At 38.6% G+C, this 72,089-nt stretch overlaps 1 protein-coding gene and 1 pseudogene across 1 annotated transcript; both read right to left on the bottom strand.

Moving 5' to 3' along the window:
• Positions 1-15,128: 15,128 nt before the first annotated feature.
• Positions 15,129-55,783, bottom strand: LOC115849780 (F-box only protein 28 pseudogene; annotated as a pseudogene).
• A 7,053-nt stretch (positions 55,784-62,836) lies between these two features.
• LOC115849781 (zinc finger protein 397-like) lies at positions 62,837-64,450 on the bottom strand. The gene is given in 3 exon segments (XM_070044764.1): positions 62,837-63,120; positions 63,123-64,087; positions 64,089-64,450. Coding segments are annotated over 3 exon segments (1,593 nt in total). The 3' UTR covers positions 62,837-62,854.
• Positions 64,451-72,089: the final 7,639 nt, after the last annotated feature.

The raw sequence follows: 72,089 nt of genomic DNA, 5'->3' as shown, positions 1-72,089 counted from the left end.
CTTAGGCCTAAAATGCCTTCTCTTACATCAAGAAAGGCATGCCTGATTCTCTTTGTATGGTGACACCCTAACCTATATGCCTACCATGCCTCAGAGTTTTATTGAGTCCTTATTTCTCACAAATTCTGAAGGCTGATCTGGATAATACAGGCTTCCCTAGAGGTTCCCTTTTGTTGCAGTTGTGGACAAAGAATGTCACCTGACATTTCAGTAGATGAAGGATGTTTCAGCCATAAAGTTATCAGCCACTGGGCTTCCCTGGTGGCGCAGTGGTTGAGAGTCCGCCTGCCGATGCAGGGGACACGGGTTCGTGCCCCAGTCCGGGAAGATCCCACATGCCGCGGAGCGGCTGGGCCCGTGAGCCGATGGCCGCTGAGCCTGCGCGTCCGGAGCCTGTGCTCCACAATGGGAGAGGCCACGACAGTGAGAGGCCCCCATACCGCAAAAAAAAAAAGTTATCAGCCACTGCAACCGCCCCAGTGATGCAACCTGAGGGGACTCAAGATAGAGAAAGACAGAATACTGGCCCTACATTGTTAAGGAATAACTTGAAAGGATTAATTCAGTGGAATTGAAATTCAAAGTAATAATTTCAGTGAGCCTGAGGCAGGAGGTAGATGGGCTCCAGGCCAGTCATTTACAACTAGCTTCCTGTTTACATATCTTGGTGTGAGAAAAAGATGAGCTGCAGACAGAACACTTAAAACTAGCCTCCTGTTTGCATTTTCTGAGGAAGGATGCAGATGGGTTCTAGGCTGGATATTTACAACCAGCCTCCTGTTTGCACTGTGAGATGGAAATAACAACAGAAACAGGGTAAATAGCTGGACTTCCTTTCCTGTGGACACTTTAAGATAACAGTTACAGCAGGGACAGAGGGGCTAAATGCTGTTTGAGAAATAGATCAAGAGGCCACATATTTCTCATCCTTGGGGCAAGGGAGACACTGCACATGCACATTCTCTACTTCGGGCAAGGCAGATACTGCACATGCCAAGAAAGGCTCCTTGGAGGTGAAAAGGAGGGGTGTATCTCTGCCTTGCTTCAGTCTAAAATAAATAAACTGCTTTTCTGTGTGCTCTCCCACTTGTTGTTCTGTGCCTCTAATAATAAACTTCGCACCTGTTTTTAGAGCTTTTGCCTCCTTATAACATTCTTGCTTTCAAGTGGAGGCAAGAGCCAGGGAAACCTTGCTTCTAGCCTCTAGTCCTTGGTGTTCTAATGACTACGATTCCTGGTTTTCATCAAGGATACCCAGGTTCAATTCCTGGGCAGGGAACTAAGATCTCACTTCAAGCCACTGGTCACTGCTGCATCTCTGAGATCAAGCCCAGACATGCATTTTCACAGATAGAAAGGCATGAAAATTATTACCTTGAGATGTCTGTTTTTTACATGTTTGACTACATGTTTTTGGGTGTTTTTTTGTTTTTGTTTTTCAGCAAAAACTCCTTTATATCCTGGCTCCTCACTTACCTCTTTGGAGCCATACCTAAGAGCTGTCTGAGATGCTTTATCCCAGGCTATAGTCCTCAGTAAGTCCACCAAAGAAAACATAATTCTCAACTATTAGGTTTGCTTTTTTTTTTTTTTAACTTGACAGTTTTGGTGACCAAAAAAGGGACCCAGAGCAGACTTCTCTCCTTTACCTGAACTCTAGGAGGATCCAGAGCCTTGGTCCCAACAACAGAGTCCTCTTCTGCCCATCAGCCTCATCAGAGAGTCCAGACAAATTTGGGTGATTCTCTACTGATCCTTGGGTCTCCTGATTACTGGTTGACAATCCTGAGTTTTTTCAGGTGGTGTTAAACCACTCTCTGGAAGAATAAGTTATCCTCGAAACTTAATTTCAAGAAGAGGTACCTGGGTTATCCTCAGCTCAAAGACTGGGAAGACTTTGCTCAGCTGAAAGACACCAAGTAGAGGCTGGAGTAGGTAGTTAGGTGGGAGAATGACCTGTCATTTTTCCCTTGAATTGGCTTTTTTAATAGAGTTTGTTGGAATAAAAGTGAAGATATCTCATGAAACTTGCAGCTCTGATGAAGGGACATCTCCTCCTGGCTTTCCCAGGCAACTGGGAAACTTGTGGGAGATCTGGAGACAAGACCCTATATCATGCAGCCATCCCTATAGGGTAACCCACTCATTTTAATTAAAAACTTGCTGCACTGGGGACCCACATAAGAGCTGGCCACTCAATGATCTGAACACCCACATAGTCTCAGGCTACTGAAGGGAAAAACTGAAATAGGTAAGAGAGCTGAAAAAACTCAGGGGTAAAACCTAGAGGTGTCAGCTTTCACTGCAGGTCTGCAGGCTTAAAGCCTGGAGGATTTTCTTGCTTACACACATGATTGGAAAATTGTTACTCTGTGTGTGTGTGTGTGTGTGTGTGTGTGTGTGTGAGACAGCGCTTACTTTCTGCCCATGCAGATCTCTTCTCAAGTTTCTCCAGTGACCGTATGATAAAATGGTTTTCTTCCTCCAGAGTAAGAAGTCTAAAAGACGAAGGCTGAAGTAGGATGTTTCTTATAGCCTCACCTCAGACACCACACATAATAATTTCTGCTGCTTTCTGTTGGTAACACGGAAAAATTCTGCTGCAGTGTGGAAAGGGACTATACAAAGCCATGAATATCAGGTAAGGATAACTGGCACCTTCCTTCAATACTACAAAGGACACTGAAGAAATGATTTCACTGAAGGATATGCATCTTAGTCTACTTTCTGCCCATAAAACATTTAAGTTTCAAGTCTCTTCTATTGAGAAAGGTAGGTCTTTGGTAATGCAACTATCAAAAACTTACAAGCCCTGAACTTATCCCTTATCCCTCTACCACCCAAATAAGAACTACTTCAACATGAGAAATACATAATAAGATAGAGAAAATATATTTTTTTAATAACTAAATGAACAGAAGTAAAAGGAAGCTGCCACAACATAACTAAAGCCATATGTGAATTCCCACAGCTTGCCTTAGAAGCATAACAAAAATGTCTTTTGCCACTTCTATTCAACATAGCTCTGGAGGTCTGAGATGGAGCAATAATGCAACGAAACTAAACAAAAAATATCTAAATTGGATAAATAAAATGAAAATATTTCTGTTAATAGATTACAAAATTTATTTGTAGAAAATCTAAAAATTCTGCAGAAAAACTGTTAAGCCAAATAGAAAACTCAGCAAAGTTGCAAATTAACATTGAAAATCAGTTGCGTTTCTATACACTAAAAATACAGAATTCTAAGAAAGATTAAGAAAATAATTCCAGTTACAACAGCATAAAAGGAATATTATTCTTAGTTGTAAGTTTAATCAAAGAGGTGAAAACATACATTTAAAACTATAGAACATTGTTAAATTAATTAAAGACATAAATAAATAAAAATATTCCTTGTATTCATGAATTGGAAGTCTTACTGTAATTATGATGCCACTACTACCTGAAGCAATTGACAAATTTATTCAATCCCTCTCAAAATCCCAAAGGTGTCTTGAAAAAAAAATCCTACATTTATATGAAATGTCAAGGGACTCTCAACTGCAAAATAATCATTTAAAAATAATAAATTTGGAAGTCTTACATTTCCTGTTTTTAAAAATTATTATAAACTTACAGTAATCAAGACAATGTGGTACTGGCATAAAGACAGACATACTGACCAAAGGAATATAATAGAGAACTCAGAAATGAATCCTCATTAATAAATCCTCATATATATGGTCAAGTGACGATTCAATAGGGAAAGGACAGTGTTTGCAACAAGTGGTGTTGGGAAAACTGTATATTCACATTTAAAAGAATGAAGTTGGATGAATTAAATCAAAATGTATAAAGACCTAAACATAGTACCTAAAACTATAAAACTCTCTGAGGAAAACATAGTGGAAAAGTTTTTATGACACCAGCAATAATTTTTGTGTGTGTGACACCAAAAGCACATGCAACAAAAGCAAAAATAAAGAAACTACATCAAAATGTAATACTTCTGTGCACCAAAAAACATAGTCAACAAGGCAGACTAAGGAACTGAAGAAAGTATTTGCCAATCATATATCTAATAATGATTCAATTTCTGGAATATATAAAGAACTCCTAACTCAACAAAAACAAGCAACCCAATTCAAAAATGGACACATGATTTAAATGGACGTTTCTTCAAAGAAGTATGTGAAAAGATGCTCAACACCAATAAATACTAGGAAAATTAACACAAAAAAACAAAATGAGGGGACTTCCCTGGTGGCACAGTGGTTAAGACTCCATGCTCCCAATGCAGGGGGCCTGGGTTTGGTCCCTAGTCAGACAAGGATATCCCACATGCATGCCACAACTAAGAGTTCACATGCTTCAACTAAGGAGCCCGCAAGATGCAACTAAAGGAGCCCACCTGCCACAACTAAGACCTGGCACAACCAAATAAATAAATATTTTAAAAAACCACATTGAGAAATGACCTCATACCCATTAAGATCGTTATTTTAAAACAATTATAAGAGAAAATAAAAGTGTTGGCAATAATGTGGAGAAATTGGAACACTTGTGCACTATTGATTGGAAATGTAAAATGGTATAGCCAAAATGGAAAACACTATCGTAGTTCTTAAAATTAAACTTACAAATTTCATATGATCTAGCAATACCACCTCTCAGTACACAACCCAAAGAATTAAAATCAGAGTCTCAAATAGATATTTGTACACCCCTAAACACAGCATCATTATTCACAATAACCAAAAGGTGGGAGCAATCCAAATATCAATTGATAAATAAATGAATGATATATAGTAAATACATACAATGGAATATTATACAGCCAAAAAAAGAAGGAAATCATGTGTAATGTTACAACATGAATTGGCCCTGTGGACAGTATGCAAAGTGAAATAAGCATCACAAAAGAAAAAACTGTATGATTCACCTATATGAAGTACCTAAGGTAGTAAAATTTACAAAATCAGAGCAGCAGATTAATGGTTACCAGGAGGTGAGAAGAAAAGGGAAATAGGCTGTTGTGTAATGAGCGTGAGATTTCAGATTTGCAAGAAGAAAGTTCTTGAGATCTGTTTCACAATAATGTAAACATGTTTAACACTACCAAACTGTACATCTAAAGATGGTTAAAATATAAATACTATGTGCTTTATCATAATCAAAAAGTGTTCACCAACAGGTGGATAAATAGAATCTGTTATATGCATACGAAGAAATATTCAGTTTTAAAAAGGAAAAAATCTGAGACCTTCCCTGGTGGCACAGTGGTTGAGAATCTGCCTGCTAATGCAGGGGACACGGGTTCGAGCCCTGGTCTGGGAAGATCCCACATACCGCAGAGCAACTAGGCCCGTGAGCCACAACTACTGAGCCTGCGCGTCTGGAGCCTGTGCTCTGCAACAAGAGAGGTCACGATAGTGAGAGGCCTGCGCACCGCGATGAAGAGTGGTCCCCACTTGCCACAACTAGAGAAAGCCCTCACACAGAAACGAAGACCCAACACAGCCATAAATAAATAAATTAATAAACTTCTATCCCCAACATCTTCTAAAAAAAACCAAATCTGAGATATGCCACAATATGTGTAAGTCTTGAGGACATTATGCAAAATAAAATGACCCAGTTACAAAATGACAAATTCTGTAAAATTTCACTTATATTAAGTATCGAGAGAGAGAGTCAGACTAAGACAGGGATGGTGGGGAGTGCTAGCTCTTTCTTTAAAAGGATACTATTTCTATCAAATTAGAGCCCCATTTTTATGGCATCATTCAGCCTTAATTATGTCCTTGAATTTTTTTTAATACAAAAGACTCTATTTGTCAAGACCTAAAAAATAAACAAACAAACAAGAACAACGAAAATAAAACACTAAGGTAAATTCATACCAGACCTCTGTGGTTTCCAAATGCAGACACACTGAGGATTAAGGTGTTAAGGCTTCAACATACAAACCTCAGAGAAGGGCAGACAAACATTCAATCCCTAACAACAAGTATTATCAAAATTAGGAAAGAACATTGTCATAATACTCCTTTGTGATATCAGAATTTATTCAAGTTTCTGCAATTATCCCAATGATGTCTTTCATATGAAAAAAAGTGAATTTTTCTTATCCAGAAAACAATCTAAAATTATGCATAGCATTTAATTATCATAATCCTTGTCACCTTCTCTATAATCATTTATCAGTTTTTCCTTATATTTTATGATCTTAACATTTGTCAAGAGCACAGGACATTTATTTTGCAGAAAGTCCCTCATTTTAGATTTCTGGTATTTTCTCTTGATTATAATCAGGAACTCATTCTTCACAAGAATATTACAGAAGAGATGTGTCCTCAGGACAACTGAAAACACATGATGTTAGCATCATCTTTTTGTTAACTTCTATCCCTCAATTAAAATGGTGTCTGCTAGAATTCTCCATGAAAATTACTGTTCTTCCTTGGTAACTAGTAATTAACTTATAGGTATTTACTCTGAAACAATATAAATGTCTTGTTTCTTATCAAACTATCACCCACAAACTACAGCTTTCTTTGATGATTCTTTCCTGAATCAAGGGCATACGATGATTGCAAAAATTAATAGCTGGTATTCTACTGAAGGAAAGTGCTTTTTTCTTCTACATAATTAATTAATAAATTAGTATTTCTTGAACATGGATTCATGGATTTTTTTTGCTGAATGGATTAGGATCTATTACAATTTATAATTATTTAATATACAAATCTCCCCATATTTGATAAGTGGAAATGCTTACATGCTGTTGTCCATATCCTTTCAAAATGTCAATTTCTTACTTTCCGGAAGTGTATTCTAGAATATCTGAAAATACTTCAGTTTCATTTTTTACTTCCCTGCCCTATCCTGGAATCAGTCATTTTCCCAATAAGTCCTACATTTAGTGGGGATAAAATTTATTTAAAAGTTTACATTGCAGGGCAAAATGGCATGTATCTGTTTCCTCTTGCTTTTTGCCATTAAGCATAATCATGTACCCTGAAGTTAATGCCAGAGTAGATCAAAGGAGAAAATTATAGCAGCAGAGCATCTTGAATGTTTCACCTAATAGAGGAAGGCCAACCATATCCAACTTTTCCTGACCCTATTCAACAGCAGAAGGCAAATCATTTCTTCCCTGAGTCAAACGTGAATCCCAGCACATATATGGAATCTAAAAAAATGGCACTGATGAACCTAGGGGCAGGACAGGAATAAAGATGCAGATGCAGAGAATGGACTTGAGGACGGGGGAGGGGGAAGGGTAAGTTGGGATGAAGTGAGAGACTGGCATAGACATATATACACTACCAAATGTAAAATACATAGCTAGAGGGAAGCAGCTGCATAGCCCAGGGAGATCATCTTGATGCTTTGTGACCACCCAGAGGGGTGGGTTAGGGAGGGTGGGAGGGAGATGCAAGAGGGAGGTGATATGGGGATATGTGTATACATATAGCTGATTCACTTTGTTATAACGCAGAAACTAACACACTATTTTAAAGCAATTATACTCCAAAAAGATACAAAATAATAATAATAATAAAAAAAGACAAAGAAAGACACACATACACACACAAGAAAAGAAAATTCCATGTAAACAAAACACTGCTGTCAAGAGATATCAATTGAAAGCCATGCCAGAAATAAATCAAGGGGGCACTATCTTTAACCAGAACTAAGTATCCCTTTTTCAACTAAGATATGCGGCTCTGTCAAAGACACTGCATCATTCAAGTAGAACCAACAGGGGCGTACTTCTCTCTCATCAACACACATCTGACTACATTCTTGAGCGGAACTTCTGAGAATCAGTGGAATCTCAGCTGTATCAGGTAAACGAAAAAGAACAAAGGTCTGAATGTCAAATGGCAATTGAAACTGCAACTGACAAAGTAGTCCAAGCCATATGTATTATACATAAACAGGGTCATTGCCTACTAAAATAAAAAGATTTAAAGACCCAAAGACTCCTAACATAATTGACAAAATATCCAGAATACAATAAAAATCAACTATCATATCAAAAATAAGAAAATTACAACTGAAATCAGAAAAGGTAATTAACTGATACAAGCACTGAGTTGAAATTATATGACAAGATTTTTAAAGAAACCATCATGAAAACATTTGTATAGCGATTACAAATTGAATAAAACAAGTAAAAAATAGAAAAATCTTGACAAAGAAAGACAAATTATAAAAAGAACAAGTGAAAATTATAGAACACAAAAACATCAATACAATAACCAAAATAATAAAATTTGTACAGTGAACTCAATAGTAAAAGATAACAGGATAGGGTTATCGAGCTTGGGAACAAAAGAATAAAATTCAGGTAGTCTAACCAGTAGAGGGAAAATATCCTAGAAAAAGAATGACCGGAATCTTAGAAACATGAAAGAAATAACCAAAAAGGTCAATTTTTGTATCATTACAATCTAAAAAAGAAAGGAGAAAGAGGGAAGTAGGGAAAGATTATTGGCAGAAGCCAGATCAAATATCTTCCCAAATTTGACAAGACACACAAATGTAAAGACTGAAGGAGATGAGTGAACCAGAGATAGGATAAATTCAGAGAAATCAACACCAAGACATATTGTAACTAGACTTTTGAAAATTAAAGATAAAAAATACATCTTGAAAGCAGCCAGAGAGAAATGATGTATTATCATAAGAGAACAACTCAACAACAGTGAATTTATAATCTGAACTAATGGATGTAAGAAGGAAGTGGCAAAATATTTTTCATGGGTTGAAAGAAAGGAAATGCTAACAGAAGGAATTTTGGAGTATCACAAACGAAGGAGAAACAACAAAAAGTGCAGCAATGTGGATACATACAATGTTTTCTTCCCCATAAGTTTTATGATAATATTCGATAGTTGAAACAAAAATTGTAACACTATCTGATACTCAGAATTTTAGTATTTAAAAGTAGGAAATATAAAGGATGTAAATGCAAATTAAGCATTTCTTTTGAAGTGAAAAATGTTGATACCAGTAGATTGTGATGTCACACATGTATGGTAATATCCAAACCACCATAAAAACTATAAAGGTACACTTAAAAGCACTATAAATATATAAAGATGAAAATTTTTAAATCCTAAAATAGATGGAATGCTAAAAAATTCTTAAAAAAAAAACTCCCACAGGAAAACTCATTTTTTGTTAATGGTATAAAATTATCTCCCAAACAAACTGTGAACTTGGATACTACATCATGGTTTTTCATTAAAAAATACTGTGTTGAAAATGGAATGTCAAGGGTTGATATACAATTGATCAAAATCTAAGGACAATATTAAAAATGAATAAGAAAAATTTTCATTTGGTAAAGTTAGTCAAAAAGATGCATAATCATGTCACATTGGGTGAAAGTAAAATGTGGAAACATTGTGTTTATATTTCCCTAAAATAACACCAAAACCTTAGGTTTTATGAAGATGTCAGACTCCCCCCAGAAATATATTTTATTTTTACATCTAAATTTACTTGGAATAACTGAAGCATAAGGCAAGGGTTATTTTAAATACTTAGTCAAATAATAACTACATAATTTATATATTAAAATACAACTAGGAGAGTGATAATTGAAAGTCATAAAAATATAAATAACCACTGTACACAATTTAAAATTTCTTAAGGTGAGCACTTATAAGATTGGACAGTATAAGACATGTTTTTCTAGGTACAACTGAAAATAGAAATGTAAACAAAACCAAAACTTTGGTTCAAAGATGTAGAATAAAGTTTAAAGTTAATGTTAAGAAGTGTATCTTCAGGAATAAAATGTTCAATATGCTTTTTCAAGGTGATGCAAGAAATTTTCCCCTATTGAAGTATGAAGAAGCATTCTAGCTTACACATGATTTTGCTTGAACTTTATGCTAAATAAGACAGCCTGTCTTATAGCCTGTCAAACAAATATTGTACATCTGCTTTAACCACCCAAGAAAAGAGTCACTCATCATCCAGTTACACAAAGAGTTAAGTCCAAATCCACTGCGTTGTCCACCAACAGTGGACCCTGTGGGGAATTCAGGATGGGAAAAATAAGATGAAGAATTCTGTGCTTTGGATCTATGGGCTTCTCAATAGTTAAGATGCATATTTAAGGAAGAATTTTATTGATCCCAGATTCCAGCATCTCCCGTACATAGAAAAACACTAAAATCACTTGCTTGAGGCATCTGGTTTCTCTGAACAACCGTATGTTTGACCACATGTATTTTCCAGTTAAAAAAATTTATATATGTACAATTATTATATCAGACAAAATAGACTTTAAAATAAAGACTATTACAAGAGACAAAAAAAAAGACACTACATAATGATCAAACAATCAAGCCAAGAAGAAGATATAACAATTGTAAATATTTATGCACCCAACATAGGAAAACCTCAATACATAAGGCAAATGCTAAGAGCCATAAAAGGGGAAAACAACGATAACACAACAAGAGTAGGGGATTTTAACACCCCACTTTCACCAAGAGACAGATCATGCAAAATGAAAATAAATAAGGAAACACAAGCTTTAAATGATACATTAAACAAGATGGACTGAATTTATATTTATAGGACATTCCATTCAAAAACAACAGAATACACTTTCTTCTCAAGTGCTCACAGAGTATTCTCCAGGATGAAGCATATTTGGGTCACAAATCAAGACTTGGTAAATTTAAAAAACTTGAAATCATATCAAGTATTTTTTCCAACCACAACTCTATGAGACTAGATATCAATTACAGGTAAAAAATTGTAAAAAATACAAGTACATGGAGGCTAAACAATACACTACTAAATAACCAAGAGATCACTGAAGAAATCAAAGAGGAAATCAAAAATTACCTAGACACAAATGACAATGAAAACATGACAACCCAAAACCTATGAGATGCAGCAAAAGCAGTTCTAAGAGGGAAGATTATAGCAAGTCAATCCTACCTCAAAAATAAGAAACATCTCAGATAAACAATATAACCTTATACCTAAAGCAATTAGAGAAAAAACCCAAAGTTAGCAGAAGGAAAGAAATCATAAAGATCATATCAGAAATAAATGAAAAAGAAATGAAGGAAACAATAGCAAAGATCAATAAAACTAAAAGCTGTTTCTTTGAAAAGATAAAGAAAATTGATTAACTGTTAGCCAGACTCAACAAGAAAAAAAGGAAGAAGACTAAATGAATAGAATTAGAAATGAAAAAGGAGAAGTAACAACTGACACTGCAGAAGTACAAAGAATCACGAGAGATTACTACTAGGAACTATATGCAAATAAAATGGACAACCTAGAAGAAATGGACAGGGCTTCCCTGGTGGCGCAGTGGTTGAAAGTCCGCCTGCCAATGCAGGGGACACGGGTTCGTGCCCCGGTCTAGGAAGATTCCACATGACGTGGAGCGGCTGGGCCCATGAGCCATGGCTGCTGAGCCTGCATGTCCGGAGCCTGTGCTCCGCAATGGGAGAGGCCACACAGTGAGAGGCCCATGTACCGAAAAAAAAAAAAAAAAAGGACAAATTCTTAGAAAAACACAACCTTCTGAGACTGAACCAGGAAGAAATAGAAAATATAAACAGACCAATCACAAGCACTGAAATTGAAACTGTGATTAAAAATCTTCCAACAAACAAAAGCCCAGGACCAGATGGCTTCACAGGCGAATTCTATCAAACATTTATAGAAGACCTAACACTTACCTTCTAAAACTCTTCCAAAATATAGCAGAGGGAAGAACACTCCTGAACTCATTCTATGAAGCCACCATCATGCTGAAACCAAAACCAGACAAAGATGTCACAAAGAAAGAAAACTACAGGCCAATATCACTGATGAACATACGTGCAAGAATCCTCAACAAAATACTAGCAAACAGAATCCAACAGCACATTAAAAGGATCATACACCATGATCAAGTGGGGTTTATCACAAGAATGCAAGGATTCTTCAATATACCCAAATCAATCAATGTGATAAACCATATTAACAAATTGAAGGAGAAAAACCATATGATCATCTCAATAGATGCAGAAAATGATTTTGACAAAATTCAACACCCATTTATGATAAAAACGCTCCAGAAAGTAGGTATAGAGGGAACTTTCCTCAACATAATAAAGGCCATATATGACAAACCCACAGCCAACATCCTTCTCAATGGTGAAAAACCAAAACCATTTCCTCTAAGGTCAGAAACAAGACAAGGTTGTCCACTCTCACCACTATTATTCACATAGTTTTGGAAGTTTTAGCCAGAGCCATCACAGAAGAAAAAGAAATAAAAGGAATCCAAATCAGAAAGAAGTAAAGCTGTCACTGTTGCAGATGACATGATACTCTACATAGAGAATCCTAAAGATGCTACCAGAAAACTACTAGAGTTAATCAATGAATTTGGTAAAGTAGCAGGATACAAAATTAATGCACAGAAATCTCTTATGTTCCAATACACTAATGATGAAAAATCTGAAACACAAATTAAGGAAACACTCTCATTTACCATTGCAACAACAACAAAAAATACCTAGGAATAAATCTACCTAAGGAGACAAAAGACCTGTAGGCAGAAATCTATAAGACACTGATGAAAGAAATTAAAGATGATACAAAGAGAGAGAGAAATATACCATGTTCTTGGATTCGAAGAATCAACATTGTTATAATGACTATACTACCCAAAGCAATCTACAGATTCAGTGCAATTTCTAGAAAACTACCAATGGCATTTTTCACCGAACTAGAACAAAAAATTGCACGATTTGTATGGAAACACAAAAGACCCTGAATAACCAAAGCAATCTTGAGAAAGAAAAATGGAGCTGGAGGAATCATCAGGCTCCCTGACTTCAGACTATACTACCAAGCTACAGTAATCAAGACAGTATGGTACTGGCACAAAAACAGAAATATAGATCAATAGAACAGAATAGAAAGCCCAGAGATAAACCCATGCATATATGGTCACCTTATTTGTGATAAAGGAGGCAAGAATATACAATGGAGAAAAGACAGCCTCTTCAATAATTGGTGCTGGGAAAACTGGACAGCTACATATAAGAGAATGAAATTAGAACACTCCCTAACACTATACACAAAAATAAACTCAAAATGGATTAAAGATCTAAATGTAAGGGCAGACACTATCAAACTCTTAGAGGAAAACATAGGCAGAACACTCTATGACATACATCACAGCAAGACTCTTTTTGACCCACCTCCTAGAGAAATGGCAATAAAACAAAATAAACAAATGGGACCTAATGAAACTTAAAAGCTTTTGCACAGCAAAGGAAAACATAAACAAGATGAAAAGGCAACCCTCAGAATGGGAGAAAATATTTGCAAATAAAGCATCTGACAAAGGGTTAATCTCCAAAATATACAGGCAGCTCATGCAGTTCAATATCAACAGAACAAATAACCCAATCCAAAAATGGGCAGAATACCTAAATACACATTTCTCCAAAGAATTATACAGATTGCCAACAAACACATGAAAGCATGCTCAACATCACTAATCATTAGAGAAATGCAAATCAAAACTGCAATTTGCTATCCCCTCACACTAGTCAGAATGGCCATCAATAAAATATCTACAAACAATAAATGCTGGGCAGGGTGTGCAGAAAAAGGAACTCTTGCACTGTTGGTGGGAATGTAAATTGTTACACCCAATATGGAGAAAAGTATGGAGGTTTTTAAAAAACTAAAAATAGAAGTACCATAAGACCCAGCAATCCCACCACCGGGCATATAGCCTGAAACACCATAATTGAAAGAGTCATGTACCGCAATGTTCATTGCAGCTCTATTTACAATAGCCAGGACATGGAAGTAACCTAAGTGTCCATCAACAGATGAATGGATAAAGAAGATGTGGGACATATATACAATGGAATATTACTCAGCCATAAAAAGAAATGAAATTGAGTTATTTGTAGTGAGGTGGATGGACTTACAGTCTGTCATACAGAGTGAAGTTTGTCAGAAAGAGAAAAACAAATACCATATGCTAACACATACATATGGAATCTAATGAAGAAAAACAAAGTGGTTATGAAGAACCTAGGGGCAGGACAGGAATAAAGACGCAGGCATAGAGAATTGACTTGAGGACATGGGGAGGGGGAAGGGTGAGATTTGATGAAGTGATAAAGTGGCATGGACTTATATATACTACCAAATGTAAAATAGATTGCTAGTGGGAAGCAGCCACATAGCACAGGGAGGTGAGCTCCGTGCTTTGTGACCACCTAGAGGGGTGGGCTAGGGAGGGTGGGAGGGAGACGCAAGAGGGAGGAGATATGGGGATATATGTATATGTATAGCTGATTCGCTTTGTTATAAAGCAGAAAGTAATACATCATTGTGAAGCAGTTATACTCCATAAAGATGTTAAAAAAAGTGAAGAAACATCTAATACAAGATCAATACCAAAGCAAGAACATAAATGGATTGATCATGGATGGATTCATGCATCCATCCATGCATTGTAAGACGTGGCCTCAGAAGAGAACTGACAACATGTATATAGTGACTGGCTACGTTCTCTGTCAATAGGTTATAAAAATGTAGAGTCAATACTGTAAAGGATTTTTTTTTACCATAAATACTACAGAAGTGGCCTTTTATTTACTCATAACTTCACAAAAGCATCAACCACTTTTCATACATTCCAGACAAAGCTCATTTAAACAAAAAGTTTACTTTTTTCCAAAAGCAGTGTAGTGTCTATTTGAAAAGCAGGTCTTCTCTTTCATGTGTATAGTATTAAACTTAAGCTCTAGTGTGTCAAGTCTGGATTTGTTTAAAATATATGTGTAGGTACATATATGCAGAAATAAACTAGTGTACTTTGTTGACAGCACAAAAATATTTATTCTTCAAAACATGATAGAACTAGTATGATTAATGAAAATTTATCACAAAATAAAAAGATTCTATGCAATAATCCAACCAGGAGAAGTGGTAAGCATATTCCACCTGTGAAAATTCCAGTTTGTGTTCTAAATGTCTAAAGTCTATGGGACACCATGTTGCTCACATAATTCTCATATGCATATAATTACTTACGCTACTAAGCTATCTCTTCTGCAGCTAGGATCACATTCAATTTATATTTCATTCTGAAGGCATTTAGATTTTCTAAAAGAATCTTTGGCTTTGTTACATTTTTAAAACAAAATTCTGAGGAGGCTATTCATTCTGCCCACACCCTGAGGAAATTTCTACTGTATAGTCCATCACTTACAGTTCGTGTTCCCTCTGCCCTACCCATGCATACTGTTCACCTATGTACTGCATTTGTTTTAGCAGGCTCTAGTGTTGGTCTTGAAGCTGCTTTTGCTGTTCTTTCATTTGGGTTTACATAAAGCTCCGAAATTTCACACCTGAGAACAGCCACATCAGCATTACTTATTTAAAGTGCTGTTAGAGTTTGGTAACCTCTTGTGTTTAAGGGCTTTGCTTGGAGAACACTGAGTTATTGTTAGGGCTGCAGAATGTTCTGCAACTGGAGGAAAAACCATGAGTATTCCAGACTAATTCGATTATGGTAATTTTTTCTGAAGAATTAAAACAATTTTCTCATCAAAATATTCCATTGCCGTGGAGAAAATACCCCTAACTCTTTAAGTCCTTCATGAGCTCGTTGGGAGAATCTGGTAGAACTGACATTTCTCAGCTCACCATAATTTCATCAGTAACATTTTCTGAGATGAAGCAACAGAGATTCGAATCCACATACTTTAGGAAAGTCATATTTAATACTGAAAATCTTGTTTCAGTAGCAGTAAAGATGTCTTCATGAGCAGGTAATTAATAGTTTTTTTGTTTGTTTCTGATTCTCTTCTTGCAAGTTGTGTTTTAAATTGTTACTGAAATATATTATACCTCTCTATTTACACAAATTCCTGATTCAACATTCTCTGGCAGACCAAGTTCATTCTTTCATAGATGAGGTAGACCTAGCTAATTTAATCATAGGACATAAAGCTGATGATGTTTTTAGTAGTTATGGTGGGCAACTGCCATCAATGTTTGTTTTGAGGCAGCTGGTCTAGAGTCAGTGCTGGGGTTGGACACTACTGGGACGCCTGTTGCTAAACTGGAATAGGAGGGTGAGGGCAGTTGCTGAGCAGATTGCATGGTGGAAGAGAAGCCATTGTGAATGTGACTGCCATCTCCTTCTTCAACTATTCACTGCTTTGTTTCTCTATTGTCTTCAGGAAGGCCCATTTAAAAACATGTTTATTAATGTGTTATGAAATTCACATATTATAAGAAAACAATTCTATATTATTTAGTAATCTTACAGAGTAATGAAACTTTTACAGTCTTTAAGTATTATATTTCTATCAGCACAGAAACACTCTTTGGGCCTATTTGTAGTCAGTCTTTTCTCTCACTCCAAAAAACAAAAAATATGTTTTTTGGATATTAACTTATCAGATATAGGGTTTCTAAATATTTCTCTCATTTCATAGATTAACTTTTCACTGATTGCCTGATCACAATCTTTACGTACAGAAACTTTTTAGTTTGATACAGTCCCACTTGGGTTTCTGTTGCCTATGCTTTTGATAGCATATTCAAAAAGACATTGACAAGGCCAATATCAAGGAGTTTTTACTATGTTTTCTTCTAGGAGTTTCACAGTTTCACGGCTCACATTTAAATCACTGATCAGTCTTGAGTTGATTTGTGTGATTGGTCTGAAAAACCAGTTTCATTTTTTTGTATGTTTAGATATCCAGTTTTCCCAACACCAGTTATTGAAGAGACTCTCATTGTCCCCACTATATATTCTAAGCACCTTTGACATGTAACAGTTGACCATATATATGTGGGTATTTTCTGGGCTCCCTATAATAAATATTCCAGTGGGCTCCCTATAATAGTCCAAAAAATACACACACACACACACACACACACACACACACAAACACACATATATATTTGATTTACGTTAGCTTTCAATATAGTCTGAAGTCAGGAAGAGTGATTCCCCCTTCTTTTTTCCTTACTTTTTTTTTTCCAAAAATACTGTGGCTTTTTTTTTTTTATTCCATTGCTTTGAGCCACAACTGTTCTACTTCACTGGGGAAAAAAATGCCATTGGAATTTTGATAAAGATTGCTTTAAATCTATACATGACTTTAAGTACTATGAACAATATCACATTAATTCTTCCAAGCCAAGAATAAGGATATCTTTCCATTTATTTGTACTTCTCCAATATCTTTCATCAATGTCTTATAGTTTTCGGTTTACAGAACTTTTACCTCATTGGTTAAATTTATTATTAATTATTTCATTGTTTTTGATAATATCATAAATGGGATTGTTTATTTAACTTCTATTTTGAATACTTCATCATAAATGTATTGAAATGTAACTGATTTTTGTACACTGCAACTTTGCTGAATTAATTAATTAATTCTAATAGCTTTTTGGTGGAGTGTTTAAAATTTTCTCTATATAAGATTACATCATCTTCAGACAGACTATGTTTTTTAAAATTTGTTTCCTTTTCTTTCTTCACTTTTGTTTTTCTGTTTGTATTTATTTTTCTTTGTTTCCCTGTCTTTTTCCTTCTCTTTCTCCTTCTTTTTCTTTCTTCCTTTCCTTCCTTTCTTTTCCTTCTTTCCTTCCATCCTTTCCCTCTTTCTTTCTCTCTTCCTTCCTTTCTCCCTTACTCACCCCTCCCTCCTCCCCTTCCTTCCTTCCTCCCTTTCTCTCTCCCTTCCTTATTTCCTTCCTCTCTCCCTCCCTTCTTTCCTTTCCTTTTTTTTTCTACCTTTCTTTCTTTCTCCCTTCCTTCCGTCCTTCCATCCTTCCTTCCTTGTTTCTCTCTCTCTCTTTCTTTCTGTCTAATCAATTGATCTAGCTGGGACTTCCAATATCATGTTGAAGACAATTGGTAAGCAGGGGTACCCTTGTTTTTTCCTGATTTTAGAGGAAAAAAACCCAAAAAAACTCTCAGCTTTTCACAATTATTATGATAGCTGTGTATTGTCATATAGGAAGTTTATTACATTGAAGTACATTTCTTTTATACCTAATTTGTTGAGGTTTTTTATTATGACAGATTACTAAAATTTGTCAAGTGCTTTTCTGAGTCTATTGAGATAATCATGTGATTTTACTCTTTTGTTAATGTGGTATATCATGTTTATTGATTTCCATATGATAAACCATCCTTACATCTATTATGTCTCACTTGATATGTTTGATCCATTTTATGTGCTGTTAAATTCCATAACCTAGTATTTTGTTGACAATATTTGCATCTATGTTCATCAGCAACATTTTCTTGCAATTTTCTTTTCTTGTAGTGCAGTATCAGACTATGCTTTCAGGGTAATGCTACCTCAAAAATCAGTTTGGAAGTGTTTCCTCCTCTTTAATGTTTTCAAAGAATTTAAAAAGTATTGGCAGTAATTATGCTTTCAGAGTTTGGCAGAATTCATCTATGAAGCCATCTGGTCCTAGATCTTTCCTTAATTGGGAAAATTTTTTTTTAATGATTTTACCTCCTGATTCCATAATTTTCTGTTCAGATTTTCCATTTCATTACAATTCAGTTTTGGTTGGTTGTATGTTTCTAATTTTTTTTCTAAGTTGTTCAATTTGTTTTAATATGACAGTTTTCGGTGGTATCACTCATGATACTTTCTATTTCTCTGGTATAGATGTAACATTTCCTCTTTCATTTATTATTTTGTTTCTTTAAATCCCTGTTAATTTTTCTTTTTGGTTAGTCTACCTAATATTTGTCACCTTTATTTATTTTAAAAGAAAAACACTTTTTTTTTGGATTTTCTTCTACTCTCTTTCCAGTCTCTATATCATTTACTTCTGATACAATCTTTATATTCTTCCTTCTGCTAACTTTGGGCAGAGTTTGTTCTTTTTTCAGTACCTTGAGGCGGTTTAGTCAAGGACATGCTTTAATTGAGACCTTTCTTTTCCCTTAATCAAGGAACCATTTGTTGAAGAGACTATCTATTCTGAATTGGGTATTCTTGGCTCTATTGTCAAATATTAATTGATTGTATATATTGGTATTTAGTACTGAGCATTTTATTCTGTTCCCTTCGTTGATATGTCTATTTTTCTGGCAGTACCATTCTGTATTTATGGCTTTGCAGTATAGTTTGAAATTGGAAACTTGATACCTCTAGCTTTGTTCTTTTTCCTCAGAATTGCTTTGGCCATTTGGGGTTACTTGTGTTTCCACGCAAATTTTAGAATTTTTTCTGTTATTTCTGTGAAGACTGTCTTTGGTATTTTGATAGGATTTTAATCTGTACATGGCTTTGGGGAATATGGTCATGTTAATGATATTAATTCTTCCAATTTATAAACATGAGATGTTATTATTTGTTTGTGTCTTCAATTTCTTTCAGAAAAATTTTGTAGATTTTCTTGTGCAGATATTTCCGTTCCTAAGCTTTCATAATATATTTTATGTCAAACATGCTAGATTGATAAGTAATTGCCAACAATCTACCTTATTTAAAGCATCTACTTGAATAAACCTCATCTCCTTTATCTAGGAAAGGATACTCTATTGCACTATTGTTGCAGAAGCATAGATTTAATTGCATCATTATGTTGAAAAACAAATATTGAAATTGATGTGGTTTAAAACCACCAAGGAACTGACCTTTTTCTAGTTATTGTATTGTTATAATTTAAATATTAAAACAAATAAGAGGTTTCTTGACAAATCAGTCTATCTCCCTGGTGTGCCATGAGAACTTCAAAACTTTGTTGTCATCATATAAATGAACTAAATCACATATTGAAAGGGAAAACGCACAATTTTATGTTAAGGTGACACCAGCAGTTCACTTCTTTTCATTATTTGTGCGGAAGGATGCTTCTCAGAGTAATTCAGTGTCTTTAGCACTTGAAGCCTCTGATCTACTTGTCCTGAAGACCAGCTACTGCTAAAGTAATGCTAGCCTAAAAACAATGAAGCATTTTTGATGAAAATACCTTCATGTTAAGGGGGAAATGCTGTTAACCTACTCAAGACATGTATCTGTGATGTTGATAGTCTTCTTTTAGATTTTATAGTTGTTTTGGTTTTCTAGGGAGAAATGGCACAATGCATATTACATTATATACATTTATCACTGATTTACTTAATGTTAACATATAGATAAACACTAAATAAGTGTAATACTTGGAAAGAAGCACTTATACCATAAGTCTTAGGAAATAATGCTTGTAATAAACTTAACTATGTTACATATCAACAGGCAAAATATAGAATGTTACATAGTGTAATACGATATGATGTGATTAAATTATAGTTCCTGCTGTTAAAAAATTTATCCCTCAGTATTTTACTGTTTTGATGCTATTGTGAATTGGTTAGTTTATTTAATTTCTTTTTGCTATTCTTCACCATTGGTGTAAAGAAATGCAATGATTTCTGTATGTTGATTTTGGATCCAGCAACTTTAGTAAAATTGTTGATTAATGTCAACAAATTTTTGACTGACTGGGATTTTCTATACATAAGATTATGTCACCAGCAAAAACTGACAACTTTACTTCCTTTTATCCAATTTGGATGCATTTTATTTCTTTGTTTTGCTTAACTGCTCTAACTAGAACCTACAGTACTCTATAAATAGGAGGGGTGAAGGAATTCCCTGGTGGCTCAGTGGTTAAGAATCCACCTGCCAATGCAGGGAATACAGGTTCAAGCCCTGGTCCAGGAAGATCTCACACGCCATAGAGCAAATAAGGCTATGCACCACACCTACTGAGCCTGTGCTTTAGAGCCTGCGAGCCACAACTACTGAAGCCTGCATGCCTGGAGCCCGTGCTATCCAGCAATGAGAAGCACACCCACGCAACATTTAGAAAAGGCCGCCTGCAGCAACAAAGACCAAACACAGCCAAATAAATTAAATAAATAAATTTATAAATAAGTAAATAAATAAATAGGAGTGGTGAAAATGGGCAGCCTTGTCTTGTTTCTGATCTTAGAAGAAACATTTTCAGTTTTCTTCTATTTAGCATAATGCTAAATGTGGGTTCATTCTAAAAGGCCTTTTTTATATTGAAGTCTATTTCTTCTATTCCCCATCTATCAAGGGTTTTATCATGAAAGAATATTGTATTTTGTCAAATGTTTTTCTGCCTCTGTTAAGATGATCATGTGATTTTTAACTTTCATTTTATTGGTATGATGCATTACATATATTGATTTATGTATGTTGAACCGTCTTTGCATCCTAAGGATAAATCTCATTTGGTCATGGTGTATAATGCTTTAAACGTGTTCTTGAATTCAGTTTGCTTATATTTTGCTGAGAAATTTTGCATCTATGTTTATTAGGAATATTGATCTATAATTTTCTTTTTGTGGTATTCTTATCTGGTTTATGTATGAAAGTAAGGCTGGCTTCTTAAGATGAATTTGGAAGTATTCCCTCCTCTTTGATGTTTTAGAAAAGTGTGAGAATTGGTGAAATTCTTCTTTATGTGTGTGGTACAATTCTCTAGTGAAGCCATTTTGTCCTGGAGTTTTACCTGCTGGTAGGTTTTTGATTACTGACTCGGACTCTTTATTCATTACTGCTTTGTTCAGATTTTCTATTTCTTCTGGATTCAGTCTTTGTAGGATGTGTGTTTCTAGAAATACATCTATTTCTTCTAGGTTATGTAATTTTGTTGCATATAATTGTTTATAGTAGTCTTATGATTCTATGCATTTGTGTAGCATTAGTTGTGATGTATTCTCTTTTATTTCTAATTTTATTTAATTGAATCTCTGTTTTCTTCTCTAATTAAAGAATTGTCCATTTTGTTTATATTTTCAAAGAAAAAGCTATTAGTATTGTTGATCCTTTCTACTGATTTTTCTGATCTTTATTTCATTTATTTCCTTCCCTCTGCTAAGTTTGGGCTTAACTTGTTCTTTTTCTCTAGTCCCCTGAGGTGTAAATTTAAATTGTTCATTTAAGATTTTAAGATCTTTCTATTTTCTTAATATATGGTATATATTGTTGCTATAAATTTTTCTCTTAGAACTGCCTTAACCCACACTATTTGATATGCTGTATTTGTATTTTTATTTGTTTTGAGTTACATTTTCATTCCCCTTTTGATTTCTTCTTTGCCTTATGATTCTTTAGTAATGTGCTGTTTGGTGTCCACATGTTTTAAGATATTCTCACTTTCCTCTCTGTCAACTTCTAGTTTCATAACATATTGGTCAGAAAAGATAATTGGTATGATTTCAATCTTATAAAAATTTCAGGTTTTTGTTTTGTGGTCTCTTATATAATCTATCCTGGAGAATATTACATATGTACTTGAGAAGACTGTATATTCAGCTGCTGTTGGATAGATTGTTCTTAGAATGTCTATTAAGTTTGTTTGTTCTAAGTGTGGTTCAGTTCCAATGTTTTCTTATTGATTTACTGTCTGGATTGTCTACTGTTGATAGTGGTATATTGTGTTTTCTACAAGTATTGTATTGTTGCCTATTTCTCCCTTCAGGTCTATTGTTATTTCCTTAGTATATTTTAGTGCTCAGGTGCTGGGAGTGTATATCTTTACAGTTTTTATGTCTTCTTATAGTACTAACACTTTTATTATTATATGATAATCTTTTTTGTCTCTTGCTACACTCAAGCTAAAGATGACTTGAAGTCTATTTTTCTGATATAAGTATGGTTACACCACCTTCTTTTGGTTTTCATTTAGCTGGAATATCATCTTCCAGTCTTTCACTTTTGAGCCTGTATGTGTCTTTAGAGCTGAAATAAGTCTCCTTTAGGGAGCATATAGTTGGATCTTGTTTTTGTTGTTGTTTTTATCGATCCGGCATTCTTCTGAATGGTGAGTTCAATCTATTAACATTTAGAATAATTACTGATACATAAAAATTTACTACACTTAAAAAGATTTACTGTTTTCTAATTCTGTCTTTTTGGTTCAGCTCGAACAACTCTTTTCAACGTTTCTTGTAAGGCTGCTCTAGTGATGGTAAATTTCCTCAGCTTTTTTTTTTTTTTTTTAGGTCTGAAGGACAACTTTGCCAAATAAAATAATCTTGGCTGGCATTTTTATCTTTTAGTATTTTGAATATCTCATTCCACCCTCTCCTGGCCTGTAGAGTTTCTGCTGAAAAATCGATCTTATTTTTCTGATTGACTTTTGACAGTTTTCATACTATGCATCTTGGAGAAAGTTTGTTTTCATAGAGATAATAAATTAGCATTGTGGACTTTTATACCCCATTTCTTCCCTAGATTTGGGGAGTTCTTGGCTATTATTTCTTTAAATAAACTCTCTCCTCCTTTCTTCTTCTCTTCCTCTTCTGGTATACCCACTAATATTATGATGGCTCTCCTAATGGAGTCTGATAGTTTTTGAGGTTTTCTTCAATTTTTAAAAAAACTTAGTTCCCTTTCCTCTTCCACCTGAATTATTTCTATATTTATATCCTGTCTCACTTATTCTCTCTTTTCTATCTGATATGCTCTATTTCTTATGGTAGATAATGCATTCTCCATCTTATTCATTGAGTTCTGCAGCTCCAAAATTTGGTCAGTCCTTTTTCACAATTTCAATGGGCTTGTTAAAGTACTCCTTCTGTTCATCGTTTTTATTTCTGATACCACTGTGTTGTCTTTCTGAGTTTTGTTGTAGCTCACTGAATTTTTTTCATAACAGGTCTTTTGATTTCTTTATCAGTTAGATCACAGTATTCTGTGTCTTTGGGTTTGGTTGCTGGAAAATCATCGTTTTGTGCTACAATATATTGTAATTCTTTATATTGTTGGATACAATGTGTCACTGCCACATTTGCATTTGAGGTGGTGAACACCATTCTTATTTAGGCAAGGTTTTGTTTAATTTTTTTTACCAACAGATTGGTAATTAGGACTTTTCCTTTTCTTTTCCAGAAGGTGGTGTTATAGCACAAGGTTTTGGTTTCTCTTATCAGAGCTGAGTCGCTGCTGACTGTGATATCTGTCTCTGTTGTTCACACACACACACACACACACACACACGCACTCCCATGGCGGAGAAAAAAGAGGTGGCATCATAGTTGGAGGAGGTGTGTGCTTAGAACATGGGACTTTGGGTGTGCCCAAGGCTTTGTAGGGGGATCCTCAAGTGCAGGACTTCCAGAGGTCTGCAGGTGGTCCTTTTAGGAGAATCCCTGAGCCAACAGCAGGAAACACTTTAACTTTGTTTCCTTTGTCTGCTTACTTCCCTTTCCTTTCCCACCCCCAAGTTATCACAGTTCCTTCTCAAGGAGAGCATCAGGTCCCTCCAGCTGTGACATGTGCAGCTGGGTGACCCACACGCACCACCTACACTTTCCACTTCCTCTGCCAGAAAGAAAGACAGTGCTGGCCTGCTGCTGGACCTGTTTTCACCTCTCTGCTGCCACTGACTCAGCCACTGTCAGCTCTGCCACCCTTCCCCTCACTTCACAGCTACCTCTGAGGATTAATCCACAGACTTTAAGAAACACAGGTCTCTTGGGTGTCCTGGTATGTTGTGCAGATGTACTCTTTTTCAGTTATGGATGTGTAATTAGTTGTAAATCAAAGGGGAGAGAAAAAGGAATGACTCATGTCACGTGATTCTGATATGTATTATATATAATATTTTCCCACTCATCTGTTGATGAGTCCTTTGAGTATATATTCAGAAATGGAATTTCTGGATCATATGGTAGGTATATTTTTAATTTTTTGAGGAACTTACATATTGTTTCCCATACTGACTGAACAAATCTGTATTGCAAACAACAGTGCCCAGTTTTTCCCATTTTCATATTTTTTCACATCCTGGCCAATGCTTGTTAGCTCATGTCTTCTCGCTGATAGCTATTCTGAGAGGTGTGACGTGGTATCTCATTGTGGTTTTGATTTACATTTTTCTGATTATTTGTGATCCTGGACATCTTTTCATGCACCTATTGGCCATTTGCCTAACTCCGTTGGAAAAAATGTTTATTTCCTCTGCCCATTTTTATTTTTTTCAATTTTTATATTTTTTACTTAACTTTTGAATAGGTAGTATATTCACATGGGTCAAAAGACTATATAATAAAAGTTCCCACCCAGTTCCCTGCCAACAGTTTATCTTTTACAGGCAATTAATTTGATGAATCTTTTATGAATTTTTACAAGACTATGTTATGCATGTACAAGCAAATACACAATGCTCTGCAATTTAATTTTCACACAAACACACAGAGAGCTTTCTCGTCCTTTTTTATGGCTTTGTGGTATTCCATTGTATAGATTTGACATAACTGATGGATATATAAGTTGATTATAACTGTACAGTAAGAAACACTGTGTGTAGGTTGTATCACATAGCTGTGACTATATCTGCAGCATGAATTCCTAGGGGTACAATTGCTGGATCAAATGATATCTGTACATTTGTAAATGAGTATAACATTTTGAGGAGGAATTTTGGAGATAGCTTTAAAATTTTAAATTTTTATTCCTTGGGACCCAGATGCTATCCTGCAGAAGTACTTTTTCTTGTTGTGTTAGCTTGTTGTGTTAGCCTCTACTGTACAGTGAAGTGGAGTTCCCTGTGCTATACATCAGGTTCTCATTAGTTATCTATTTTATACATAATAGTGTATATAAGTCATTTGGGAGAATAGGATTGACATATATCCTCTGCCCATTTTAATTTTTATTGTTTTTGAATTTTATTTATTTATTTTTTTATACAACATGTTCTTAATAGTTATCTATTTTATACATATTAGTGTATGTGTGTCAATCTCAATCTCCCAATTCATCCCACCACCACCGCCACTTCCCCCCCTTGGTGTCCATACATTTGTTCTCTATTCCTCTGCCCTTTTTTTTTTTTTTTTTTCGGTACGTAGGCCTCTCACAGCTGTGGCCTCTCCCGCTGCGGAGCACAGGCTCCGGATGCGCGGGCTCAGCGGCCATGGCTCACGGGCCTAGGTGCTCTGCGGCATGTGGAATCCTCCCGGACCGGGGCACGAACCCGTGTCCCCTGCATGGGCAGGCAGACTCTCAACCACTGCACCACCAGGGAAGCCCTCCTCTGACCATTTTTTAATGAGGTTGTTGTTGTCATTAAGCTGAGTTTTTTTTTTTTTAATCTACTTTGGATAAAACAACACCTCATTTGGTATATGGCTTGCAAAAAATTTCCCCCCATCAATAGATTGCATTCCATTTTTAATTGTTCCTTTTTTTGTGCAGTTTTCAAGTTTAATATAGTCCCGTTTCTTGATTTTTGCTTGTTTTGTATTTCCATTTGGTGTCACATCCAAATAATCATTGCTAGGATCAGTGTCAAGGAACTTCTTTCATAGTTTCTTCAAGGAGTTTTATGGTGTCAGGTCTTAACTATAAGTCTTTAATACATTTTATGTTAATATTTGTGAGCCATGTAGGATAGGGGTCTAATTGTGTTGTTCTGCATGTGTTTATCCAGTTTTTTCAATATTGTTAAAGACACAGTCTTTTTCTCATGGGTTATTGGCTCCCTTGTTGCATATTAATTGACCATATATTCAGGGGATTAATTCTGGACTCTTAAGTCTGTTCCATCGGTTTATCTCTCTATTTTTATGGCAGTACCATACTGTTTTTATTACTGTAGTAGTTTGAAATCAGAAAGTGTGATACTTCTGGCTTTGTCCTTTTCGTCACAATTGTTTTTGCCATTTGGTGTCTTTTGTGGTTCCATACAAATGTTAGGATATTTTTCTTATTTTTTGAAGAATGCCGTTGTTATTTTGGTGGAGAGTCCTTTCAATCTATGATTGGCTTTTGGTGGAATGGACTTTTTAACAATATTAATTCTTCTAATTCATGAGCACAGCATATCTTTTTATTGTGTCTTCTATGATTACTTTAAACAACATCTTTAGTTTTCACTGTACATGTCTTATACTTTCTTTTTAAATTTATGTCTAAACATTTTATTGTTTTGTGCTACTATAATGGAATAGGTTGCTTTATTTCTTATTCAGATGTTTCATTGTTAGTGTATAAAATGCAAACTGATTTCTCGTGTGAAATATATATTCTTCAACTTAATTGAAATCATTAAGGTCCAACAGATTTGGGGTTTTTTAACATCTTTATTGGAGTAAAACTGCTTTACAATGTTGTGTTAGTTTCTGCTGTATGACAAAGTGAATCAGCTATATGCATACTTATATCCCCATATCCCCTGCCTCTTGTGTATCCCTCCCACCCTCCCTATCCACCCCTCTAGGTGGTCACAAAGCCCCGAGCTGATCTCCCTGTGCTATGCAGCTGCTTCGCACTAGCAATTTCACATAGGGTGTTGTATATATGTCAATGTTACTCTTTCACTTCGTCCCAACTTACCCTTGCCCCTCCCCATGTCCTCAAGTCCATTCTCTATGTCTGTGTCTTTATTCCTGTCCTGCCCCTGGGTTCATCAGAACCTTTTATTTTTTAGATTCCGTATATATGTGTTAGCACACGGTATTTGTTTTTCTCTTTCTGACTTACTTCACTCCCAACAGGTTTTTTGTTGAGTATTTGAAGTTTTCTGTATACCAAATTTTATCGTCTGCAATAGTAATATTTTACTTCTTTTTTTCCAACTTGGATACCTTTTATTTCTTTCTCATGCCTTATTACTCTAATTAAAATCCAGTACTATATTGAATAAGAATGGTGAGAGTGGACATTCTTGTCTTGTTCTTTTTTTTTTTTAATTTGTATTCTTTTTTTAAAAAATTAATTTTTGGCTGCATTGGGTCTTTGTTGCTGCGCACAGACTTTCTCTAGTTGCGGCAAGCGGGGGCTACTCTTCGTTGCGGTGCACGGGCTTCGCATTGCGGTGGTTTCTCTTGCTGCACAGCACAGGCTCTAAGTGCGCGGGCTTCAGGAGTTGAGGCTTGCAGGCTCTAGAGCACAGGCTCACAGGCTCAGTAGTTGTGGCACATTGGCTTAGTTGCTCCACGGCATGTGGGATCTTCCCCGACCAGGGCTTGACCCCACATCCCCTGCACTGGCAAAGAGATTCTTAACCACTGTGCCACCTGGGAAGCCCTGTTGTCTTGTTTTTGATCTTAAAGGAAAAGCTTTCATTTTTTTCTCATTAACCTTTGAATATAAGGTTATCTGTGAGTATGTTATATATGACTCTCTTTACATTGAGGTACATACCTTCTATTCCCAATATGTTGAGGGTTGTTGAAAGAACTTTGCATATTGATCAAATGCTTTTTCTGCATCTATTGAGATGATCTTGTGACTTTCATCTTTAATTTTATCGATGTGATGCATTACATGTATTGATTTGTATAAGTGAAGCATTCTTGAATCCCAGAGATAAATTCCACTTGGTCGTGATATATAATCTTTTTCATGTGTTATTGAATATGGCTTGCTAAAGTTTTAAGTTGTTTTAGTTTTGTGTAGTAAGTTTTATATCTTGGCTTTTTCAAGTCTGTTTTCTGTGAATTATTTTTTTCCTTTGAATGGGTAATCTTTTCCTCTTTCTATGTGTGTCTTTCAAGTTTCTTTCTTTTTTTTTTCTTTCAGGTTTCTTGATGTTGAAAACTGAACACCTATAACTCATAACTATAACTCTTAAACCAGATTTTCTCCTTTCTAGGTTTTTTTAAAATTGTTGTACAGTGTCTCCATACTTATGACTAATCTGAGGTGAAATCTTTATTAGGTCTTCTCAGAATTTTTCCTTATGCTCTTGTCTTTCCCAGATCAATGTAGCATCTTTCTAAACTTTCTAATATGTATGGTTGTTTTTAATGTTCAAGATAATGTGACCTCTTTAAGTCACCTGGAAGCTACTTTGTCCCATGGGTGTTAAAACAATGATGGCCATCCTCCATATCCACACTTCAGTCATCAGAAGAGCAATTCACAAGCAGAACACAACCCTTATATTTCAAAGACAAAGTCCTTATTTCCCACCCTGGTAACAGCAAGTGGTTCCAGAATCTTTAGTTTGCATCTTATCAAGAGGTTGGGGGTAAAAATGGTTAGCTGCCACCATACTGACAGCTAAAAATGATGAATATTAACCAAACTGTCACCTGGAAATTGCAAACATTTAAATAAACTCAAGTTCCAAAATATTTACTTCAGAGAGTTTCTGCCAGTACAATTGTAGAGATGGATTCCTGACACTTTCTATTCCATCATTTTCTCTGATGTCACTTTCTTTCCTCAGGAAATGGTTTAAATGTCATTTCTGTTTTCAAAATCTGTGCCAATATATAGATTTAGTTGGAAGCCTAAGAATTAGGGAATAGTCTATTCATTTACTCAGTTCTTAAAGTATATTATATGTTATTTAGAGTCAGATCAAAACATGTACATCTTGGTAATAAATATAAAGTTTATAAATAAGCCTCCTCCCTCTCTGTGTTCTCTCCAATACTTTCTGGTTACATGGGGCTCACTTTTTCAGTGTTCTAAACAGTCTTGGTTTTGAAGTCTGATTAGAATAAATACAGGTTCTGGCAGAGAAAAAAGTTCTTCATGCAAATGACTAACTAGAACATGACAAGAGATCTGTTAGAGCAAATTCCTCATAGGCAAGTCCAATAATATTTTTTCTTGCTCATTTTACTTTCATATTATTTTTTAAAAGTTAGCTCTCAGAAGTAAAGTCATTGATAAAGACCAAAAGAATGTTCGCTACAGTATGTAAATAATAATGCAAGATAAATGGCTTGGTACCAATGTGTAGTGAAGTATAAGTAACCAAATAATATTGTGGAAACTACTAAATAATATGTTAAGAGTGAATACTGTAATCAAGAAAATCATGTGAAAATTACATAATATCATATGTAGGAATTTAGAAAACAATCAAATAATAAAAGCTTATTTAGTCTAAAAGCTATAAAGTGTCCAATGGGACCTCAAATACCAGCTCAAATTTTCTTTGCCAATCTCTCCACTATGAATTTTAAAGGTCCTTAATATAGTTTGGCAGAAACCCAAATTACATGCCAAATACTAAGTAGGGATACTATTCAAGATATATTTACAAAAAAATTCCTGCATTAAGAAAATAATGTTGCTAAAATATTGCAAATTATATTGCCTAACTTTTTGTGTGTGACCTTGGTATCATACCAAACACATATGATGGACTTTCCCTAACACAAAGATTTCTGTATTAGCTAGACTTTAGTTAGAGTATGTAACTTTAAGGAATGAATGCAAAATTAGTGAAACAGCCATGGGGAGGGGTATACACATTTTTAAAGATTAAAATATAGTTGATTTATAATAATACATTAGTTTCAGGTGTACAGAATAATGATTCAGTATTTTTTGCAGATTGTACTACTCCATTACAGGTTATTACAACATAATGGCTATAATTCCTTGTGCTGAATAGTATAGCACTTTTGCTTATCTATTTTGTGCATAGTATTTTGTACCTGTTAATCCAATATTCCTAAATTGTCCCTCCCCCTTTCCTTCTCCACTTTGGTAACCATAAGTTTGTCTTATGTACCTGTGATACTGTTTTCCATAGTGGCTGCAGCAATTTATTTTCCCACCAACAGCGTACAACTGTTTCCCTTTTTCCTGATCCTGTGTTTTGATATTTGTAAGCATTTTGATTATAGCCATTCTCACAGGTGTGAGGTGATATCTCATCTGGATTTGCATTTCTATAATAATTAGCAATGTTGAGCATCTTTTCTTGTGCCTGTAATCCATCTGCTTGTCTTCTTTAGAAAAATGCCTATTTGGGTCTTCTGCCCATTTTTTGATTGGGTTGTTAGATACGGAGTTGTATGAGCTGTATGTATATTTTGGATATACAAACCTTTGTTGGCTGAATCAATCTTTTCATTTCATGGGTGATTTCCTTTGCTGTGCAAGAGTTTTAAGTTTAATTAGACCCCATTTGTTTATTTTTCCTTTTATTTCTTTTACCTTAGGTGACTAATCCAAAAAATTATTTCTATAATTTCTTCCAGTCCAAGAACAATGGATATCTTTTCACTTTACTGTATTTAAGAGTACTGTTATTCATCAAAGATATTTGCCTGTAATTTTTTTTTTTGGTAGTATCTTTCTGTGACTTTTACATCAGGGTAACAGTGGCCATGTAGGATGAATTTGGGAGTGTTCCCTCCTCTTCAATTTTTTGGAATACTTTTTTTTTTTTTTTCGCGGTACGCGGGCCTCTCACCGTTGTGGAGCACAGGCTCTGGACGCGCAGCCTCAGCGACCAAGGCCCAAGGGCCCAGCCTCTCTGCGGCATGTGGGATCTTCCCGGACTGGGGCACAAACCCGTGTCCCCTGCATCGGCAGGCGGACTCTCAACCACTGCGCCACCAGGGAAGCCCAATTTTTTGAAATACTTTGAGAAGAATAGATATCAGTTTTTCTTTACATGTTTGGTAGAATTCCTTTGTGAAGCTGTCTGGTCTTGGACTTTTGTTTGATAGTATTGTTTTTATTACAAATTCAATTTTGCTTGTACTTATCAGTCGGTTCAAATTGTCTGCTTCTCCTTGACCCATCTTAACAGACTATATATTTCTAGAAATTTATTCATTTCTTCAGAGTTCTCCAATTTGTTGGCATATAACTGTTCATAGTATTCCCTTATTATTTTTTTTTTTTGTATTTCTGTGGTATCAGTTGTTACTTCTCTTTCATTTCTTAATTTCTTTATTTGGGTCCTCTCTGTTTTATTCTTGGTGAACCTGGCTCAGCACTTATCAATTTTGTTTATCTGTTCATAAAAATCAGCTCTTGGTTTCATTGATTCTTTTCTCTTATTTATTTATTTATATCTCTGTTTTATTTAGTTCCTCTCTGATCTTTAGTTTTCCTTCCTCCTGCTGACTTTGGGCTTTGTTCTTTTTCCATTTCTTAGGTGGTAATTTCAGTTGTTTATCCGAGATTTTCTGTTTCTTTTTTGAGGAAGGTCTGAATTGCTATAAATTTCCATCTTACTATTGCTTTTGCTGCCTTCCATAGAATTTGGAAGGTTGTGTTTCCATTTTGGTTTGTCTTGTATTTTCTGATTTCCTCTTTGATTTCATCATTGAACCATTGTTTTTTTTTACTAGCATGTTGTTCAGTATCAGTATGTTTGTTCTTTCTCATTTTTCTCTGTGTAGTTGATTTCTAGTTTCACACCCTTGGGATTGCAGGAAAGAAAGCTTGATATAATTTCTACCTCTTAAATTTGTTGAGGTTTGTTTCGTGTCCTGGTATTTGATCTATCCTGGAGAAAGATCCATTTACACTTGTGTTCTGCTGTTTTGGAGTTATAACATTCTGCAGATGTCTATTAAATCCAACTGGTCTATTGACCACTGTTGCTTATTGATTTTCTGTCTGGATAATCTGTCCATTGATGTCACTGGGGTGTTATAGTTTCCTACTATTGTTATATTATTCTCAATTTCTCCTTTTATTTCTGTTGGTATTTGCTTTATATATTTAGGTACACCTGAATTGTGTGCATATATGATAATGAGTATAATATCCTCTTCTTGTATTTGTCCCTTTATTGTTATATAATGCCCTTCTTTGTGTTTTGATATAGCCTTTATTTTAAAGTCTATTTTATTTGATATGAGTATTGTATCCTACTTTCTTTTAATTTCCATTTGCATAAAATATCTTTCTCCATCCCTTCACTTTCAGTCTGTGTGTGTCTTTAGAACTGAAGTGAGTCTCTTGTAGGCAGTATTTTGAAAGGCTGATTTTTTGTTTTTTTATACAATCAGCATCCCTGTATCTTTTGATGGGAGCATTTAGTCCATTGACATTTAAAGTGATTATCAATAGGTATATACTTATTACCATTTTATTCCTTGTTTGACAGTGTTTTGTCATTATTCTTTGTTCATTTCTTCTTTTTGTTTTTCCTTTTGTGGTTTAATAATTTTCTTTTGTAGTATGCTCGGATTCTTTTCTTTTTATTTTGTGTATCTATCATAGGTTTTTAATCATGGTGCCCCATGGTCTATATATGTTGACCCATAGTTATATCTACTTGACTTAAACTGACAGTCATTTAAGTTTAAACACATTCTAAAAGATCTATATTTTCTCCCTTCCCCATATTTTGTGTTTTTATGTCATATTTTACATGCTAATTATTACCCCTTTACTCTTTCCTGTAGTCGTATTTGCTTTTATAATTATTTTGTCTTTTAATCTCTGCATTGGCTTATTTAAATCATTTAAAATTATTTTATATATTTGCCTTTCTTGTGTAATTTTCCCTTTCATATACATTGTGTATATACCACTTTACATGGGTAAAGTCCTGGGTTGCAGGTTTTCCTTTCAGCAATTTGAGTATATTATACTGCTCTCTTCTGGCATGCAAGGTTTCTGCAGAGAAATCAGCTAATTTCCTTGTGGGGATTCCCCATGTATATGACACTTTAATTTTCTCATTGCATTTTTCTTTAATTTTTTGCCATTTCAATTATATGTCTTTGTGTGGATCTGTTCATGTTGATCTTGTTTTGGACTCTCTGTGGTTCCTGTACCTGGATATCTGTTTCCTTCTTTAGGTTTGGGAAGTATTCCATAATTTCTTCAAATATATTTTTTATCATCTTCTCCTACTGTTCTCCTTCTGGAAACCGTATTTTGGATAAGTTGACATATTTTATATCATCCCATAGATCTAATGTATTTTTTTATAATTGTCTTTCTGTCTTCTCTTCTGATGGGGTGATACTCATTATTCAATCTTCCAGATCATGTATGCATTTTTCTGTGTCATTTAGTCTGCTATTTATTCCTTCTAGTCTGTTTTTAATCTCAGGTATTGAATTATATACATATATATATATATTTTTTCTAAATTATTTATTTTATTTTTGGCTGTGTTGGGTCTCCGTTTCTGTGTGAGGACTCTTCCTAGTTGTGGCAAGTGGGGGTCACTCTTCATCATGGTGCACAGGCCTCTCACTATTGTGGCCTCTCTTGTTGTGGAGCACAGGCTCCAGACGCGCAGGCTCAGTAATTGTGGCTCACGGGCCTAGTTGCTCCATGGCATGTGGGATCCTCCCAGACCAGGGCTCGAACCCATGTGCCTGCATTGGCAGACAGATTCTCAACCACTGTGCCACCAGGGAAGCCCCAAATTATATATTTTTGATTGGGTCTTTTTTTTTTTAATAGTTTCTATTTCCTTTTTAAAATAATTTGTGTTTAGTTCAATCCTCTTCCCGAATTCACTTAGCATTTTTACTACCAATGTTTTAAATTCTTTGTCTTATAAATTGCTTATATCTCTTTCATTTTTAATGAGTTTTGTCTTGCTCTTTCTATCAAGAGTAGTTCCTCTGCCTTTTTATTTTACTTAATTTTCTCTGTGTCTATGAATTTAAGGGAAACAGGTATCTATTGTGGTGTTGAAGTGGACTTCCTTTGTTGGAGCATTCCTGTTTAGAAAGCATGTGCCCCATGCCTTTAGGGGCAGTGCTGGATTTGATGTGGACACCATTCACATCTCTCAGGGTGTGCCGGAAGCTATCATCTTGGTAGTGAGTGTGGCTAGTAATAGAGGAGCTAGAGCCCATACAGTGTGTGAGGCAGGCCTTTTCAGGAGCAAGGTGTTCTCCCAATTTACTCAAGAAGAAGTTGTCAGGGTTGGGCTCAACCTGGCTGTGTTCCATTTAAGTGTGTGTGTTTCCTTCTCCCCACCACTGAGGATTTTACCTCAAAGAAGGGGAGTGCTGAAGCAAATGGGGCTCATGCCCTTACAGAGGTCTGATGCTCTGCCTGTGTAGTTGTCTAAGGCTCTGCTCAGATGCAGCCCATGGTCACATTTTTCCCCTGTTGCAGCTGGCCCTCATCCAGTGCTAGGTTATGGCATAGAGCGGGTGAGCCTGGAGTGTTCACTCAGCTTGTGCTAAGGCATGCAGTGAGGTATTTGTGGGAATTCAGGCAGCTGCACTGAAGTCAGAAATCTTGGCTCTTTCTGGGTTTAGCTATAGTAAGTGCTAACAATGGCTAATGCCACCCCACCTGGGCTATGCCTCAGGTCTCTGGATAGCCTCTGCATCCCTAGATCGAGTATTTTCCCAGGTCCAGGACACTCTAGACCCAGTGCCAAGCTGTGATATGGAGTGAGTAGGGCCTGTGTGTTCACTTGGCTTAGACTAGGGAGTGTAATAAGGTGGTAGCAGACTTCTAGTGCAGACTCCTCTCTCCCTTGCCTAGGGGCAAGCCAGCACCTATACACTTCTGCAGTGTAGTCTATGCTTCTCTAGCATTTCTATCTGTCCCAGCAGTTTTCCAAGCAGCCAAAGCATGTTGTCTCCTATACAAAGAACCCCCAGACTGGTACTCACAGTCTGCCGCTCAACCTGCTCACCCCAGTGCAAGCATCCATCCATGTGATCTCCCTTTTTTTCTTAGTCCCTTCCCAGTGGCACAAGTCCTGACCTGATGTTTTCCTTCCCATTCTACTCAATTACATGTGTATCATTCTTATACCCTTGGTTGTATAGGAGTCCTTCATCAGTGCCCAGTTACTTTTCCATTAGAATTACTCCTCATATTGATGTATTTTTGATGTGTTTGTTGAGAGAGGTTAGGTCCTCATCCTCTTCCTCCATCATCTTTATGTCTTCCCAATATCAATTCATCTGTTGGTGAACGTTTGGGTCATTTCTAAGTTCTGGGCATTTCAAATAATGCTGATTTAATCATTGGTGTTCAAATATATGTTTGAGTCTGTGTTTTCAAATATTTTATGTACATACCTAGAAGTAGAGTTGCTAGATTATATTTTCCACGGCAGCTGCACAACTTTACATTTCCACTAGCAATGTATGAATTTCTGCAAATCTTGATGAACATTTGTATTGGTATTTTTCTCCCATTAAAAAAAAGTAAGAGCCAGAGGAGAGATTATGGTAGCAGAGTAGAAGGACACTGAGCTCACTTCCCCCCATGAACACATCAAAAATATACCTAAATGTAGGGACTTCCCTGGTGGTCCAGTGGTTAAGACTCTGTATTTCCATTTCACGGGGTGTGGGTTCAATCCCTGGTTGGGGAACTAAGGTCCCACATGCTGTGTGGTCTGACCAAAAAATATATATATATATAATCTATTATATATATATATATATATATATATATAATCTATATATATATAAAATCTATTTCTAAATGTGAAATAATTCCCCTGAAAACAACCTGAAGACTGACATAAAGCTTCTTCTATAACCAAGGCTGTAGAGCAAAATCCACAGTCTTATGGAAAGGGAAAAAAAGCCATCTGGTCAGGACCTGCACCCCTGCCAAGAGACCCAGAAGAAGAGGAAGATGTCACAGGCTCAGGGATCATCCTTGGGGAGTGAGGGTTTGAGCCACTCATTAGGCATCCCAGTTCTGGGGTCAAACACTAGGAAGATGAGTCCCTTTATTGGTCTGAAACCCAGTGAGGCCTACTGGAAGTCTGTAAGAAGCGAAGACTCCACTCCTCAAGAGTGCAAGGGCATACTTGTTTACTCCCAGTCACAACATGAAGGTAGGAGATTGAAAACTTCCTGGGACTATGGCTGGCTTGGCAGGACATGCCCAGAGTTCACCCTAGCCCACACCAAACCTGCTCTATACCCCCTTGTCCCAGCACTATTCTCCACTAAGACAGAGGCTGCCATTGTCAACCAGAGTGTGCACACTTAGAGGAAATGGAGCCAGCTCAGACATGACTTTGCCTCTGATAAGGGTGGATGCAGCCATTATGACCATGCACACCCCTGCCCACATTAAGGAGGAGTAAAACTAACTCCAGGGAAAAGACATCGCTGGAAGGAGAAAACAATTTCAATAGTGTGACACAAATACCTCTAGCCCCATTGCAGCCTCTAATCAATGTATGCACACTTGGGGTAAAAGTGAAACAAGTACAAAAGTGCAACCCCTCAGTCTCCTGCCACTATGCCAACCAAGATGGAGCTGACATCACACACAAGGGAGAAACCCAACTCCTTTAGGGTGCCTGATGGACTTGTGCTAGGGCAGTGACTCCCACTGAGCATAAGAGAAACCCTAGCTTATACCTAGCTCTGACTCTACCCTGTCCATCTCCAGTCCTATTTCCCACGAAGGTGGTAACTGCCAGCAAACCCAAAAGGGAAAAAAATAACCCATTCTCACTTCCGACCCAGCTCTCCCATTAAAGCTACTGTGAGGGAACATCTCTGCACAAAGACATCACTTCAAAACCAGGTTAGGTAACTGTTTCACCTAATTTCATAAGGACAGAAAAAGTTAACCAACATGAGAAGATGGCGGAATATGTTTCAAATGAAATAACAACAACAAAAACATCTGGGAAAGAAATCTAATGAAACAGATAAATAATGTACCAGATAGAGTTCAAAGTAACAGTATTGACAATGGTAATCCAACTGGAAAGATAATAGATGAACACAGTGAGAATGTAAACCACAAACTAGAAAATATAAAGAAGAACCAGTCAGAGGTTAAGAATAAAATAACTGAAATGAAAAGTACACTAGAAGGAATTAATAGCAGACTAGGTGATACAGAAGAATGCGTGTTATCTGAAAGATAAAATAATGGAAACTGCTCAATCAGAACAATAAGGAGAAAACCAAATTTTTAAAAATGAGGACAGTTTAAGGAAACTCTGGAACAACTTCAAGTATACTAACTTTCACATGTTAAGGGTTCCAAAAGGTGAAAAAAAGAGAGAAAGGGGTAGGAACTTCCCTGGTGGCGCAGTGGTTAAGAATCTGCCTGCCAATTCAGGGGACATCAGTTTGATCCCTGGTCCGGGAAGATCCCACATGCTGAGGAGCAGCTAAGCCTGTGTGCCACAACTACTGAGCCCATGCTCCGCCGTTACTGAAGCCTGTGTGCTCTAGGGCCCGTGTGACACAACTACTGTGCCCATGCACCTAGAGCCCGTGCTCTGCAACGAGAGAAGCCACCACAACGAAGAGTAGCCCCCGCTTGCCAGAACTAGAGAAAGCCCGCGTGCCGTAATGAAGACCCAACACAGCCAAAAGTAAAAAAAAAGAAAACCTTTTAAAGAGAAAGGGGTAGAAAATGTATTTGATGAAATTATGACAGAGAACTTCACAAACTGAGCAATGGAACAGATTTCCAGTAATAAGAATCACGAAGAGTCCCAAAAAGATGAACACAAACAGACTCACACCAGGACATATAATAAAAATGGCAAAATTAAAGATAAAGAAAGAATTTTAAAGGCAGAAGGGAAAAAACAACAGAACTTCCATAAGGCTATTAGCTAATTTTTTTCCAGAGACTTTGAAAAAGGAAGTGACATGATATATTTAAAGTATATATTCGTCTTTCTGATAGTAGCCTGTGATGAAGAAAAGTTTCAGATTTTAACAAAGTCTAATGTATTCTAACTTTTGTTTGTCACCTGAACTTTTTGTGTTATATCTAAGGAATCATTGGCAAATCCAATGCCATGAAGATTTTCCTGTATATTTATTTCTAAGCATTTACAGTTTTGGCTTCCATGTATAGGGTTTTTAACAATTTGGGTAAATTTTATATATGGTATAAGGCAAACATCCAAATTGACTGGTCTTGGCACGTTTCACCTCTGATGAAAATCAATTTAGCAAGACAAGAGTTGGGGTTTTCTCCTCAGGTCCTGTATATATTTGTCTTTATACCAGTACTACATTATTTTTATTACTGTAGTTTAAAACTAAGTTTTCAAATGGGAAAATTATTTATTAGCTCTACTGAGACAGGCTGGGACCTGGGATCCTATCCTGCAACGCTTGCATCTGGATGCACCTCTCCTTTAGCAACAAAATACAAAGAAACTCTATGGGACTAAAAATAACTGCATGAACATGCAGTTAAGGTAAATTCTGGACCAAAGATACAGAGATCAAAAAAACCCTCAACTGCCACTTCTGAAGAGCCAGGAGCAAAAGCAGGGCGGTCAGAATCAAAAACAGGGCACTGTGCATGCCCCCTTCACTCAACACCACCAAAGAGGTGGGCAGACTACCTAAGCCACACCTCCAGCCCAACCCCTGGACACACCCCTACCCTCACCCCGTATAAGGAACCAGCTTGCCCCTCTCAGGGAGTGAGCAAGCAAGGGCGCCTGTTACTTGTTCTCGCTCCCCCGTGCTGCAGCAGAGGCCCCAGTAAAGGCTTGCCTGAATTTCTTGTCTGACCCCTGATCAATTTCTATTGCCTAAATTTCTTGTCTGACCCCTGATCAATTTCTATTGATTAAGGAGGCCAAGGACCCTGGGCAGTAACACTATCATGACTCATTTTTCTTAATTTTGTTTCTAGGAACTTGTCCATTTCATTTAGGTTATCCAATTTGTACACATAGAATTGATTATTGTTTTTTTTTTTATCAAATAAAGGGTAATTTCCAAACTTTCATTTCTGATACAGTAATTTTTGTCTTCTCTTTTTCATTAGTTAAATTAGCTAAAGCTAGTCAATTTAGTCAATCTTCTGCAAGAGCTAACTTTTGATTTTGTTAATTTTTCATGTTGATTTTCTGTTCTCTATGTTTTTAATCTCCATTCTAAATTATATTGAATCCTTCCTTTCATTAGCATTGGGTTGAGTTTTCTCTGTCTTTCTATTTTCTTAATGTGCAGATTGGGTAATTGATTTGAGATTCTTCTTTAAAGTATGCAATTACAGCTAGAATTTTGTTTTTCAATCTGCCTTTGCTATATCCCATCAATTTTGGAATATTATATTTTATTTTAAATTTTCTTAAGGTATGTTCTAATTTCGCTTGTATATTTTAATGTGTTGTTAGAGTATATTACACAATTTCCACATATCTATAAGTTTCCAACTTATAGATATGTGGAAATTCACCCCTTATCTCCTATTATTGATCCCTAGTTTTAGTTCATTGTAATCTGAGAAAACACATTTTACAATTTTTGCCTTATAAAATTTATTAATAGTTGTTTGGTGGCTTAACTCCCTCATGGAGAATCTTACAAGAATCTTACAAGTGCACTTTTTATAATGTGTATTTTGCTTTTGTTGGTAGAGACCTAATATAAATATCTATCTGTCCAATTGGTTTATAGTGTTGTTCAAGTCCTATATTTCCTTCTTAATCTCTATTTGTTTGTTTCAAAGTTGTGTTTTGAAAGCTTCAACTGTTATTATAGAATTATCCATTTCTCCCTTAATTCCGTACATACTTCTTTTCTCTATTGGTTTTTGTTCTTTGGTACATATACATGTATAAAATGTTCCTTTTTTGTTTCTTGTAATAGTTTTAGACTTAAAGTATATTTTGTCTTGTAATAATATAACCGCCACAAGTATTTGATTGCTAATTAAATGAATTTTTTTCTAACCCTTTATTTTCAACCTATCTGTGTCTTTTGCTCTAGGTAAGACTCACTTTACAGGAAGCATATAGTTAGTGTTCTTAAAAAAATTTATTCTGCCAATATGTTCCTTTGATTATAGACTTTAATCTATTTACATTTAGAGAAATTAATGATAAGGGAGACCGTACTCCACATATTTTGTTGTTTGTTTCCTATACATGTAGTTTTTGTCCTTTATTTTCTCCATTACATTTCTTTATGTTTTGTTAAATTTCTGTAGTAGATTGTTATCTTCTCAGTTGCTTTTGTGTACATTCTATAGAAATTGTAGTTATGATCATTATGGGGATTGCATCAAATATTCTAAAGCTATAAAAATATAATTTAAATTATTACCAATTAAACTTAAATTCCGTACTAAATCTCTACCCTATACAATGATGCAACTATTTTAACCCTCCTTTATGTTACCAATATCAAAAAATTTCCTTATATGTTTTATGCCCAATGAAAAAGAGTTATAATTATTTATATATATTTGCCTTTAAAATCCTGTACAAAGAACAACTGAGGTTAGAAACAAAAATTGCAAAATATTGACTTTTATTTTTCTTTAATGGAGATATTCACATTCTTACATGGTTTTTAATTACTGTCTAGAATTATTTTAGTTTAACCTGTGGATATTTCCTTTAGTAATTCTTAGGACAGGTCTATTAAGTAAACACTGTCAGCTTCTGTGTATCCGGGAATGTCTAAATTCTTGTTCATTTTAAAAGGGAAATTTTGGTGGATATAGAATTCTCAGTTGACAGTTTTTTTTTCTCTTTCAGCAGTTGAAATATATAATCCTAGTTCCTTCTGCTTGCCAATGTTTTACATGAGAAATGCCTGTGTGATTTTCAGGGATGGTGTTCTATGCATACATGTCCAGGAGGACCATTCTCTGATTATTGGGTAGTTCTCGGTGCAGTCCTACGAACGGCTTAGAGGGATTCTAATTTCTCCAGGCCCTCTCCCGCATGTTTTCCCTGTAGACATTTTGATCACAGCCATTCTGCCTGGTCTTTTTTTAGCTGTACAACCTCTTGGTCACAGAGGCCTTAGGGAATAGAGGAAGTATTCCTTTAATTTAAATTGAATTTCTTTTTATACTGGAACATCCTTAATTAACACTGCTGTGTTTCATTGGCTGTACAGCCACTTGAATCCATTATACATGTATATCTATATATCTGTATGTATATATCTCTATCTATATATGCTTTTTACAATTCTCTCCCCATACAGCTTATTTCAGAGTGCTGGGACCATTTGACTGAGTAAAACTTAAGTCCTGGCTGGTGTTCTCTTTTATATGTATATTAGTGTGCATGTGTTAATCCCTACCTCCTTGTTTATGCCTCCCCCAAATTTCTCCCTTTGGTATCCATACTTTGGTCACTACGTCTGTGACTCAGTTTCTGTGTTGTAAAGTAGAGTTTATTTGTGTCAAGTTTTAAACCCCACCCAAAACAGATATCCCAGGATATGTGTCTTTCTCTGTCTAATGGACTATGCTGAATATGATCCATCCAGGTCTTTCCACCTTTTTATATTTACATTTTTCATCCTTTTTTATGGCTGTGTAATAGTCCTCTGTATATATGTACCACATCTTTTTTCACTCATCTGTTGATTGACCGTATGCTGGCTGCCATATCTTGGTTATCATAAATAGGGCTGCAAGCAACGAAGGGTTGCAGGGGTGATTTGCAAGGATGGTGTTCTAATTGTATCTGTCACGGAGGGCCATTGGGTTGCCACAGAGTAGTTCTTGGTGTATCCACTTAGGGAAGCTGCATACAGTTTTCCATAATGCCACTTTCCAATATGCAGTCCTCTGAACGGCTTAGCGGGATTCTCATTTCTCCAAGCCCTCTCCCACATGTATTGCCGGTAGACATTTTGACCTTACCGATGCTGACTGCTGTGCAGTGATACCTTTCTGTAGATTGCATTTTCCTTTCTGAAATACTTACCAATGTAGGTCACCTTTCCTTGTGTGTGAGTTATTTGTTAAGCACACTTTGAATAAAATGTTCGTCTTGAAATTGGCTTGTTGAAATTGGGACCAGATTTGAATCCTTTTTCAATGACAAACCCCAGGACCTTTCTGGAGGGTAGATGTCCATTACAGCACCACTAAAGTTTTGATAATGAAGTTCCCCTAAGCTCCAGTTTTTAAGTTGTTGTTAAAAGATGCAGCCAAAGATCGGCAGGACGTTTTTCAACCATAGTCTGCTTATCTGGGAATCCAGTCGTTCTGGAAAATCGTGTCCCAGAATCCAAAGTAGAGTGGTAGGTACCAAAACAAATACCCAAGGGATTGTGTTCCATTACATCTTCCCCCTTAACCTCCAGCCACTTGACAGATCACCAACCTGGCAGAATCCCCTAGATGAGAGTGTTGCCGTCGGCAAATGGGGGGAACTCTGAAGTAAGTGGCTGGACGTGGGAACACCAGCACCAAGATAACCGGAGAATGTGTTTTCACAGCACACTTGCAGCCTCATGGTCCATCATTCTTTGGGTGCATTGGCCTTAGGTAGCTATAGCAAAGCACTCCTGGATATGGAGATAGTTGTGCTATTCAGAGTGGATGAGGCACTACAGATGCAAGCTTGACCCCTTTGCTGGAAAATCCACCCCAGCTGCCTCAGTGCAACCATAGTACAGCTTTGCGACCCAACACATCCGAGACTCTAGCGGTGTGACTCCGGCTGGATCCTCGAAGACTTAGGGAATACAGGGGTTATGCCCTTAATTTAAAATGAAGTTTTATCTTACACGGGAACACACTTAACATACACTGTTGTCTTTCATTGGCTGTACAGCCACTTGAATCCGTTATACATGTGTATGTATCTATGCTCTTTTCTCTTTCCACTTAGTTTATCCCAGAGTGTTGGGAACAGTGACTTAGTTCAACTTTATTCCTGACTGGTATTCTGTTTTACGTATATTAGTGTGCATATGTGAATCCCAGTCTGTTAGTCTATGCCTCCATCCAACCTTCTCCCTTTGGTACGCATACTTTTGTGTCTACGTCTGTGAGACGGTTTCTGTGTTGTAAAGTATAGTATATTTGTGTCAAGTTTTAAACCCCACCCATGAGTGATATCCCAGGATATGTGTCTTTCTCTTCCTAACTTACTTTCCTGAATGTGATCAAATCTAGGTCCATCCATGTTGCTGTAGTGGGCATTTTTTCATACTTTTTTATTGTTGTATAATCCACCATTACCCAATTGTCTATTTTCATTCCTCTGTGGGAGAGCATTGTGGTTTCTGCGTATCAGGGCTATCATACACGGCTCTGCAAGGAACAAAAAGGTGACTTTCTGATTTTCAGGGATGTGTTCTGCATATATACATCCATGAAAGCCATTGTCTGATCATAGGTTAGTACTCGTTGTATATATGCGGGAAACTGCATACTGTTTTCCATAAGACCAGTTTCTAATGTGCACTGCTACATATGCCTTGGGGGAATTCTCATGTCTCTAAGTCCTCTCTCGTATGGATTGCCTGTAGACATTTGACCTTGCCCATTCTGACTGCTGCGGAGTGATACCTTGCTGTAAGTTGTGCTTCCCTGTCTCAAATACTTAGTGATGTAGATCACTATTCCTTGTGAGTTTATTTTGAAGAACACAGGGAATAAAATGTACCTCTTCAAATTGGCTTGTTGAAAAAGGACCCTGATTTGATTCCTTTTTCCACGACCTTCCCCAGGGTATTTCTGGAGGGTAGGTGTACTTTATAGCGCCTCAGGATTTTTGATTATGAAGTTCCACTAACCACCGGTTTTTAAGTTGCTGTTACAAGACGCGGACACTGGGGGGCAGAATATTATTTTAGAACTGCCTGGTTATCCGGGAATCCTGAACTTCGGAAAACTCGTGTCCCGGAATGGAAATTAGAGCGGAATTTGCCATCACAAACACCAAAGCAGTGTGTCTCATTACTTATTCTCACTGACACTCTAATATTCGAGAGATCCCCATCCGGCAAATTCCCCGAGACGAGAGTGTTGAGGTAGGTAACTGGGACGATTCTGAGGAAGAAGGCTAGAGGTGAGAACCCCAGCCCCAAAACATCTGGACACCGGGTGTTTTCACAGCGGTCTTTCAGGCACAGGATCTGTCATTCTTTGAGTTCATTGTGCTTGGCTAGCTGTAGGAAGGCACTCCTATATATGGAAATAGTGGTGTCGTCCAAGGTGGATGAGGCATTACAGCTTCCCGTGGAACCACTTTGCTGGCAAATCCTAACCAGCTGCCCTGGTCCCACCATAGTCCAGCGTTGGGACCCAAGCCTGTTCACCCTTCAAGGATGTGACTCTAGACAAGGTCAACGAGGCCTGAGGGGAATAGAGGCGCATTCGTTTATTTTATTATTAATTGAATTTTTATTTTATAGTGCAACATAATTAATTCGTGTGTTGTGTTTGGTAGTGCTCCAGACTCTTGATTCCGTTCTATATGTACATATACCTATTCTCTTTTGGATTGTGTTCCCATGAAGTTTATTCCACAGTGTTGGGAACAGTTGTTTGAGTTCAATGTAGGTCCTGGCTGGTATCAGTTTAATATATATTAGTGTGCATGTGTTAAACCCAGCCTCCTAGTTTATACCTCTGCCAACCTTCTCCATGTGGTACAAATTTGTTTCTACGTCAGTGACTCGGTCTGTGTTTTTAATGTATAGTTTACTTGTATCAACTTTTAAACCCAACAATAAGTGATATCGTATGAAATTTCTTTTTTGGTCTAACTTAGTATCCTGAATGTGATCCATCCAGGTACTTCCACGTTTTTACATTTGCATTTTTTCATCCTTTTTTATGGTTTTATAATAGTCCTCTGTATATATGTACCACATCTTTTTTCAATCATCTGTTGATGGGCCGTCTTTTTGGTGCCATATCTTGGTTATCATAAATAGGTCTGCAAGCAATGTAGGAGTGCTGGTGTGATTTGCAAGGATGATGTTCTAGTTGTATCTGTCCCGGAGGGCCATTGGGTTGCCACAGGGTAGTTCTTGGTGTATTCACTTAGGGAACCTGCATACAGTTTTCCATAATGCCAGTTTCCAATATGCAGTCCTCTGAACGGCTTAGCGGGATTCTCATTTCTCCAAGGCCTCTCTCACATGTATTGCCTGTAGACATTTTGAACACAGGCATTCTGACTCTTGTGAGGTGATACCTTTCTGCAGGTTGCATTTCACTTTCTTAAGTGGTTAGTGATGTAGATCACATTTCCTTGTGAGTGAGTTATGTTTTAAGAACACTGTGAGTAAAATATACCAGTTGAAATTTGCTTGTTGACAGAGAGCCTTGATTTGAATCCTTTTTTCTGTGACTTTCCACAGGACATAACTTGAATATAGGATCCTTTACAGAGCCGTTGACTTTTTGATTATGAAGTTCCCCTAAGAACCGGTTTTTAAGTTGTTGTTACAAAAACGGCCACAGATCGGCAGGATTTTTTCCAAGCAGAGTTCGGTTATCGGGGTTTCCAGTTGTTGGGGAAAATCGTATCCCAGATTTCAAATTACATCGGGAGGTGCCACAACATGTACCCAAGGAATTGTGACCCATTATTTCTTCCCTTTTACCCTCCAACTACTTGAAAGATCCCCATCCCGGCAAAATAGACAAGATGAGGGTTTAGCCATCTGTATTGGGGTGACTCTGGAGAAGGAAGCTGGAGGTGGGAACCCCAGCACCAAGAGACCTGGACACCGGGTGTTTTCACAGCGCTCTTGCAGCCACAGGTTCCATTATTCTTTGGGTGCATTGTGGCTAGCTAGCTGTAGGGAAGTACTCCTGCACATGGAGGTAATCTTGCTGTTCATCTTGCAGGAGGCACGACAGGTGCAAACTGGAACGCTCTGGTGGCAAATCGGCCCCGGATGCCTCACTCCCACTGCTGTACAGCTTTGGGACCCAAGACCACTGCGGCTCCATGTATGTGACTCCTGGATTGGTCACCGAGGGCTTAGAGAATACAGGAATTGTTCCTTTAATTTAAATTGAATTTTTATTTTATACTGGAACATCCTTAATTTACACTGCTGTTTCTTTGGCTGTACAGCCACTTGAATCCATTATACATGTATGTCTGTATGTCTCTATATATCTCTAACTATATAACTCTTTCTATATATAAACTCTTTTCAATTCTCTCTGCGTATAGCTTCTTCCAGAGTGTTGGGAACATTTGACTGAGTGAGTCTTAAGTCCTGGCTGGTGTTCTCTTTTATATGTATATTAGTGTGCATATGTTAATCCCAACCTCCTTGTTTATGCCTCCCCCCAAACTTCTCCCTTTGGTACCCATACTTTGGTCTCAACGTCTGTGACTCGGTTTCTGTGTTGTAAAGTAGAGTTTATTTGTGTCAAGTTTTAAACCCAACCCATAAGAGGTATCCCAGGATATGTGTCTTTCTCTGTATAACTTACTATCCTGAATGTGATCAAATATTGATCCTTCCATGTTTCTGTAGTTGGTATTTTGTTTATATTTTTTATGACTGTGTAATACTGCACTGTATATATGTACCACATTTTATTTGTCAATCAACTGTTAATGGACTGTCAGTAGGTTCCAAATCCAGGTTATCACACATAGGTATGCATGGTGCAGAGGGTTGCCGATGTGATTTGCAATGATGGTGGTCTATTTATGTCTGTCTAGGAGGCCACTGCGTGACCATACAACAGTTCTTGGTGTGTTTATTTAGGGAAACTCCATACTGCTATCCATAATGCCCGTTTCCACTGTGCAGTCCTACAAAAGGCTTAGTGGGATTCTGATTCCTCCAAGTCCTCTCCCGCATGTATTACCTGTAGACATTTTGACTGTTCCCATTCTGACTGCTGCGGGGTGATAGCTTTCTGTAGGCCGCATTTCCCTTTCTAAAATACTTACCGATGTAGACCACCTTTCCGTGTGTGTGAGTTATTTTTTAAGAACACTTTGAATAAAATGTACCTCTTGAAATTGGCTTGTTGAAAGAGGGCCCTGATTTGAATCCTTTTTCAATGACCATCCCCAGGACCTTTCTGGAGGGTAGATGTCCTTAACAGCGCCACTGACTTTTTGATTATGTATTTCCCCTAAGCACCGGTTTTTAAGTTGTTGTTAAAAGAAGCGGCCAAGGAAGGCAGGTTTCTTGTCAACCAGAGTCTGGTTATCCGGGAATCCAGTCATTCGGGAATATTGTGTCCCAGAATTCAAAGTAAAGCGGTAGGTACCAAAACATATATCCAAGGGATTGTGTCCCTTTACACCTTCCCCCTTACCCTCCAACCACTTGACAGATCACCAATCCGACTGAATCCCCTAGATGAGATTGTTACCATCGGCAAATGGGGCGCCTTTGATGTAGTTGGCTGGACGTGGGAACTCCAGCACTAAGATACCTGGACAATGCATGTTTTCACAGCGCTCTTGCAGCATCATGGTCCATCATTCTTTGGGTGCATTGGCCTCTTGTAGGTATAGCAAAGCACTCCTGGATGTGGAGATGGTGGTGCCGTTCAGAGTGGATGAGGCACTACAGATGCAAGCTTGACCGCTTTGCTCGAAAATCCTCCCCAGCTGCCTCAGTCCCACTACTGTACAGCTTTGCAACCCAAGACATCCGAGAATCGAGGGATGTGACCCGACGGCGTCACTGAAGAAATTTCATCTTTCTTTGAGTTCATTGGGCGTAGCTAGCTATAGGAAAGCACTCAAGGATGTGGAGATAATCTTCCCATTCATAGTGGACGAGGAACTACAGATGAAAGCTGGAACCCTCTGCTGGTAAATCTGCCCAAGCTGCTTGAGTCCCACCTCAGTACAGCTTTGGGACCCAAGCCTACTGCTGCTCCAGATATGTGACCCCTGTCTTAGTCACCGAGGCCTTAGGGAATACAGGAAGTATTCCTTTAATTTAAAATGAAATTTTTTTTATACGGGAACAGCCTTAATTTACATAGCTGTGTTTCTTTGGCTGTACAGCCACTTGTATCTGTTATGCGTGTATATCTATATATATCCATATATCTCTATCTTTATATATCTATCTATATCTATATATGCTGTTTTCAATTCTCTCTCTGTATACCTTATTCCAGAGTGTTGGGAACATTTGACTGAATAAAACTTGAGTCCTGGCTCATGTTCTCTTTTATATGTATATTAGTGTGCATATATTATTCCCAAACTCCTTGTGTATGCCTCCCCTGAAACTTCTCCCTTTGATACCCATACTTGGTCTCTACGATGCTGACTCGGTTTCTGAGTTGTAAAGTATAGTTTATTTGTGTCAAGTTTTAAACCCCACCCATAAGAGGTATCCCAGGAGATGGGTCTTTCTCTGTCTAAATTACTATCCTGAATGTGATCAAATCCAGCTCCTTCCATGTTTCTGTAGTGGCCATTTTGTTCATTTTTTTTTATGTCCGTGTAATACTCCACTCTATATACGTACCACATATCATTTTTCAATCAACTGTTGATGGGCCGTCAGACGGTTACATATCTGGGTTATCCCACATAGGTCTTCATGGCGCATAGGGGTGCTGGTTTGATTTGCAATGGTGGTGGTCTATGTATGTCTGTCTAGGAGGCCTTGGGTGACCATATGACAGTTCTTGGTGTATTTATTTAGGGAACCTCCATACTAATTTCCGTAATGCCCATTACCAATGTGCAGTCCTATGAACGCCTTAGCGGGATTCTCATTTCTACAAGCCATCACCTGCATGTATTGCCTGTAGACATTTTGACCTTACCCTTTCTGACTGCTACGGATTGATACCTTTCTGTGGGTTGCATTTCCCTTTCTGAAATGCTTACCGATATAAATCACCTTTCCTTGTGTGTGAGTTATTTTTTAAGAACACTTTGCATAAAAGGTACCTCTTGAAATTGGCTTGTTGAAAGAAGGCCCTGATTTGAATCCTTTTTCAATGACCATCCCCAGGCCCTTTCCTGAGGTTAGATGTCCTTCACAGTGCTACTGACTTTTTGATTATGAAGTTCCCCTAAACACCAGTATTTAAGTTGTTGTTAAAAGAAACGGTCAAATATTGGCAGAATTTTTTTCAACCAGTCTGGTTATCGGGGAATCCAGTCATTCGGGAAAATCGTGTCCCGGAATTCAAAGTAGAGCTGTAGGTACCAAAACAAATACCCAAGGAATTGTGTCCCATTACATCTTCCTCCTTACCCTCCATCCACTTGACAGAACACCAACCCAGCAGAATCCGCTAGATGAGAGTGTTTCCATCAGCAAATGGGGCGACTCTGAGGTAGGTGGCTGGACGCACCAAAACACTTGGACAATGCCTGTTTTCACAGTGACCTTGCAGCCTCATGGTCCATCTATCTTTGGGAGCTTTGCCCTTAGGCAGCTATAGCAAAGCTATAGAAGTGGAAGTGGAAGTGGAGATAGTGGTGCCGTTCAAAGTGGATGAGGCACTACAGATGCAAGTTTGACCCCTTTGCTAGAAAATCCTCCCCAGCTGCCTCAGTCCCACCACAGTACAGCTTTGCGACTGAAGCCGTCCGAGACTTCATGGATGTGATCCCGGCGGGGTCACCGAAGACTTAGGGAATACAGGGGGTATTCCTTTAATTTAAATTGAAGTTTTATCTTATACGGGAACACACTTAATTTACATTGTGTGTGTTACTGGCTGTACAGCCACTTGAATCTGTTATACATGTATACGGATCTATGCTCTTTTCTATTCTCTTTCCATTTAGGTTATTCCACAGGTTGGGAACAGTTGACTTAGTTCAACTTTATTCCTGACTGGTATTCTTTATACATATATTAGTGTGACTACGTGAATCCCAGTCTGCTAGTCTATTCTTCCACCCAAACTTCTCTCTTTCGTACGCATACTTTGGTCTCTACGTCTGTGACTCGGTTTCTGTAAAGTATAGTTTATTTGTGTCAAGTTTTAAACCCAACCCATAACAGATTTCCCAGGTTATGAGTCTTTCTCTGTCTAACTTACTATCCTGAATGTGACCAAATCCATGTACTTCCAGGTTGCTTTAGTGAGCATTTTTTTTGTGTGTGGTACGCGGGCCTCTCACTGTTGTGGCCTCTCCCGTTGCAGAGCACAGGCTTCAGACGCGCAGTCTCAGCGGCCATGGCTCATGCGCCCAGCTGCTCCGCGGCATGTGGGATCTTCCTGGACCGCGGCAACGAACCCGTGTCCCGTGCATCGGCAGGCGGACTCTAAACTACTGCGCCACCAGGGAAACCCAAGTGGGCATATTTTCATACTTTTTTGTGGTTATGTAATCCTCCATTCTATATATGTACCCCATTGTCTATTTTCATTCCTCTGTGGGTGGGCATTGTGGTTTCTGCGTATCAGGGCTATCATACATGGTTCTGCAAGGAACAAAATGGTGTCTTTGTGATTTTCAGGGATGGTGTTCTGCACATATGCTTCCATGAAAGCCGTTGTCGGATCATAGGTTAGTACTTGGTGTATATATGCGAGAAACTGCATGCTGTTTTCCATAAGACCAGTTTCTAATGTGCACTGCTACGAATGCCTTGGGGGAATTCTCATTTCTCCAAGTCCTCTCCCGTATGGATTGCCTGTAGACATTTGACCTTGCCCATTCTGACTGCTGCGGGGTGATACCTTTCTGTAATTTGGATTTCCCTTTCTCAAATACTTAGTGATGTAGATCACTATTCCTTGTGAGTTTTTTTTAAGAACACAGGGAATAAAATGTACCTCTTGAAATTGGCTTGTTGAACAAGGGCCCTGATTTGAATCCTTTTTCAACAACCTTCCCCAGTACATTTCTGGAGGGTAGTTGTACTTTATAGCGCCTCAGGATTTTTGATTATGAAGTTCCACTAACTACCGGTTTTTAAATTGCTTTTACAAGCAGCGGCCACAGGAGGGAAGAATTTCTTTTGAGCACTGTCTGGTTATCCTGGAACCCTGACCCTTGGAAAACTCGTCTCCCGGAACGGAAATTAGAGCGTAATGTGCCCTCACAAACACCCAAAGGAGTGTGTCTCATTACTTGTTACCCCTGACACTTCAATATTCTATAGATCCCCATCCTGGCAAAATCCCCGAGACAGAAAATTGACGTAGGTAATTGGGACGATTCTGAGGAAGAAGGCTGGAGGTGAGAACCCCAGCCCCAAAACATCTGGACACCGGGTGTTTTCAGAGCAGTCTCTCAGCCGCAGGATCCGTCGTTCTTTGAGTTCATTGTGCTTGGCTAGCTGTAGGAGGTGACTCCTACATATGGAGATAGTGGTGCCGTCCAAGGTGGACAAGGCATTACAGCTGGACATGGGACCGCTTTGCGGGCAAATCCTCCGCAACTGCCTCGGTCCCACCACAGTCCTGTGTTGGGACCCAAGCCTGCTCACCCTCCAAGGATGTGACTTCAGGCAAGTTCAACAAGGCCTGAGGTGTATACGGGTGCATTCTTTTATTTTATTATTAATTGAATTTTTATTTTATAGTGCAACATAATTAATTACTGTGTTATGTTTTTGTAGCACTCTAGACGCTTGATTCCGTTCTATATTTACATATATCTATTCTCTTTTGGATTGTGTTCCCATGAAGGTTATTCCACAGTGTTGGGAACAGTTGTTTTATTTCAACGTAGGTCCTGGCGGGTATCAGTTTGATATACATCAGTGTGCATGTGTTAAACCCAGCCTCCTAGTTTATACCTCTCTCAACCTTCTCCATGTGGTACAAATTTGTTTCTATGTCTGTGACTCGGTCTGTGTTTCTCAAGTATAGTTTACTTGTATCAAGTTTTAAAGCCAATGATAAGAGATATCCTATGTAATGTATTTTTCTGTCTAATTAATATCCTGAATGTAATCCATCCACGTCCTTCCACGTTTTTATATTTGCATTTTTTCATCAATTTTTATGGCTCTGTAATAGTGCAATGTATATATGTCCCACATTGTTTTTCAATCATTTTTTGATGCGCCGTCTGGTGGGTGTCATATCTTTGTTATCATAAATAGGTCTGCAAGCTACGTAGAGGTGTCATTGTGATTTGCAAGGATGGTGTTCTATTTGTGTCTGTCCCAGAGTGTCATTGGGTTTCCATAGGGTAGTTATTGGTGTATTAATTTAGGGAATCTGCATTAAGTTTTCCATAATGCCAGTTTCCATTATGCAGTCTTATTAACGGCGTAGTGGGATTCTCATTTCTCCAAGCGGTCTCCCACATGTATTGCCTGTAGACATTTTGACCACTGGCATTCTGACTGTTGTGAGGTGATACCTTATGTAGGTTACATTTCCCTTTCTTAAATACTTAGGGATGAAGATCACTTTTCATTGTGAGTGAGTTATATTTTAAGAACACTGGGAATAAAATGTACCTGTTGAAATTGGTTTTTTACAGAGAGACTTGGTTTGAATCATTTTTCAGTGACCTTCCACAGGACATAACTGGAATGTAGGTGTCCTTTATAGCGCCGTTGTCTTTTTGATTATGAAGTTCCCTAAGAAACGGTTTTTACGTTGTTGTTACAAAAATCGGCCACAGATTGGCAGGATTTTCTCCAAGCAGAGTCCAGTTACCGGGGTTTCCAGTTGTTCGGGAAAATCGTATCCCAGAATTCAAAGTACAGCGGGAGAAGACACAATATGTACCCAAGGAATTGTGTCCCATTACTTCTTCCCTTTTACCCTCCAACTACTCCACTGATCCCCATCCCGGCAAAATGACCGAGATGAGAGTTTTGCCGTCGGTCAGTGTGGCGACTCTGAGGAAAGAAGCTGGACGTGGGAAGCCCAGCACCAAGAGACCTGGACCCAGGGTGTTTTCACAGCGCTCTTCCAGCCACAGGTTCCATCATTCTTTGGTTGCACTGTGCTTAACTAGCTATAGGAAAACACTCCTCGATGTGGAGATAATCTTGCCATTCATAGTGGACGAGGCACTACAGGTGAAAGCTGGAACCCTCTGGTGGGAAATCCGCCCCAGCTGCCTCAATCCCAGCACAGTACAGCTTTGGGACCCAAGTCTACTGCAGCTCCAGGTATGTGACCCCTGGCTTAGTCACCGAGGACTTAGGGAATACAGGAAGTATTCCTTTAATTTAAATTGCTTTTTTAAAAATTCTGGAACATCCTTAATTTACACTGCTGTGGTCCTTTGGCTGCACAGCCACTTGAATCTGTTATGCGTGTATAGCTATATATCTGTATGTATATATCTCTATCTATATCTATATATGCTCTTTTCAATTCTCTCTCCATATAGCTTATTTCAGAGTGTTGGGAACATTTGACTGAGTGAGTCTTAAGTCCTGGCTGGTGTTCTCTTTTATATGTATATTAGTGTGCATATGTTAATCCCAACCTCCTTGTTTATGTCTGCCCCCAAACTTGTACATTTGGTGCCCATACTTTGGTCTCAACGTCTGTGACTCAGTTTCTGTGTTGTAAAGTAGAGTTTATTTGTGTCAAGTTTTAAACCCAACCCATAAGAGGTATCCCAGGATATGTGTCTTTCTCTGTATAACTTACTATCCTGAATGTGATCAAATCCAGGTCTTTCCATGTTGCTGTAGTGGGCATTTTGTTCATATTTTTTATGTCTCTGGACTACTCCACTGTACATATGTACCATATTTAATTTTTCAATCAACTGTTAATGGGCCGTCAGTTGGTTCCATACCTGGTTTATCACACAGAGGTTTGCATGGCCCATAGGGGTGCCGGTGTGATTTGCAATGATGGTGCTCTATGTATGTCTGTCTAGGAGGCCATTGTTGGACCATATGATAGTTCTTGGTGTATTTATTTAGGCAATCTCCATACTGCTTTCTATAATGCCTGTTTCCAATGTGCAGTACTACGAAAGGCTTAGCGGGATTCTCATTTCTCCAAGCTCTCTCCCACATATAGTACCTGTAGACATTTTGACCTTGCCCTTTCTGATGGCTCTAGGGTGATACCTTTCTGTAGGTTGCATTTTCTTTTCTGAAATACTTATCGATGTAGATCACCTTTCCTTGTGTGTGAGTTATTTTTAAGAACAGTTTGAATATATTGTACCTCTTGAAATTAGCTTGTTGAAAGTGGTCCCTGATTTGAATCCTTTTTCAATGACCATTCCAAGGACCTTTCTTGAGTGTAGCTGTCCTTCACAGCAACATTGACCTTTTGATTATGAAGTTCCCCTAAGCACTGGTTTATGAGTTGTTAAAAGAAGCCTCCAACGATAGGCAGGATTTTGCTCAACCAGAGTCTGGTTAACCGGGAATCCAGTCATTCGGGAAAATCATGTTCCAGAATTCAGAGCAGTGCAGTAGGTAAGAAAACAAATACCCAAGGGATTCTGTCCCATTACATCTTCCTCCTTACCCTCCAAACACTTGACAGATCACCAACCCACAGAATCCCCTAGATGAGGGTGTTGCTGTCAACAAATGGGGTGATTCTGAGGTAGCTGGATGGACGTGGGAACCCCAGCACCAAGATACATGAACAATGCTGTTTTCACATCGCTCTGGCAGCCTCATGGTCCATCATTCTTTGGGTGCATTGCTCTTAGGTAGTTATAGCAAAGCAATCCTAGATGTGGAGATAGTGGTGCTGTTCAAAGTGGGTGAGGCACTACAGATGCAAGCTTGACTCCTTTGCTGGAAAATCCTTCCCGACTGCGTCAGTCCCACCACAGTAGAACTTTGCAACCCAAGCCATCCGAGACTCCAGGGAATAGACCCCGGCAGGGTCACAGAAGACTTATGGAATACAGGATTTTAATTAAATTAAATTAAATCTTTTAATTTAAATTGAAGTTTTATCTTATATGGGAACACAATTAATTTACACTGCTGTTTCATTGGCTGTACAGCCAATTGAATCCGTTATACATGTATATGTATAACGTTATACATGTATATGTACATGTACATATACATGTATACATGTATATGTATCTATGCTTTTTCCTATTCTCTTTCCAGTTAGGTTATTCCAGATTGTTGGGAACAGTTGACTTAGTTCAACGTTATTTCTGACTGGTTTTCTCTTTTACATATATTAGTGTGCATATGTGATTCCCAATCTGCTAGTCTATGCCTCCAGCCAACCTTCTCCCCTTTGTATGCATACTTTGGTGTCTACGTCTGTGACTCGGTTTCAGTGTTGTAAAGTATAGTTTCTTTGCGTCAATTTTTAAACCCCACTATAGGAGATATGCCGGGATATGTGTCTTTATCTGTGTAACTTACTGTCCTGAATGTGATCAAATCTACATCCTTACATGTTGCTTTAGTGGGCATTTTCTCATACTTTTCTATGGCTGTGTAATCGTCCATTGTATGTATGTACCCCATTTTCTATCGTCCTTCCTTTGTGGGTGGGCATTGTGGTTTCTGCATATCAGGGCTATCATACGTGGCTCTGCAAGGAACGAAAGGTTGCCTTTCTGATTTTCAGGGATGGTTCTGCACATATACATCAATGAAAGCCACTGTCTGATCATAGGTTAGTACTCGGTGTATATATGCGAGAAACTGCATACTGTTTTACATAAGGCCAGTTTCTCACGTGCACTGCTACGAATGCCTTTGGAGAATTCTCATTTCTCCTAGCCCTCTCTAGCATGGATTGCCTGTAGACATTTGACCTTGCCCATTCTGACTGCTGCGAGGTGATACCTTTTGTAAGTTGGATTTCTCTTTCTCAAATACTTAGTGATGTAGACCATTATTCCTTGTAAGTTTCTTTAAGAACACTGGGAATAAAATGTACCTCTTGAAATTGGCTGTTGAACAAGGATCCTGATTTGAATCGTTTTTCAAGGACCTTCCCCAGGACATTTCTGGAGGGTAGGTGTACTTTATAGCGCTTCAGGATTTTTGATTATGAAGTTCCACTAAGCACCAGTTTTTCAGTTGCTCTTACAAAAAGCGGCCATAAGGGGGCAGAATTTTTTTTAGCACTGTCCGCTTGTCCGGGAATCCTGACCTTCGGAATACTCGTGTCCCGGAATGGAAATTAGAGTGGAATGTGCCCTCACAAACACCCAAAGGAGTGTGTCTCATTACTTGCTCTCCCTGACACTCCAATATTTGACAGATCCGCATCCCGGCAACTTCCCCGAGACGAGAGTGTTGAGGTAGGTAACTGGGACGATTCTGAGGAAGAAGGCTAGAGGTGAGAACCCCAGCCCCAAAACATCTGGACACCGGGTGTTTTCAAAGCGGTCTTTCAGCACGAGGATCCGTCGTTCTTTGAGTTCATTGTGCTTGGCTAGCTGTAGGAAGGCACTCCTACATATGGAGATAGCGGTGCCGTCCATGGTGGAAGAGGCATTACAGCTTCACGTGGGACCCGCTTTGCTGGCAAATCCTCCCCAGGTGCCTCGGTCCCACCACAGTCCAGCGTTGGGACCCAAGCCTGCTCACCCTCCAATGATGTGACTCCAGGCAAGGTCAACGAGGCCTGAGGGGAATAGGGGCATAATGTGTTTTTTTATTATTAATTGAATTTTTATTTTATAGCGCATCATAATTAATTACTGTGTTGTGTTTTGTAGAGCTCCAGACACTTGACTCCGTTCTATATGTACATATATCTATTCTCTTTTGGATTGTGTTCCCATGAAGGTTATTCCACAGTGTTGGGAACAGTTGTTTGAGTTCAACGTTGGTACTGGCTGGTATCAGTTTGATATACATTAGTGTGCATGTGTTAAACCCAGCCTCCTAGCTTATATCTCTGCTACCCTTCTCCATGTGATACAAATTACTTTCTATGTCTGTGACTTGTTCTGTGTTTCTGAAGTATAATTTACTTGTATCAAGTTTAAAAGCCAACGATAAGAGATATCCTATGAAATGTCTTCTTCTGTCTAACTTAGTATCCTGAATGTGACACATCCAGGTCCTTCACCGTTTTCATGTTTGCAGTTTTCATCTTTTTTATGGCTGTATACTAGTCCACTGTATATGTGTACCACATCTTTTTTCAGTCATTAGTTGATGGACCGTTTGGTTGGTGCCATATCTTGGTTATCATAAATAGGTCTGCAACAATGTAGGGGAACAGGTTTGAATGGCAAGGATGCTGTTCTATTTGTATTGGTCCAGAGGGCAATTGGGTTTCCATAGGACAATTTTAGGTATATTAATTTAGGGAACTGCATACAGTTTTCTACAATGCCAGTTTCCAATATGCAGTCCTATGAACGTCTTGGCAGGATTCTCATTTCTCCAAGCCCTCTGTCACATGTATTGGCTGTAGACACTTTGACCACAGGCATTCTAACTCTTGTGAGGTGATACCTTGCTGCAGGTTTCATTTCCCTTTCTTAAATTGTTGGTGATGTAGATCACTTTTCCTTGTGAGTGAGTTACTTTTTCAGAACACTGGGAATAAAATATACTTGTTGGAATTAGCTTGTTGATAGAGAGCCTTCATTTGAATCCTTTTTCAGTGAACTTCCACAGGACATAACTGGAATGTAGGTGTCCTTTACAGCGCCATTGACTTTTTGATTATGTAGTTCTCCTAAGAACCGGTTTTTAAGTTGTTATTACATCAAGCGGCCAGAGATCAGCCGGATTTTTTCCAAGCAGAGTTCGGTTATCAGAGTTTCCAGTTGTTCGGGAAAATCGTGTCCCAGGATTCAAATTACAGCAGGATGTGCCACAGCATGTACCCAAGGAATTGTTTCCCATTACTTCTTCCCCTTTACCCTCCAACTACTCGACAGATCCCCATCACAGCAAAATTGCTGAGTTGAGAATTTTGCAGTCGGTAATTGGGGCGACTCTGAGGAAGGAAGCTGGACGTGGGAAACCCAGCAACAAGAGACCTGAACGCCGGGTGTTTTCACAGCGCTTTTCTAGCCACAGGTTCCATCATTCTTTGGGTGCACTGGGCTTAGCTAGCTATAGGAAAGCGCTCCTGGATGTCGAGATGATATTGCCATTCATAGTGGACTAGGCACTATAGGTGCAAGCTGGAACACTCTGGTGGGAAATCCGCCCCAGCTGCCTCAGTTCCACCACAGTACAGCTTTGGAAAACAAGCTTCCTGCGGTCGAGGGATGTGACTCCTGTCTTGGTCACCAAGGCCTTACGGAATACAGGAAATATTCCTTTAATTTGAATTGAATTTTTATTTTATACTGGAACATCCTTAATTTGTACTGCTGTGGTTCTTTGGCTGTACAGCCACTTGAATCCGTTATACGTGAATATCTATATATATCTCTATTTGTATATCTCTATCTACATCTATATATGCTCTTTTCAATTCTCTCTTTGTAAAGCCTATTCCAGAATGTTCGGAACATTTGACTGAGTAAAACTTAAGTCCTGGCTGGTGTTCTCTTTTGCATGTATATTAGTGTGCATATGTTGATCCCAACCTCCTTGTTTATGCCTCCCTCCAAAATTCTCCTTTTTGTACCCATAATTTGCTCTCTACGTCTGTGATTCAGTATTTGTGTTTTAAAGTATAGTTTATTTGCATCTAGTTTTATACCCCACCCATAAGCGATATCCCAGAATATGAGTCTTTCTCTGTCTAAATTACTATCCTGAATGTGATCAAATGCAATTCCTTCCATGTTGCTGTAGTGGGTATTTTGTTCATGTATTTTTATGTCTGTGTAATACTCCACTCTATATATGTACCACATTTTATTTGTCAATCAACTGTTGAGGGCTGTCAGTCTGTTCCATATCTTGGTTATCACCCGTAGGTCTGCATGGCGCATAGGGGTGCCGATGTTATTTGCAATGATAGTGGTCTATGTATGTCTGTCTCTGAGGCCATTGGGTCACCATATGATAGTTCTTGGTGTATTTATTTAGGGAACCTCCATACTGCGTTCCATAATGCCCGTATCCAACGTGAAGTCCTACGAACGGCTTAGCGGGTTTCTCATTTCTCCAAGCCATCTCCCACACATATTGCCTATGGACATTTTGACCGTGCCCATTCTTACTGCTGCGGGCTGATACATTTCTGTAGGTTGCATTTCCCTTTCTGAAATACTGACCGATATAGATCACCTTTCCTTGTGTGTGAGTTACTTTTTAAGAACACTTTGAATAAAATGTACGTCTTGAAATTGGCTTGTTGAAAATGGGCCTTGATTTTCAGCCTTTTTCAAAGACCATCCCCAGGACCTTCCTGTGGGGTAGATGTCCTTCGCAGCGCCACTGACTTTTTTATTATGAAGTTCCCCTAAGCACCGGTTTTTAAATTGTTGTTAAAAGAAGCGGCCAAAGATCGGCAGGATTATTTTCAACTAGAGTCTGGTTATCCGAGAATCCAGTCATTCGGGAAAATCGTGTCCCTGAATTCAAAGTAGAGGGGTAGGTACCAAAACAAGAGATTCCCAAGACATTGTGTCCCATTACATCTTCCCCCTTAACCTCCAACCACTTGACAGGTCACCATCCTGGCAGAATACCCTAGATGAGAGTGTTGCTGTCGGCAAATGGGGCGACCCTGAAGTAGGAGGCTGGACGTGGGAAACCCAGCACCAAGATACCTAGACAATGCGTGTTTTCACAGCACCATTGCAGGCTCATGGTCCATCATTCTTTGGGTGCATTGGCCTTATGTAGCTATAGCAAAGCACTCCTGGATGTAGAGATAGTGGTGCCGTTCAGAGTGGATGAGGCACTACAGATGCAAGCTTGACCCCTTTCCTGGAAAATTCTCCCCAGCTGCCTCAGTCCCACCACAGTACAGCTTTGCGACCCAAGCGTTCCGAGACTCCAGGGATGTGACCCCGGCCCAGTCACCAAAGACTTAGGGAATACAGGAGGTATTCCTTTAATTTATATTTTTTATATATATTTCCAATATTTTTAATGCATTAATATATTTTTACACAAATCATATTGTACATATCATCTTATGTTTTTAGTTAAGATATGAACACTTTCTTATTTAATATTAATCAACATCACTTTTAACAACTTTTAAGACTTGTATACATTCATGATGGTTTCTGAAGCATACATTTCCAGGTAGAATTTTAAAGTCAAAAGGCAATGTTTAAGCCTTCTGGTATTGATTGCCACACACAGCATCTATTCACATCTCACCAGCAGCAATAGAGTCCCAATTTCCCTGAATCTTTGTTAGTTTTATGAGGGAAAAAAAGTGCCATCTCAACTCTTGCTTTAATATACATTTTTAATTCTAGCAAGGCTAATATTTATTGTCCATTGGCATTTATTCTTTTGTGATTCGCCTATTTAAGTACTACTTTTTTCTATTGGGACTTTTTCATGGGGAGATAGTACAGAGAAGTGGCTCCCCAGACTCGTTCTGGATTCCTACTGCCTGGGTCTAAAGTCTGAGCTCACCACTTTGTAGCTACATGACCTTGAGTAAGCCATGACCTCAAGCCTTCATTTCTTCATCTGCAAAATATGGGCTGAGAAGTAATACATATACACAAAGCCCTTTGCAAGTACCTATTATGTTTCTTACCAATATATGTAAGAACCCTCTATATAAAGAATATTTGCCTTTTGTAATATATGTTGTATCAATTCCTACTTAACATTTGTTCTGCCCTTTTCAGTTTGATTGGATCTTCCTCTATGGAAGAGGAATATGAGTTGAATAGTTTTACCATGCTATTTTGTTATTTAACCTAGCCCTTTCTTTTGTCACATTCTGTCTCCAAGCATGGACATCTAGTCCTCCTGCCATTCTTACTGGTTAGTACATGCTCATGCCCCGATAGAAACATTACTTCTCTATTTATCCTCATTAAAACTCTTCCTATGTAGAGGACTCGAGATTCCCAAAGGCTTGAATTTTTGGTAAGGTGTGTCGTAACTCTGTCCTATTAGGTATTTTAAATAACATGTCTTTCTGTTGCTGACTAACCTACACACCTTTCTGCATTGCACTGTGAAGCACCAGTCTAGGGACCCTTTTCCTGCTGGGTCCCTCAGAAGAGGGCAGTCTCTCTGGATGGATCGTGACTGTTACTGTTATTTCCCTTTAGCATGGTCTTTAACAAAATTCACAAGACTGTGAAATACTGCTGATATGACAAAATTGAACACATGGGAGGCGCCTGGAGAGTAACAGACCCAGCAATGGAGGAAGTTATTAGTGCCTGAGCCTAGGGGTGCACACTAGGAACTGTGAGAGTACAGACCCAGAAACAAATGAAATGGCAGCCGTAGCGGCTTCCGACCCGGAGCCTGGGGAGTTAGGAGGGAGCCGGCAGAAGCGCTGGTCACGTCTTAAGAATCAAAGGAGTCTTTATGTCTGTGAGGGTGAGATTTGGAACTCTAAGACTCTTAACTTCTAGACTGGGCTCTTTCTGGCCCCCTGCCCTCACCCACATGGAAGCCCTAGCCTCCAGATTGGACAAGGAAACTATATTTTAACCCTTACCCTGGGGTCATACAAACCAAGACAAAGCTCCTCACCACCCCATGCTCCAAGGACTCCAGGTTTTGTCTATTAACATATTTCTCCACTGGCTCATGTTTCACTATAGGCACTGTAGTAAACAGAGATTCTGGCCACATGCATGCTTTTCCTACAGACAGGAATCCACTTCAAAAGGAACTCAAAAAGAATACTCCAGGCAAAATGGCCTTTTCCTTTCCTCAGATGTGCCAGACTGTCTTCCTGGCCGGCCTACATTCCTGGCCACTCATCCTTCAGACAATTTTTCTCAGAAGCCTCCCCTGATGCAAGGTTGGGCCAGGTACTCCTTAACATCACACAACACTGATTGTACCACAGTGTCACTGCCTGTTTGTGTTGTCTGTGAAACTGAAGGTATGGTCTTATTTTCCACTGTATCCCTAGTGCCTGGAACAAAACAGCCACTCAAAAAATAACTGTTGCATAACTTAATTTGTATTTCCTTTTCACTATCTCACTTCTGGTCTGCCGTGGGCTCAATAAGTTATCGATGAAACTGTTTCCCCATATCTTGCTGCCCTGCCACTGTTCTTAACTGGTCAGTAAAATTTTTGCATTCCTGAGACAAAATATCCCTCATAATCTCCACACCATCCTCCAAATCTGGCCCACTGACAATTAGATGCAGTGACAGAGTTGCTGTGCCCTTTGTGACATTCTCATGGGAAATGATATTTCAATGTTATAGTCCCATCTTTCACAGTTCCTGAGTATTCTTACTGGTAAGAGAAAGGTGGAAGCAATGATTCTTCTGTCTGCTCTTCTAATTTGTCACAGGAAAACTTTCAGGGGACAATGTGCATGAGCACTGGCAAGTGCTATATAAAGTCAGATTGATTTGAGATCTAGTACTGTACAACCACCTCCATGGAGTCTTACTCCAAAGTAAATTAAACCCTTTTAACTAACAAAGATAGAAGCCTGACTGAAGTGTTTACAGTATTCATTGTATTCATAAGTCACTTTGCAGTGTGGACTCTCTGATGGCACATGAGGACTGATCTGTGCCTGAAAGCCTTCCCACATTCACTACATATGTAAGCCTCATCCCCAGAGTGGATTCTCTGATGTTGAACAAGGGCTGAGCTCCTTTTGAAGGTTTTGCTGCATTCATTACACTGATAAGGTTCCTCTCCACTGTGAATTCTCTGGTGTCTAATGGGGTTTGAGCTCAGACTGAAGGCTTTTCCACACTCACTACATTAATAGGGTTTCTCTCCACTATTCTATGATGGGTTATCAGCTCTAAACTCTGCCTGAAAGCTTTTCCACACTCATTACATTCATAAGGTCTTTCTCCTGTATGAATTCGCTCGTGTCTAATAAGATTTGAGCTTTGGCTAAAGGTTTTCCCACACTCATTACACTCGTAGGGTTTCTCACCAGTGCGAATTCTTTGATGGATAATGAGAGATGAACTTTGACTGAATGCTTTGCCACATTCATTACATTTACAAGCTTTCACACCAGTATGGATTTTCCGATGTCTACTGAGGGCTGAGCTCTGGTTGAAGGCCTTCCCACATTCACTACATTCATATGCTTTCTCACCACTATGAATTCTCTGATGAATGATAAGATAGCACCTCAAACTAAAGGCCTTCCCACACTGGCTACATTTGTATGGCTTTTCTCCAGTATGGATTTTCTGTTGTTGAGTTAGAGCAGAATGCTGTTTGAAGCTGTGCCCGCATACATCACACCTGTAAGGTCTCTCTTCTATAGGAACTTTCTGATATGTTATAGAGTTTGTATTTAGAGTCAAGCTTCTCTGGGGCTCAGGATGGTCTTTGTTTCCTAGAGATTTGTGTATGAAGATTACTTGACTAAAACTACCCCCTTGGGAAGGGGATCTTCTTAATTTCTCCCCTGTAGCACTTCCTTGCTGCCACTCTGAATAGCTTTTTTCATGTTCACTACTTCCTCCAAATGAAGGCTTCTGGGGAAGTCTTTGCGACTTCTCTCCTGAAATGTCCTTCTTTGTTGCTGATCCATTGTTCTCACAATCGCTTCTGTGAGAAAGGCAAGGTTCCGAGGGTTTCAGCTGTGTCTTTAAAGGCTGGAGTTCAAAGTTTGTTAACTCCTGGGATGGTCCAAGACATGTCAAATCCATCCATGGCACTGCTGGTCCCTGTGGATTAGCTGGGACATGCTGCCCTGGATCATCAAATTCCCTCTCCAAATCCTCCAAGAGTCACAGCTTCCTCAGCACTTTTTGGACTGTGTTGCTGAACCCAGATCTGCAGCTCCTCAGGCAGGATGCTCAGGAACTGCTCCAGCACCAGCAGCTGCAGGATCTGCTCCTTCATGTGCAACTCTGGCCTCAGCCACTGAGAGCAAATCTCCTGGAGTCGGCCCAGAGCCTCCCGGGGCCCAGATGTCTCCTGGAAGCAAAACTTTCAAAACTGCTGGTGAAACAATTCCTGGCAGGATTGGGTACTCCCATTCTGCTTAAGTTTCTGACCCCAAGAAAAGCTTTCTTCTACTTTCACAAGTATTAGCTCTTGTTCCTGAGAATTCGGAGGTACAGGGCTTGAAACTGCTCTGAATTCCATAGCCGTTCTGGGCTGAAAAGCTTAGCAAAAAGCTCACTACAACTGCGTCCTCTACTTCAGAATTGTTTTTGAGTAATCTCTTCTTTCCGCAAAGCTCAGGAGCTGCGGGGCACGAGCCGGGAACCTGCAGCTGCGAACCACAAACACAGGAAGTGCGCCTATTCCTTTAATTTAAATTGATGTTTTAATTATCAATTTAACACAGTTAATTTACACTGTTGTGTTTCATTGGCTGTACAGCCACTTGACTCTGTTATACATGTATATGTATCTTTGCTCTTTTCTATGCTCTTTCCATTTAAGTTATTCCAGAGTGTTGGGAACAGTTTACTTAGTTCAACGTTATTCCTGACTGCTATTCTGTTTTACATATATTAGTTTGCATATGTGAATCCTAATCTGCTAGACAATGACTCCACCCAACCTTCTCACTCTGGTGCGCGTACTTTGGTGTCTAATCTGTGACTCAGTTTCCATGTTGTAAAGTAGAGTTTATTTGTGTCAAGTTTTAAACCCCACCCATAAGAGATATCTCAGGATATGTGTCTTTCTCTGTCTAACTTACTATCCTGAATGTGATCAAATCCAGGTCCTTCCATGTTGCTTTAGTGGGTATTTTTTCATACATTTTTATGGTTGTGTAATCCTCCATTTTGTATATGTACTCCATTGTCTATTTTCATTCCTCTGTGGGTGGACATTGTGGTTTATGCATATCAGGGCTATCATACATGGCTCAGCAAGGGAGGAAGGGGTGCCTTTGTGATTTTCAGGGATGGTGTTCTGCACATATACTTCCAGGAAAACCATTGTCTGATCATGGGTTAGTACTTGGTGTATATATGCGAGAAACTGCATACTGGTTTCCATAAGGCCAGTTTCTAATGTGCACTGCTACGAATGCCTTGGGGGAATTCTCATTTCTCCAAGTCCTCTCTCGTATGGATTGCCTGTAGACATCTGACCTTGATCAGATGCAGTGTGTGTGATGCCTTTTCGTAATTTGGATTTCCCTTTCTCAAATACTTAGTGATATAGAACACTATTCCTTGTGAGTTTTTTTTTAACACTGGGAATAAAGTGTAGCTCTTCAAAATGGCTTGTTGAACAAGGGCCCTGATTTGAATCCTTTTTCAACGACCTTCCCCAGGACATTTCTGCAGGGTAGGTGTACTTTACAGCGCCTCAGTATTTTTGATTACGAAGTTCCACTAACCACCAGATTTTAAGTTGCTGTTACAAGAAGCGGCCACAAGGGGTCAGAATTTTTTAGCACTGTCCGGTTATACGGGAAGCCTGACCTTCGGAAAACTCGTGTCCCTGAACGGAAATTAGAGCGGAATGTGCCATCAGAAACGCCCAAAGGAGTGTGTCCCATTACTTGATCCCCCTGACACCCCAATATTTGACAGATCCTGATCCCGGCAAATTCCCCGAGACGAGAGTGTTGAGGTAGGTAACTGGGACGATTCTGTGAAGAAGGCTAGAGGTGAGAACCCTGGCACCAAAACATCTGGACTCCGGGTGTTTTCACAGCAGTCTTTAAGCCACAGGATCCGTCATTCTTTGAGTTCATTGTGCTTGGCTAGGTGTAGGAAGGCACTCCTACATATGGAGATAGTGGTGTCGTCCAAGGTGTACGAAGCACTACAGATGCACGGCGGACTGCTTTGCTGGCAAATCCACCCCAGCTGCCTCGGTCCCACCACAGTCCAGTGTTGGGACCCAATCCTGCTCACCTTCCAAGGATGTGACTCCAGGCAAGGTCAACTAGACATGAGGGCAATAGGGGTGCATTCTTTCATTTTATTACTAATTGAATTTTTATTTTATAGTGCCACATAATTAATTACTGTGTTGTGTTTTTTGTAGCACTCCAGTAGCTTGATTCCGTTCTATATGTACATATATCTATTGTCTTTTGGATTGTGTTCCCATGAAGGTTATTTCACAGTGTTGGGAACAGTTGTTTGAGTTCAGCGTAGTTCATGGGTGGTATCGGTATAATATACATTAGTGTGCATGTGTTAAGCCCAGCCTCCTAGTTTATAGCTCTTCCAACCTTATCCATGTGGTACAAATTTGTTTCAACGTCTGTGATTTGGTCTGTGTTTGTAAAGTATAGTTATTTGTATCAAGTTTTACACCCAACAATAAGAGATATTCTATGATATTTCTTTTTCTTTCTAACTTAGTATCCTGAATGTGATCCATCCAGGTCTTCCAAGTTTTTATATACGCATTTTTTCATCCTTTTTTACTTCTGTATAATAGTCCATTATATATATGTACCACATCGTTTTTCAATCATCCGTTGATGGGCCGTCTGGTGGGTACCATATCTTGGTTATCATAAATAGGTCTGCAAGCAACGTAGGGGTGCTGTTGTGATTTGCAAAGATGGTGTTCTATTTGTTTCTGTCCCAGAGGGCCATGGGGTTTCCATAGGGTAATTCTTGGGAATTTAGGGAAACTGCATTGAGTTTACAATAATGCCAGTTTCCATTATGCAGTCCTATGAATGGCTTAGTGGGATTCTCATTTCTCCAAGCCCTCTCCCACATATATTGCCTGTAAACATTTTGACCATAGGCATTCTGACTCTTGTGAGGTAATACCTTGCTGCACGTTGCATTTCCATTTCTTAAATACTTAGTGATGTAGATCACTTTTCTTTGTGAGTTAGTTATTTTTCAAGAACACTTGGAATAAAATATACCTGTTGAAATTGGCTTGTTGACAGAGAGCCTTGATTTGAATCCATTTCCAGTGAACTTCCACAGGACATTACTGGAATCGAGGTGTCCTTTACAGTTCCTATGATGTTTTGATTATGAAGTTCCCCTAAGAACTGGTTTTTAAGTTGTTGTTACAAAAAGCGGCCACAGATCGGCTGGATATTTTCCAAGCAGAGTCCAGTTATCGGGGTTTCCAGTGGTTCGGGAAAATCGTGTCCCAGGATTCCGAATACAGCGGGAAGTGCCACAACATGTACCCAAGGAATTGTGTCCCATTATTTCTTCCCTTTTACCCTCCAAATACTTGACAGATGCCCATCCCGGGAAAATCGCTTAGATGAGAGTTTTGCCAACAGAAATTGGGGCAACTCTGAGGAAGGAACCTGCACGTGGGAAACCCAGCAACAAGCGACATGCACGCTGGGTATTTTCACAGCACTTTTCCAGCCACAGGTTCCATCATTCTTTGGGTGCACTGGGCTTAGCTAGCTATAGGAAAGCACTCCTGGATGTGGAGATGATCTTGCCATTCATAGTGGACTAGGCACTACAGGTGCAAGCTGGAACACTCTGCCGGCAATTCACCCCAGCTGCCTCTGTCACAGCACAGTACAGCTTTGGGACCCAAGCCTACTGTGGCTCTAGGGATGTGACTCCTGGTCTGGGCACCAAGGCCTTATGGAATACAGAAAAAATCCTTTAATTTACACTGAATTTTTATATTATACTGGAATATCCTTAATTTACACTGCTGTGGTTCTTTGGCTGCACAGCCACCTGAATCCGTTATACGTATATATCTATATATCTCTATCTATATATCACTATCTATATCTATATATGCTCTTTTCAATTCTCTCTATGTAAAGCATATTCCAGAGTGTTTGGAACATTTGACTGAGTAAAACTGAAGTCCTGGCTGGTGTCCTCTTTTATATGTATATTAGTATGCATATGTTAATCCCAACCTCCTTGTTTATGCCTCCCCCAAACTTCTCCTTTTGGTACCCATACTTTGACTCTATGTCTGTGATTCTGTTTCTGTGTTGTGAAGTATAGTTTATTTGCATCAAGTTTTAAAATCCACCCATAAAAGATATCCCAGGATATGAGTCTTTCTCTGTCTAACTTACTATCCTGAATGTGATCAAATCCAGGGCCTTCAATTTTGCTGTAGTGGGTATTTTTTTCATATATTTTTATGTCTGTGTAATACTGCACTGTATATATGTACCACATTTAGTTTTTCAATCAACTGTTGATGGGCTGTCAGTCGGTTCCATATCTGTGTTATCACACATAGGTCTGCATGGTGCATACGGGTGCCGGTATAATTTGCAACGATGCTGGTCTCAGTATGTCTGTCTAGGAGCCCATTGGTGACCATACAATAGTTCTTGGTGTACTTATTTAGGGAACCTCCATACTGCTTTCCATAATGAACGTTTCCAATGTGGAGTCCTACGAACGGCTTAGCGGGATTCTCACTTCTCCAAGCCATCTCCAGCATGTATTTCCTGTTGACATTTTGACTTTGCCCATTCTGACAGCTGCAGGCTGATACCTTTCTGTAGGTTTCATTTCCCTTTCGATAATACTTAAATATGTAGATCACCTTTCCTTGTGTGTGAGTTATTTTTTAAGAACACTTTGAATAAAATGTACCTGTTGAAATTGGCTTGTTGAAAGTGGGCCTTGATTTGAATCCTTTTTCAATGACCAGCTTCAAGATCTTCCTGGAGGGTAGATGTCCTTCACAGTGCCACTGACGTTTTAATTATGAAGTTATGGTAGGCACCGGTTTTTAAGTTTTTGTTAAAAAGAAGCGGCCAAATATCAACAGGATTATTTTCAACAATAGTCTGTTTATCCGGGAATCCAGTCGTTTGGGAAAATCGTGTCCCAGAATTCAAAGTAGAGTGGTAGGTACCAAAACAAATACCCAAGGGATTGAGTCCCATTACATCTTCCTCCTTACCCTCCAGCCACTTGACAGATCACCAACCCGGCAGAATCTCCTAGATGAGAGTATTTCCATCAGCAAGTGGGGCAACTCTAAGGTAGGAGGCTGCACGTGAGAACCCCAGCACCAACGTACCTGGACAATTCGAGTTTTCACAGCACACTTGCAGCTTCATGGTCCAACATTCTTTCGGTGCATTGACCTTTTGTAGGTATAGCAAAGCACTCCTGGATATGGAGATAGTGGTGCCGTTCAGAGTGGATTAGGCACTACAGATGAACCCTTTGCTGGAATATCCTCCGGAGCTGCCTCAGTCCCACCACAGTACAGCTTTGTGAACCAAGCTATCCGAGACTCTAGGGGTGTGACACCGGCCGGCTCACCGAAGACTTAGGTAATACAGGTGGTATTTCTTTAATTTAAACTGAAGTTTTATCTTATACGGGAACACACTTAATTTACACCGTTGTGTTTCATTGGCTGTACAGCCACTTAACTCTGTTATACATGTATATGTATCTATGCTCTTTTCTATGCTCTTCCCATTTAGGTTATTCCAGAGTGTTGGGAACAGTTCACTTAGTTCAACTTTACTCCTGACTGCTATTCTGTTTTACATATATTAGTGTGCATATGTGAATCCCAATCTACTAGTCTATGCCTCCACCGAAACTTCTCACTTTGGTATGCAAACTTTGGTGTCTATGTCTGTGACTCGGTTTCTCTGTTGTAAAGTATAGTTTATTTGTGGCAACTGTTAAACACAACTCATAAGAGATATCCCAGGATATGTGTCTTTCTGTGTCTAACTTAGTATCCTGAATGTGACCAAATCCAGGTCCTTCCATGTTGCTTCAGTGGGCATTTTTTCATACATTTTTATGGTTGTGTAATTCTCCATTGTATTTATGTACCCCACTGTCTATTTTCATCCTCTGTGTGTGGGCTTCATGGTTTCTGTGTATCAGGGCTGTCATACATGGCTCCGCAAGGAGCGAACGGGTGCCTTTGTGATTTTCAAGGAAGGTGTCCTGCACATATAATTCCATGAAAGCCATATCTGATCATAGTTTTGTACTCGGTGTATATATGCGAGAAACTGCATTCTGTTTTACATAAGGCCAGATTCTAATGTGCACTGCTACGAATGCCTTTGGGGTAACTCTCAATTCTCCAAGCCCTCTCTCGTATGGATTGCCTGAAGACATTTGACCTTGCCCATTCTGACTGCTGCGGAGTGATACCTTGCTGTAAGATGGATTTCCCTTTCTGAAATACATAGTGATGTACATCTCTATTCCTTGTGAGTTTTTTTTTTTAAGAACACTGGGAATAAAACGTACCTCTTCAAATTGGTGTGATGAACAAGGGCACTGAATTGAATCCTTTTTTAATGACCTTTCCCAGGACATTTCTTGAGGGTAGTTGTACTTTCTAGCGCCTCAGGATTTTTTATTATGAAGTTCCACTCACCACCGGTTCTGAAATTGCTGTTACAAGAAGAGGCCACAGGGGGGCAGAATTTTTTTTAGCACTGTCCGTTATTCGGGAATCCTGACCTTCGGAAAACTCGTGTCCCCGAATGGAAATTAGAGCGTAATGTGCCATCACAAACACCCAAATGAGTGTGTCTCATTACTTGCTCCCCCTGACACTACAATATTTGACAGATCCGCATCCCGGCAACTTCCCCGAGACGAGAGTGTTGAAGCAGGTAACTGGGACGATTCTGAGGAAGAAGGCTAGAGGTGAGAACCCCAGCCCCAAAACATCTGGATACCGGGTGTTTTCAGAGCGGTCTTTCAGCCACAGGATCCGTCATTCTTTGAGTTCATTGTGCTTGGCTAGCTGTAGGAAGGCACTCCTACATATGGAGATAGTGGTGCCGTCCATGGTGGACGAGGCATTACAGTTTCACGTGGGACCGCTTTGCTGGTAAATCCTCCCCAGGTGCCTCGGTCCCACCGCAGTCCAGCGTTGGAACCCAAGCCTGCTCACCCTCCAAGGCTGTGACTCCAGGCAACGTCAACGAGGCCTGAGGGGAATATGGGTGCATTATTTTATTTTATTACTAATTGAATTTTTATTTTATAGTGCAACATAATTAATTACTGTGTTGTTATTTTGTAGTGCTCCAGACGCTTGACTCCATTCTATATGTACATATATCTATTCTCTTTTGGAATGTGTTCCCATGTAGTTTATTCCACAGTGTTGGGAACACTTGTTTGAGTTCAATGTAGGTCCTGGCTTGTATCAGTGTGATATATATTAGTGTGCATGTGTTAAACCCAGCCTCCTAGTTTATACCTCTGCCAACCTTCTCCATGTGGTACAAATTTGTTTCTACGTCAGTGACTCGGTCTGTGTTTTTAATGTATAGTTTACTTGTTTCAAGTTTTAACCGAATGATGATATGTCCTATGAAATGTATTTCTCTGTCTAATTTAGGATCTTGAATGTGATCCATCCAGGTCCTTCCACGTTTTTATATTTGCATTTTTTCATCCTTTTACATGGCTGTATAATAGTGCAATGTATATATGTACAATAATTTTTTTCAATCATCTGTTGATTGACCGTATGCTGGCTGCCATATCTTGTTTATCATAAATAGGTCTGCAAGCAACTTAGGGTTGCAGGGGTGATTTGCAAGCATGGTGTTCTATTTTTATCTGTCCCAGAGGGCCTTTGGGTTTCCATAGGGTAGTTCTTGGTGTATTCACTTAGGGAACCTGCATACATTTTCCCATAATGCCAGTTTCCATTATGCAGTCCTATGAACGGCTTAGTGGGATTCTCATTTCTCCAAGCCCTCTCCCACGTATATTTCCTGTAGACATTTTGACCACAGGCATTCTGACTCTTGTGAGGTGATACCTTGCTACAGGTTGCATTTACCTTTCTTAAGTAGTTAGTGATGTAGATCACTTTTCCT

This window comes from Globicephala melas, chromosome Y (assembly GCF_963455315.2).
Source record: "Globicephala melas chromosome Y, mGloMel1.2, whole genome shotgun sequence".
In the NCBI taxonomy this organism is placed as follows: domain Eukaryota; kingdom Metazoa; phylum Chordata; class Mammalia; order Artiodactyla; family Delphinidae; genus Globicephala; species Globicephala melas.
The sequence above is the reverse complement of the archived record's forward strand: the minus strand, read 5'-3'. Positions and strand labels throughout refer to the sequence as shown.